Below are 72,089 nucleotides of genomic sequence, written 5' to 3' on the forward strand. Positions count from 1 at the left end.
GGCAAAGGTAGAGAAGGCACTGTGCATACTACAATTTTCTTCATTATTCTTCAATTTGCTCATCTTCTTGGCAGGTTCATAGAAGTTAGCAAAGATTCAGAGAACTGGGTTGTCATCACATCTCTCTAAGATCTGATTCAGACTGTGCATTTCAGCAAGGAGCAGATCACAGGGATGTCAAATTGCAGGTGACAGTCCAAAGTCTTGGCTCCAACTGTAAAATACTGATTGCCCAACTCCTCTACTCTGGGCTTTCTTGCTCTGAGGCCAGGCTGGCACTGTTTGCATAAAGTACTGTTCCATTTGAAAACAGCTGTGCCTAGAAGCAGATGAGCGCCAGCAAAGTAGGGATCATAAGTCAGCAGAACTGTGCAACAGAGGCATTTTCTGTTACTGCTTTTGGTGGATGCTGACTAGGAAATCAGACTCCCCATAATCAACAGAACTCTATATCCTGCACTTTAGAAGTTAAACATCTCAGCTAAGATATCCTTAATGATTTACTCTCCTGGACAAAAGCTACAGCTCCTAGATTCTGGGTTTTATGGCACACATATTATGATTTATTTGAAGCAAATGTTATCAGAACTTCTTTTAAAGTGGTCTTTTTGAAGTTTACTAATTTATGATTACAAAATCTTCCTTTTCCTCCCTGGATGAATGTCACTTGGTTCATTTTCCCTGTTTCAGTGGCGTAAACTCCTACCTGGTGTCTAAGAGACAAATTTTAGTGGGGAATCTTAGCCATACTAAGGGACAAAACAAGAGACTATAATTTTGATATCTTAGGGAACTGAGGACTGAATGCTCTCATCATCTGAGTGGGGAATATGCTTTTCCTTCAGTGCAGTTCTTATGCATGACAAGTCCTGGTGCTTTTTGTTTTGTTTTATTTTTATATTTTTACATTTATGGGTCTGTGGTCTTTTTTTTCTCAGCAAAGTCCAGCCATCCATGGAAATCTTTCACTCTTAAGGGTTATATTTTCAATTTGAATTTTGAATTCTGAATTTGAATTTAAGACAGAATTTGAATGAGAATCAAAGTGATACAGGAGATTATGCTTTTAATCAGACATGTGGAAGGAGGTAATCTCTGGCTCTCATCTCTACACATATCCCACTCAACCTAGTCATGAGTTTGTCCTGAGCAACAACCAACTTTTATTATTTATTTATTTGGGATGGGATCTTGCCACATCATGCAGACTGGCCTCAAGCCTGCTATGCTGCCCAGGCTTGCCTTGAACTCAAAATTCTCGTGCCTCAGCCGTCTGAGTCCTGGGATCACAGGCAATGAAACAACTTTTGATGCTGATGGCAAAGCTAGGTTTGGACTCACAGCGTGAGTTCTGGAGGCAGAGTCAGATGCTATAATCAGACTTGCACTATACTAGGTGTGAAGTTTAGAAGCAGAGGCACTAAGAAATGAAGAAAAATTAATAGTTTCTCTTTCCTCAATAGAAAGGCAGTTGTACCATATTCCTGCTCCTAATATATGCTGTGAGGCATCTTCATTGTCTGATCAGATCTTCTCAAATATATTTTAAAAAAATCAGCAAAATAACCACATGAAATTACTAATGATGGAGAAAAGCAGGAAGACATAGTATAATTCTAGCTAATGAGAAAGTCAAGTTAAAATAATTGGCATCTTAAAACAACTTCTATATAGTTGTTTATATGTAGTTTATATAAGAGAATATGTGAATGTAGAAAAGACTGTCCACCAAAATTTAGTGCTGTCCCTTCCACAGTGTAGGATTGCCTTTGGGAGGACCCAGCTCACCCAAATCACCAGAATCCTGGTTCTCCTTGCATTCAGATGTAACCATGTGACTGACTATTCTTTCAAAGAGACAGGAATAATATCTCCCTGACCACTGTTTTAAGAAGCTAAGACCTCTTATATTCTGTGTTCTCTTGTCACCTGATACAGGAGATTTCATATGCCCAAGAATTGACAGAGCCACAAGAAAGAAGGCTTCTTTTTCCCTCAATGTCCACATGGAAGAGTGTGGCCTGGTCAGAAACACTGCAGCTGGACAGAGTTTAATTTTAAGAGCAGCTGGCATTACCCTAACTTATAGAGAAACAGAGGAAAGTTGTGATGATGTATCAGTCACTGCAATGACCTTGTCTGTATTTGTGTTTCTACTTTCAATAGCTTTGATCATGATCCTGCAGATGCTGATGTCCAGATGCCCTGGCAATTGATATACTTAGTTTAGTCATGTAATTCCAATCTTCCTTTGCTACTTTATTGTAAGGATTTAAAAGGAAATGTTCCCCTTCGTCTAAACATGTACTATCAAAATTCTTCATTCGTCAATAGTGATAGAAAATGCAACTAACAAAACTGGTTCCTTTTAAATCCATTTTTGCATGTCTCCTTTTCCCAATGTCACCTCCCACACTTAGGTGGTCATCTACCCTTCCCTAACACAGTTCTTTGATTTCATTGAGAACAGCCGTTTGTCAGATTTAGGCAGCATATGTGCTAATCATAGTTTAATTGGTCTCTCCTGTTCTGTGGCAGTACAGGTGCGATGCAAATAAAACATATATGTGCAATGGAGGTGATTGAAATTACGGTCAACTGACAGGAGGCATCAACCTCTCAGTGCTGGAATAGGCGGCTTATTGGGTAAGACAGGACAATTACCACAAATGGCTGTCAGAATGGTGAGAGCTCCCCACAGGCTTTGAGGCAGGTGTTTGTGACTTCAGTTTAATCTCTTCCTTTCCAATTCCAGGTTGTGTGCAGCCCTTGGCACCAGCTGAAGCATTTATGCAAAAATGTGGGTCACCTGGATGCCCAGCTTGGTGGATCCAGACCTTTGTTGCCAAGGAAGTCATCAGCTCTCTGTGATGCAAGGTGGCCCTCTCAGGGGAAAGGTAACCTGACTTGTAATCCTTTTTGGATCATTTGAGTTTGGTTTGGTAGAATTGTGGACATTTGAAATGTTTTTCTTCCTCTCTAGTGTAACTTCTAGAAGCTATGCTGTGCAAATCTCTTGTTTGATGACTGGCCTCCTGCAAACTTGTGCTCTTGGCCTCACTATATGTAGTTCCTCAGAGCACTGAGCACTTCCACAAGTCATTCAAATTACTTTTATTCCCAGGGAATCTGTTTCACAAGGTTGAAATATTTTTTAAAAAATTGTCTCTTTCAGAATCAAGATTCTGGTGGAAATATTTTTTTAGACCCTTCCTAGTAAAAACCTTGTTTCAATGATCAAATTTTGATCAAACTCAGAATTACAAAAATGATCCAGAGGTTGGATGATGGTAATGCCTTTCTGAGAAACTCCAATCGAGAAAGGAAACCATTGTTAAATATTCTAGATGTCAGTTCTTTTCTGGGGGTAACTTAGCTCGTTCTATTTATTTTTATTTATTTATTGGCAAACATAGGTCCTGGGTAGGTTTTACATATTTATCTCTTTCCTTATAGAAATATAGACCTGACTACTTGGGTCATTTCTGTCAAAATTAAACAATTTCTAGGCTAGTAAAAAATTTAAGCATTACTGTTTTATAGGTCAATTTATAGAATGGACAGTTTTCTAGAAGTCCCTATGGCCTGAAAGGCCTACCCTCCCCCCTTTTTATTTATAGTTCATTTTATATACTTTACCCCCATGATATCCCTGGTGATTGTATGTAATTCATCCAGTTTCTCTTATTCTTATTATAAAGGACAAAAGGGATAACGGGAATGGAATGGCTTGTTAAGAAAAGCCAAGTTCTGGGAGAAATTGGCAAGCACCACTCAGTTATTGGTTTAGGAAAAGCGCTTCTAAATCCTTGCTTGGATGATGGGACTGAATGTGAAATTTGGGCCGCATTGTGGTCCAGATGGTTTCCTTGTTCCCTTGCAAGTCTACATTTTCTTCTTTTTTTGGAGGATGAAGACAGAAAAATGAAAGACTGCAAAACTCAGTTTTTAGTTAGCTTCATGTTGAGCAATGATTGCATCTCACCCGTGTTTTGCAATGGAGCGCTTTCCATAATTACCAGTTAACATATCTGAATATATAAATTGGCATTGCCACCTAGATAGATGCACAACCAGTTTCAAAGCCTGGGGCTCATGTGCAAAGAATTATTGCCCTAGATTGAAGTGTTCAAGGCTGACAATGACCTTTCACAGCTCTGTCCTTTCTGCTAGGAACTTGTTCAGTATCTAATGCATGTGTTCCATGTCCTAAAATCTACACCATTAATTTTTGTCTTTTTTTAAATCAGTTTTTTTCCTAGAGTGTGTTCTATATTTTCTTTGGTACAGTTTTCTGCTCTTTGGTTGGCAGATATTTTAATAAACGGGTTTAAAATAGGATGATTAAGAGGATCAACAAAGGGTTAGACATTACCCAGAATCTGTCTGTACCTTTTGATAGAAGAGCTTTATTTTTTATTTTTATTTATTTTTCTTTTTTTATTATATTCATATGTGTATACAATGTTTGGGTCATTTCTCCCCCTTTCCCCCCACCCCTTCCCCTATCCCCCCAACCCCTCGCTACCAGGCAGAAACTATTTTGCCCTTATCTCTAGTTTTGTTGAAGAGAGAGTATAAGCAATAATAGGAAGAAACAAGGGTTTTTGCTAGTTGAGATAAAGATAGCTATACAGGGAGTTGACATGCAATGATTTCCTGTACATGTGTGTTACCTGATAGAAGAGCTTTAGATTCTTAGTTTGAATTGATGGGAGAAGTTTGGTTATAAAACAGTGTACAAGGAGGAGGAGAGACAAAAACAATGGGGTTGTTTTGTCTTGAGCCGGTTTATACAGTGGAATGGGCTTGTGTTCATTCGTTAGAGGGTCAATGGTTAGAAGTCACCTTTTTTTTTTTTTTTTTTTTTAGTAAGAGTCTTTGGGGACTCTGTGCCTTAACAGTGGTGCTTCTAGGTGCCAGAGTTTGGCACAGAATTAAAGAAGGGGTATTCACATAGAGGACTTTGTGCAGACCACGCTGACATTCCAAGGATGGATGACGCAGGGAGGCAGGAAATGCCCGTGGAGGTAGCTGGAATGAGAGAGGGAGAACAAGCAGTTTTGTGAGAGCACAGTTGTTGACACATCAGCTTATGGATACATATAAGGCATTCTCCAGGAATGACTGTGACGGGGCAATCTTGTTAGTACTCCTTAGAACCATTGAAATTTAGGAGTCAAGCAATTTGTCATTCTGATGAGAGAAGAGTTGGTCATATTCAAGTTATGTATTAATTTATAAGTCTGGTGAATGTTCAGAACTATGAAAGTCTGAGATTCTATCCCAATTGTAGGCTGACAAGCCATCCTACAAGTTTCCTGGATGCTGGTGCAAGAATTGATATTCCTGGGTCAGAGATAAAGGAATTCCTTACTCATATCTCAACAGGCAGCATGAACTTCATGTTCACACAGGCTCCTACAGGATCATTCAGAGAGGGGCCTCAGTAAATATTGCATGTTCAATGGGTTTTTGTCATGGTAGAGAACTCCAAGCTTAAGAAACCCCAATGTTTTAATGGGGCCACTACCAAATTTGACCAACTCTTGCCTCAGAGTGAAATGTTATCTGTCTTACACTAGATAGAGACAAGTCTACTCCTTTGCCCCAGAGGAATCACTACCTCTATCTTCCCAAACTGTTGGCTATTCACACATTTTTGATGAAATAGTCCAGAAAATATGTCAATGCCTCTGCTCAAAAGACTTGCAGAAATGTGAGAATCTGAAGTGTTCTCCAACAATATGTTCCAAAGATGCATGTTTTTATAATTACTGCAGATGAATAAGCCTGAAGTCAATGGTTAATACCAAACATGGTAAAACAGAAAGAGGATTTTGAGGGCATGCTCATCTTTTTTATCTTGTGTGAGTGATACTTGCAGTTGCTTTTCTTCCTTTCTATAATTTGAATACATTTTCCAGGGTGTTGTATCTTTTTTCTTATTTAGACATGTCTAGCAAAAATGTTTAGAACTGGTTCATAATACTAATAGATTTTAGTTTTGAGATGCAGAGGAAGATTTCAGGCTAAGTGTTCCAGTGCCCCTTAAAGAGTAGTGATAGGGACAAGAAGACTTATCATAGCCTGTCTTCATGCAATACACTGGATTGCTTCAGAAGATTAATTAGGAACAATGAAAAGTCTATGTGTGAGTGAGTGTGGGAGAGAAAGGGAAGAGAGAGGAAAGAAAGAGAGAGAGAGAGAGAATGAATGAATGAAAAGCCTTTTAAAGTTCTTAGATTTATTCTGTCATACTTTTAAGGCCTGCCCATGCTTTTTGGATGGTGATTATCTTTGGTAAACATGAGATTAGCCCTAGAAACACCTCTTAGTAATTTAGATATAGTTTAAATCGAAGGTGTAGTATTATAAAATCCTAAAGATTTTGTAGATAGGAGGAGAAAATAAATCAGTATTTTAACTAAGTATTCAAAAACAAAGTGAAAAAGAGTATACATTTTACAGGTAGAGCCTCTTAGGGCTTTTCATTGCTAATCTGTTTGGAATTCGTTGGCCGAGGTGGGATGAATGTATTATAAGAGACTCTATCGAGCCCAATGTGATGGTAGCTTGATCTGACTGTGACTGTGTCTCACATATCACTGTACCCAGTCGATACTCTATTATTGCAAGTTAAGTGGTTTTCTACAGTAGTCCACACACAGGGTATTAGAAGGCTGTGTCTCTAATTTCCTAAGCAATAATGGTATAACCAGTATGCATTTTTTATTATAAAAACTAACAATTGCCTCCACAGAGTTAATAGTTTTTTATATACCATTGGTACCCAGGAGGTTTAGTTATAAATCAGAACAAAATTAAATGTAAAAACATGCTAAATTTTGGCAGAATGAGATTTCCTTTTGTAAAGGCTGAAGTCTTCAGTTTTTCTTGGAACCAAACTTGGTTTTCTTTCTGGTACTTTTATTTTTATTTTATTTAAATGGGGGTATTGTTTCCTGATTAAAATTGATTCAGAATAATTTTAACAACAGTAAGTCACAGCACAGGGTTGGGTAGCATTCTTTATAGCTCCTGGAGGCTGTCTTCATCCAGCCCATTTGTGCTCACCAGTTTTTAGGTGTTAACTATATCTAAGACCTGGAAAGGTTATGAACTTCATAGCAAACAATGTAGTGTGAAAGGGCATTCCTTTTTTCAAATAACTGCTGGTTTTATTGGTTTGGGACTCTCTATTCAAGGACACAATTTACTTGGTGAATTTTTTATCTACTTATTTTACTATAAATAGAAGGTAAGGAAGGATAATAGCTCCTTTCTCTAGGAGACTTGGCCAAGGACTGCTAATTTCCAGGTATCAAAAGCCCCAACCCAAAGTAAAGTAGAATTAGAGCTTCTCTTGAATGATAAGTCCAGGAAGATCAAAGTCAGCACAGTCAAGTTTATAATCTTATAAGAGAGGAGGGGAGGGAGGGAAAGACAGGATGGAGAGAGGGAAAGAGAGAGGTGGAGGGAGAGACCAATTTCTTTGGTATCTCTTTTTTTAAATTGTTGTGCGGGTTGAGAGTACATTACAACCTACTAACTTACAAAAGTTCTTATAATATATCAAATATATATATTAGAGGCAGGAGGATCTTCAGCTCCGGACCAGCTTGGGCAAAACCAGAATAAAATAAAAACTAAATAGCTGGGGCACAGTTCCAATGGTGGCAGACTTTCCTATTATGTGCAAGGCCCTAGGTTCAATCCCCAGTACTATAAACAAACAAAAAGACTAAAAGATTTAACTAGAATATAAGGCTTAACCATTTCTAAAAACCTGGTACTTGACCATTAGTCTGCTCATCTGTAAGAAGACAGAAACACTTAGCACATGGTTTTTCTTTTCCATCTAAAATCAATCAACATATATCACTTTGCAACTTACTGTGGTCAATGAAAATATGCTGAGTCCTTCTAAATGTAAATCTCCCAAAAACATTCTTTAGAAAGGATGGTCAAATTATTAAATGATAGGAATGTTTGTAGTGAAAACAAATTCTTTTAGACACTTCATAGGGACTAAAAAATTTAGGGAATGCTTTTTCTTTTCTTCCTCCACCCCCATTCTCCTTATGGGGTATTTTGATTTTTAAACACTATATAGGAAAACATTTTAACTGTGAATGTAATTCTGAAAACACTTCGAGCCTTGACAATATCTGTCCTGAGCAGCTTTGTATCAGGCTCGCAAAATGGATTCTGGAAAAATAGGGAAGTATTTTTGTTTTCATAATGCTTTATATGCAATTCCCCAGAAACAGCTCAAAAAGATAGATACTCTTTTCTAAAAGGTTGCTGGTTTAGCATTTCCCAACTTATAAAGGTTGGAATTTCCCAGTGGCTCAGTGGAGAGATTTGTATCAGTTATTTTAGATGCACCTAATAGCACATTTGTGTTTGAGATGAAGCGTGAGTCCCACTAGGCAAGTAAGATTGCTCTTAAAAATTGTCTTCCCTCTACCTCCCTCCATGTACACTCAGATCTAAAGTAGAGACTTCTAAATGTTACTCCACGGCTAGATATGACATCCCATCTTAACACAGCAGCACTAGCTGCTCCTTCTCTTTGTGGAGGACATGGCTGGCTGTACCACAGGTGCATCTGTGGAGGCTGGAGATTTTTCACTTCCTCAAGTGAAGCCCTCCCTTAGATCCCTCACCCCCACCCCCATGTGCTGACACAGATGGAAGAGAGAGGAAAGGCTCTGGCAGCACACGGAAAGGTACCATGAAGGTTTGTGCAAACACTGCTTGCTGAGTGACACTTGCCCAGTCACCTAGGATCTCAGCATACTCATTCATTTTGTTTCTCATGTGTCATATGTCATCTTATTTTCCTGTCCTATTCTAGCTTCTGTGCTTCTGAAAGGCTGGGCTTACATGATTCTTTGTATTTTTAACCACCTCTTGCATCCACATGAAGGTCACTCAGAAATGTGCCAAGTGTTTGAAGACGCCCAGTAAGTTTGAATTTGTTAAAAATTCACTTAGAAGAATGAAAAAAAAATCTTAACTTCATGCCAATGTCAAGCTTTTGACATACATGCATTTTTCCTGTTTAGCCTCATAACTGTCTAATGTGAAAGGTAAAATTATTCTTGTTTTGCCCCAAATGGAGAAACTGGATTTTTTAAGAGGTAAATTACCTTGTGTCAGTTAGTAGTCAGGTGGATGTAGGTTTCTTTGTGTGTGTGTGTGTGTGTGTGTGTGTGTGTGTGTGTTGTGTGTGTGTGTGTGGTGTGTGTTACTGGGGTTTGAACTAAAAGCTTCCAGCTTGCTAGGCAAGCACTCTAACACTTGAACCACTCCACCAGCCTTTTTTTGTGTTGAGTATTTTAGAGATAGGGGCTGGGTAACTACTTGCCTGGACTGGTGTCGAACCACAGTCCTTCCAATCTCTGTTTCCTGAGGAGCTAGGATTACAGGCTTTGACTGTCTGTCTGGCCAGAGGCGGATTGCTTTAGGCAGTGCTACATCTGTAATTAGAGCCCAGGTCCCAGACTCAAGTGCTTGGCAGACAGGGGAGCAGGCCTAGGAGGCTTGGGGTGAAGGAGAGATCCTGTCTGCAGACCTTGTCCAAAGTGGGTGGCCTCAAGTAGTATGGTAATTTGGTGTTATCTCTGTAATATGCTTCCTGTCGAGAATTTAGATTGCTGTCTGTAATGAATAGTTTTGTATTTTACCTGTATGTAATGTTTATGGATAATACTTTTATATGAAGTGGTTACCCAGCTACATGACGTGGGATGAGGGCGCTATACCCTCATCCCACTGGATATAGTATACTAGATAAGTTCTGACCTACAACTTCATGAAGACAGTACCAAGCATGTGGTGAGCAGTGAACTAACTGATGCTGTGTATTAAAATATGCACAGTTTTCCAAATGTCCTATAAAAGCGTGTGCACAGGAAATCACAAACGACACGCAGGTAACCACCAGTTGTTTTGGTGTTAATTGCCTCTTGTCTGTTGAGAGTATATTAATGATGCTGATTGAAAAGAGGCAGCTAGAGTACTTCATCTGTTTTTCTTGGTCTTGGTTCTTTCTATCTGTTGTTATTGTGACCACATCACTAGCATGGGTCATTGTCTTCTTCATTGTCCTGAAGTGCTCAGTCTCTCTTTTGACATATGCACTAATAGGATAATTACAGCAAACTGTGCTTCATTTCTTGAAGTTTGCATCTGCAAAGAGTTCAATTGAATCTTGACAGTTTTAGCAACTTCTGTTTCAAGCAGCTATTTCAGAAAGCCTTGTAGTGTGGGGAAGCGATGCTGCCTGTCAATCAATGTGGGAATGCCTGTGCCCGTTGGTGCTCCCTTTAGATGGCTGTGACAAGTCTTCATTCCTATGGAGGAAAAAGACTCTTCTGAGATGTTGTTAAGTCTCAATTGCCTGTCCTTCAATGATCATGGCCTATTTTTCATTTTAAACATGTCCACCTCCCTACTGCAAGGATACTTCTTGCCCCTGGGCTTCCTACATTCCTCAGTTCTTTTTCTTTTTCTTTTTTTTATTCTGGTGGGACTTGAGTTGGAACTCAGGACTGTGCACTTGCAAAACAGGTGCTCTACTGCTTGAGTCACATTTCCAGTCCATTTTGCTCTGGTTATTTTGGAGACTGGGTCTTGTAAACTGTTTTGCTGGCCTGGCTTCCAACCTTGATCCTTCCATTCAAGCCTCCCAAATAGCTGAGATTACAGGTATGAGCCATTGGTGTCTGGCTCCATCTTTTAAACTGGTGTCTTTTTTTCTTTCTTCTCTCATTTTTGTTTTGCTGTTTTTACTTTTCCCTTCCTATTTTTTCCACTTTAAACTATTTGTAACATTATTGTAGAAGTTAACATCATGGCTCTAAATAACATGCTTTAATTGCTACTTCATTTTTTAACTGTGTTTCCTATGCAATTTCAAATGCAGAAAGCAAAGATTTAGCTTTATTTCACCCGGTGCTACTACAAAACAACCATCTTTCAATTTCCCCATTTTTCCAATAAAACTAGTTTGTTTACAGATCTAAATTTGTTAGATCTGTACACTTTTTCTTGTTTGATTAGTTTTTTTTGGGGGGGGGCAGAACAGGGTCTTGCTATATAGCTCAGGCTGGCCTTGAACTTGTTATCCTTCTGTCTCAGCTTCCCCAGTGCTTGGATTACAAGCATGTACCACCATATTGGGTTTAGATTGGTGTATTTATATTCAATATCTGTACTGTTATGGCTTCATAACCTCTATTTACCCTTAAAACACAAAGTGAACTGCATTACTTTCTTCCTGTCTCCCTCCAGAGTTAATAATTGTCATATTTTTTGTTACTTATGTACTTACATACTTATTAGTCCTACCCTAAACCTTCCACCAATTATCTGCCTTTTTCAGTATTTTCAGATGCACCATATAGTTTGTTATCTTTTTGAGGAAATTTCTTCTGGGTTCATCTGACCTTCCGTAACCTTGGCCATCCTCTGTGACCAACCTTCCTTTGCTGTTATCTTGGTGAATCATTTACTCTTTCTCTTGTGCTACATCTCTTGTGTATTTCATTCTGCCCCTTCTCTTTGGTTTATTGCCTGGTTTGAATGAGCATGTGTGTGCTCATTTATAAATATTTTCAGATATTGCATAGTTGCAAACATCTGTGGTCACATGGAGTTAATAATTCCTGGTGATAACTTACCTTTAGAATTTTAAGATGATGAATCCATTTCCTTTTGGATTCCAGGGCTGTTGAGAAGTCTTTGTTCATTCTGATTTCGATTATTCACCCTTCTCCTCTGTTTCTAACAGAGGCAATTTATAGAATGTTTCCTTTCTTTTTAATGTTCTGAAATATCACATCAATGTGCACATTTGTTTTCATCAGTTTTGCTGGTAAATTAATGTGCCTTTAAAAAATTTATTTATTGGACTGGGCACCTGTTGTTCATGCCTATAATCCTAGCAAATTAGGAGGCAGAGATTGGGAGGATTGCAGTTTGAGGCCAACTCAGGCAAAAAGCAAGACCCTATCTCAAAAATACTCAACACACATAAAAAGGATTGGTGAAATGGCTCAAGTGGTAGAGTGCCTGCCAAGTAACCATGAGGCATGAGGCCCTGAGTTCAAATCCTAGTACTGTCAAAAGAAGTACTCCTTTTATATTTTACTATTTTTTGTCAGCATACATTAATAGTACAAGCAGGTTTCATTCTGATGCATTCAAGTGTACTTACTTGGTGGTATTGAAGTTTGAACTTGGGCCTTCACAGTTGCTAGGTGCAAGCTGTGCCACAGAGCCACACCTCCAGTCCAACATACAATATACTTTGAACAAGTTCACCACCTCTCAAGTTCCCTTAGCCCTCCCTCCTCTCCCCTCCCTTTTAAACAGTGCTAATGATCCTTTTAAATTTGGAAGCTGAAGTCTTTCCGTTCTGGGAATTTTCTTGTGTAACAACAACAGTTGTTTGGATGGTTCTTTCATCTTTTCTTCCATCTTCTAATTCATCTTATTCAAAGGTTAGACCTTCTGAACGATTCCTCTGATTGTCCTATCTTTGCATTTCTGTTTTCACTCTGTTTTTGTATTTTGACTTTTTGGGAGGCTCTTTGCTTGCTCTGGCTTCTATTTCTGTGTGTTTCTTTTCTTGAAATTTGTCTCTACACGAAAGGGATTTATTGAGAAGAAATAGTGAAGGATGTTGAGTTGGGGAAAACTATATATATATATATATATATATATTTACAGTACTGGAGTTTGAACTCAAAGCCTATACCCTGAGCCACTCCACCAGCCCCCATTTTTTGGTGATGGGTTTTTTTGAGGTAGGGTCTTGTGAACTGTTTGCCCAGGCTAGCTTCAAACCATGATCCTCCTGCCAGTGACTATACTTATTTTTCTTATTAAGGGTTTTATAGTGATATAATTTATACCATTAGTCATAACCACCATAATGGGTAGGAAATGAACTTCATTGTTTATTTCTTGGTTTTGGTACTTTTTTTTTTGAGTCATAATTTCACTGTATAGTTGAGGAAGGTTGGCCTTGAACTCATGACCCCCTCGCTTTAGCCTCAAGTGCTGGGATTACAAGTGTGTGGCAGCATGCTGGTTCTTTGGTATATTTTTAGTGAGTTTTATTATGACATTTTCATGTATGTATATAATATACCTTGGTCCTATTGTCCCTCCGTTACCCTTCCTTGTCCCCTCTTCCCTCTCCTACTGGTCCCTTTCCTTTTCCCAAATAATCCCCCTTCTACTTTCATTTTTTTTTTTAAATCAAATCTAGATTCCACATGTGAGAGAAAACGTGATGCTTGTCTAAGTCTGGCATATTTCACTTAGCTTGATCTCCAGTTTCATCCATTTTCCTGCAATTGACATAATTGCTTTCTTCCTTATGTTTTAATCATGTGTATGTGTGTGTATACATGTATTCAGAGTTTTCAGTGATTTACTTAGGGCTTTTGATATATAAGATCTTTTCATATGAGCATAGACATAGTTTAAATTCTTCTTTTCGAATCTGGATCCCTTTTCCTTCTTTCTCTTGTTGAAACCAGTAAAATATTGCATAGAAGTGGTAAAAGTGAACACCCTTGTACATTTCTGATTTGGGGAGAAAACGTGGAAGTCTTTCACCATTAAGAATGATGTTAGTTGTCAGGTTTTTTTTAATATGCCCCTTACCAGAGTGATGACCTTTCCTTTTATTCTTAGATTGTTAAATGTTTACATCATGGAGAGTGGTGGATTCTGTCAAATGCTTCAATCTTAAGACGGCCATGCCATTTTCATGACTTTTTTCTATTAAGATGGTATATAACATTGACTTTTGTATGTTGAAACAACCTTGCATTCTTGGCATAAGTCCCACTCACTCATGGTGTAGAATCCTGCAAATAAGTTGTGAAATTCAGTGTGCAGTATTTTTTGAGTCTTATTTTTTTTTCCATCTGTGTGTGAGGATTGTTGCTCCGTGTTTTGATTTCCTGTGCTGTCTTCTGGTTTTGCTATCAGATTAATAGAATGTATCAGCCTCATACAATGAGTGTTCAACTATTTCCTTTTTTGAAATTTGTGAAGGCCTGATGTTAATTCTGTTTTAAATAGAAGAATTTACCAGTGAAGACGTCTGGGCCTGGGGCTTTTGGGGTTTGTGCAAGGAGGCGTTTTTTGGTTACTTACTTAACTTCTTTACTTTTTAAAGTATTCATATTTTCTGCTTGTTCTTAAATCAGCCTTGGTAGTTCAAGTTTTTCCTAGATGTTTATCCATTTCATCTAGGCTTTCTAATTTTCTGGCAAATGCTTAATAATAATGTAGCTTTATAATCTTATTTATTTCTTCATGTTAGTAAATAATGCCTCCTTTTTTCCCTTACTTTAGTCATTTGAGTCATCTCTTTCTTTTTGTCTTGTTCAGTTCTGTTAATCTTTAAAAATACCAATTTTGGGGGCTGGTGAAGTGGCACAAGCAGTAAGAGAGTCTGGCTAGCAAGCAGAGGCCCTGAGTTCAAACCCCAGTGCCACCAAAAACCAAACAACTTTTGCTTTCATTGTTTTGTCCTTGTTTTTCTATTATTTGTCTCACTTATTTCCACTGTAATCTAATAATAATTTTTTCCTTATACGTACTAGTTCCTCCCTGCCAATTACTTATAATGGAAAATTAGGTTTCTGACTTAAGATCTTTCTTCTGTTTTTAATATAGGTCTTTATAACTGTGAATGTCACTCTAAACACTGTTTAGCTATATATCCCCAATTTTGGTGTATTATATTTTTTGTTTTTGTTAGCATCAATGAATTTCCTAATTTTCTGTGTGATTTCTTTTTTGGCACATTGATTATGAGGACTTTGTGGTGTAATTTCCACATTTGTGAATTTTCTAAATGTATTACTGACTTACATATTTATTTTATTGTGTCTGAAGAGCATATTTTTTAATTATCATATTATAATACTGGGGGTACGTCATGACATTTACAAAAGTTCTTATATCAGAGCTGAATTCACCCCCTCCATCTTTCTCCTTAATCCTCCCCTCCCCCCATTCCTGGCATAGTTTCAACAAGTCTCATTTTTCCATTTTAATACATGAGTGTGTAATATTTTCACTACATTGACCCTCCTGCAACTTTTCCTTATATCTCCCCCTCCCACAGGTACCAACCCCCAGACAGGCCTTGTTTTACCTTCTTGTGGTGAACATATTTTGTACTATATAAATCCTCACACATACTGAAATTTGATGTACAGCTTAGCATATGCTCTACCCTAAAGAATGTTTCATATGTATGTGAGAAGAATGAGTATTGCAATGTATATTCTGGGGCTGTGGAGTGCAGAGGTCTATAGATTCTTGGTAGATCTAGTTGGTTTGTAGTGTTATACAATTGTAGTTCCTTTTTGACCTTTTGTTTAGTTGCTATGTCCATTATTAGAGGTGGGTTTTAAAGCTTCCAACTATTTTTGTTGAGTTGTGTATGTCTACCTTTAATTGTGTCAGCTTTTACCATGTTTATTTTAGGGCTTTGCTGTTAGTTGAATATATGTTTATAGTTGTTGTATCTTCTGGGTAGAATATAAAATATTTTTCCTCTGTCTCGTAATAATTTTGTCCTAATATTTTACCTGTTTTGCCTGATATAAATGTAGCCACTTCAGTTTCTTTTGGGTACTATTTGTATGTTATAGTTTTATTTTCTTTCTGGTTGTTTTAATCTATCAGTTTAAACAAAAGCAGCATCTTTCTTATACAGCATTTAGTTACATTATGTTTTTGTTTGTTGTTCTTGTTGTTTTAGAATTTGTTTGCCAATCTTTATTTTCACTGAGGTATTTAATCCATTTATATTTAATGAAATTGCTGCTACATTGGAATTATGTCTGCAAGTTTTTATTTATATTCATATGTCTTTTTTTTTCTATTTTGCTCTATTCCTCCATTGCTGTTTAGATTTTTCTTAGTACCCTGTGTAAACTTCCTAAAGCTGCTATTTTCCATAGCTAATGTGATTGTTAGGTTGTTGGTTTTCAAGGCTACTGCATACTTGGATAGAGGGGGATGGGAGCAGGTCAAGACAGGACCCACTCAGATGTTTTCCTTAAACAAAAAATTCCTCGGATTGTTTTTACTGTTCATTAATCTCCAGAGTTGTAAATAATGATTTTGACTTTTTTCTGGTGTTTCTGTTGCTCAAATGGAGCAGTGGATGTTCAAATGCTCTTTTTCTATCCTGTCAGAAATGCTTTTGGGAGGTTTTTTTGAAATCTGTTTTCCATCCTTTCTTCTGATTTACTTATTTTCTGAGCACTATTTTTTTTAAATATAAATTTCTATGCTTGTTTCCTGTAAACAAGAGCCAGGATATTTGATCTCTCTGAGGATATTAAAAGTTAAAATATTTTTTTACTTTCTAGAATCCATTTCCCTTGATTTGTTTTAACCCCTTTGCTTTATCTTCTAGGTTAGAATTTTCTTTACTCAACAGTGGCGACTATACTCACAAGCAGTTATTGGATACTCACTGTATGCTACTCACTCTTCTCAGTGTCTCAGCCATATTAGCTTATTTAACTCTTGGAGGTCAACACTGTAACCCCCCAGTTTTACATGTGGAGAAACTGAGTCCTAAAGGAGGTAAGTACCTTACCTAAAATTATGTAGTATGAAATTGCAGATTTGTAATCAAGTCCAATGTGACATCCGCTTCTTCTTTCTTAGGTATCACCTCATCCTTGGGTCATCTATCGGCCTTAAATTCTTTGAGTGGGCTTGTTGATTGCGTGGGTATCTGGTGCTGTCTGTGGGGTCAGTTGGATGCTTTTTGGCTTTCTTATTTCCCTATAGAATGTAAACTTTTCTTGTCTTCTAGTCAATTATCACTAGTTCATTGGCTCTCCCTCTTCCAAAATTTTGTTTCTGTTTTGTCCTCTCAAGTCTATGCCTTAGGGGGAAAAAGATTTACTCTCATTTTAGTGGGACTTTGGGAAGAACCAGAATTAAAGGCACATTTTCAATACACTTCCTTTTTCATCATTTAAAGGATACTTAAAAAATTACCTCTGGTGGTTTTGTTATCTGAAGTTCTTAGGGGTCTATCCTGTTTATGTTATCTGCTGATTTATCATGAACATCAGATTTTCTTTTTGAGGTCTATAATTTTATTTTGCATGTGTATCCTCCATGGGGCTTTATCCATGGGATTCCTGATGGTTTGGGCTGAGTCTTTATCTAAATAAATTCCTTATTTTCTCTAGCCAGGTGCTCCAGGACCACTTTTTATATTAATTTCTTGCCCTAGGAATACAGGACCCTGCAAGGACAGTATACAATAAAATCCAAATTCATGGGAAGATAGGTTTGTGGTTAAGAATATTCTGGGGGAGGCTACCTTTACTTCCTGCACCTGAACCAGAGGGCATATAAAGGTCCATTTCACTGAGCAGGCAGCCCTATGTGTGTCCTGAATTAAAGGTAAGAGAGCCTATTTTCCACCTTTCTGCTGGACATAGGTCCAAGGTCTGACCTCCTGTGTGTGTATATATCCTAATAGAAGCCCCTGTGCTGATTGAGACCAGACAACCAACCCATTCTCTAAACCAGGAAAGTATGGCATCATATGAGTAAATTTCCTTCTATCCTTATATTTGAACCCTAGAGATTTTTCATTATATTGGAGGGGGAGAGTAAATGAAGAGGGTAAAGAAGGTTGAATATGGTTGTGGTACTTTCTATACATGCATGAAAAAAATATATATATACACATATGTCACAATGACACCTCCTATATAGCTATCATATAGTGATAAATACATTAAAAAAGATTTTCCATTGTCTTATTGTAAGTTTGGATATATATTGGAAACAATACTTGTGGTATTGTAATCAGAATATTTATATGCTTTGTAGCAAGAGGTTTTTTGGTTATCTGATATATTTTTCTCTAAAGTCCTAAAATAACTTTTCTTTTTGAATTTTTTCATATATACTTGATAGATGTTATCCTCACATGGAGAGTATGTATAATTCTTTTCATGGCTCTTAAGTCAAGAATGCATTTTTAATGTAGGCTAATAGAGTTTGTGACCAGGTCAGTAAAAGTAATAATAGTTCTCTTGACATTCTGTGTGGGCCCGACCCAAGTGGAATATGCCATTGCTGTTCTGGATTCTGCAACTTCTAGAATATTAATAGACCTGGGTGTGTCATGAGAAGGATAGTTAGGATGTTGAAATAAAAGGGTATTATATCATTGGTGGGATGGTTTAAAACAGGGAGCTGTAACTTGGAAAAGAGAAAAGTTGCTGGGATATGATGAGTTTCGTTGTGAAAGACCGATTAGATTTATTCTTTCTGTCTAGAGGGCTCCACAATAGCCAGAAGTTACAGAAGCAGATCAATTTGGGCTTAATATACAGAAAACCTCTTGCTAACTAGAGGCATTTCACATGAAAAGACAGCTCACCCTATGGACTGCTGATGCTGTCCTTTCCCTATTATTGAGATGGGTTAAAAATAGACATTATCTTTTATCTTTTCATTAATTTTTTTATTAGGATATATTCGTTGTACAGGGGGGATTTATTGTGACAATCCCAAATAGGTTTATATTAAACATTGGTTAGATCACTTCCACTGTCTCTCCCCTGACCTCCTCCCCATCCCACTTAAAACTACTGCAAGAGTTTCTGCAAAGAGGTTTCTTTGTTCTATTTCATATAAGTGTATGAAGTCCATCAACCAAACCATATTCCCTCACCTTAATCTTTGTTTAACCCCCATACCTGTTTCACAGCCCTGTCTTTCATTATTAATATCTAAGTCAATGTTCAAAGGGGTTTCCCAGTGTATCCCCGCTGTGAGTATACTTTACTTTGGTCTGTTCAATCCCTTCTGTTACTCTCCCTTACCTCTTTACCCACCCCCCCATTTTTCAACAGCCTTCAGTACACATCCTTATATCCTCCACCCTTACAGATGTTATGTTTTATGATATTGTAGATGTGCTATCATTCTCTTTTCCTTATCTGAGTTCCATAGAATAGTTCCACTGTTACAAACATGTTCTTATACATGAGTTTGTATGTAATCATGCTTATTTTTGTATAAATGTTTATCTTTTGGAGACATTATCTTATTTGCAATAGTTAAGATATCAGACTCTGGAATCAGAAACTTGGGTTCAAATCCTGACTTTGTCACCAACTAAATGTCTGACTACAGGCAAGCTCTTTAACTTTTCTGAGCCTCTGCTTGCCTATCTGTAAAATGGTATACTAATGGTACCCATGAAAAGTTGTTAGAATGGTATACAGAAAATGATGAGCCCTGAGAAAATGTTTATCAATATAATTATCTTACTTTTTTTCTTTTTTGGTGGTACTGGGGTTTGAACTCAGGGCCTCATGCTTGCTAGATAGGTGCTCTACCACTTGAGCAACTGCACCAGCTCTACTTGTAACATTTTTTTTTGGTGTACCAATATCATTTTCACTCTTATCTCTGAAGGATAAAAAAGAATATAGAATTTAAAAAGTCTCTACTGGAGTTATGAGTGACTGTTAGTTTTTTAAGGCTGCTACGACAAATGACCACAAATTCGGTGGTTCAAAGCAACAGAAATTTATTCTCTCACAGTTCTGTAGGGCAGAAGCCTGGTATCTCTTTCAGTGGGTCAGAATCAAAGTGTGATCAGGGTTGTTCTGTTTGAGGCTCTGAGGGTAATCTGTTCTTTCTTCCAACTTTTGCTGCCGTTGGCATTCCTTGTCTCACGGCTGCATTCCTCTATTCTCTGTCCTATGGCTTTTTTCTTCTGTCTGTAGTCAAATCTTTTTCTACTTATCTCTTCTAAGGGTACTTGCTGTTGAATTTAGGATATACTTTGATAACCCAGGGTAAGCTTCCCTTCTCAAGATCCTTAACTTAATGTTGTATGCAATGTCCTTTTTTTGTCTGTAAGAGGACATTCATAAGGATTCTGATGTGAATATCTTTGAGATCCACTACTTAGCCTATCACAGTGACTTTTGTGAACATCACACTAATATTGGCTCAGAGAACAGCTCTATAACAACTTGGGCAGGTTTTGCATCTGTGCCTTGAGTGACCTCAGAGTTAGAGAACTAATGTCATTGATTGTTAGGTTGTAATATACCTTTCCTTGCTTTTCCTATTCTCGACAACCTGTGGTTTTGGAATTATTGTTTTAAATTTCCTATTCCAGTTTGCTTTCTAATTGTTTACATTCTACTTTGATGGTTGATCTATAAAAGAATGTGCTAACCTTGAGTGAGTTTATCACAATCCATGCTTGAATGATTATTGGTGTTTTCTGGTGGATGAACTATCACATTTAAAATATGAGAAGTATGTTAAGTAAAATTCTTATACTTGCAAGGGTCAAAAATAACAGTGACCTAAGTAGTGACAGGAATTTACTGGTCCACGTAACAGAGAATTTCAGGAACTGCTGTCACTCTACCTGGACACAGTTATTCAAGTAATAAATTGATTGCTTAGGACATGGTCCCACCAACTCTTGAGTGCTGGTTCTTTCTCACTGACTTTACTCAGCAGGCAATGCTAAAATGACAAGGATATTATAATACCAGCAGGTCCAGGCCATCAAGCTATCTTCTTGGAACCTTAGTGGGAAGAGGTCCATTTTAGCATAATTTCTAAAATTTACACTCATTGAGATGGCCAAGGTGTCATAAACCCATCCCTGGATCAAACCAGTCCCATCCAAATTGCAGGAACATACAGTAAGGAAGGAGGGTTTTCTTTTAAAAAATAAAAAGCCATTATCAGAAGAAAGGAAAATATTTGCTGGTCAGGCCACAGTAACAGATGTGATATTCAAAACATTACATGTAATATGCAAAACATCACATATGCTATATGTAATCATAGTTTCAACTCTAAGTTTTGCCTGAGGCTTATGGAATCAATCCCATTGCTCTGTAGTCATGTGTCAGCCTCTGTGTACATTTGTGTTTGTTTATATCATAGATGAAATTTGCCAGATGGGAGAAATCCATTGGTGAAGCCCAGCCAGTAAGCTGGCCTGGTGGAAGTGATCAGAGGATGTGGGTAAATGAATCTTTGAACAAATGAATTAAATACGCACAGTAAATGGTTTAACGCACAGCAGGAGAGTACTGCCTAATCATTGGGGAAGAAAGCAGAGCCAACAGAGCAGCGAGCCTCACGCGGTCACTCCTGCGGTTGGGTCTGAGTGGTGGCCATAGCCAGGAGGCTAGCAGAGTTGCTTTGCAGCACAGCGCTCGCCTGAGTGTGCAATATGTTAACTACAGCTGGGTCTGGCATAATCATCCCTGACTAATGGGAGGAGCGAGGAGGGGGGTTGAAGTACTGAATAAATAAATTACTTAATTACATATTATCGGAGAGAAGAACAGATGGCCAGCTTAGCCCATCTCCTGATGCCTTCAGCTTCTGAATGGAGAGGGGCTCCTCAGAGACTGGAGCTGGTTGGGCTCTTGATTCTGTTTATCTGCTGGTCCTACCAAAGGCCTATAGTCATTAGGAATAAACAAGCCTCCGTTCCCCAAGGCTGAAAGACACTGGGTACTCTAGTGCCCACTCCAAACTGAAGTTGAGCAGGCTTAAACTGGTCGGAATTTTCCACTTTGTTAATTTTGGCACCAGATGGAGGTGGAAATGGATTTTGTTTCCTGTAAAATGGTTGGAAGTGATTTTCAATTGAGGATCTAATCAAATGTGAAAGGGGTAGTTGAACATTAACTTAATGTGCCCAGGAGTGTCTCCTATCACCACAGACCGTATGCTTGCTCTCCTCGGCTTTGGATGGTCCCCATGGAGAATCCTCTTCTTTTTCTGAGTATTGCTTGCTCTGTTGGTAGAGGGAAATGGAGCTGGGGTAGTGTTCTGGAAGCATCAGGTTTGTTTTCAATGCTTCAGTTTGGCATGATGGGGTCTGCAGAGCATGGTTCCCAAATGCTCATCTGGGGATAGTTGCCAGACTGGCTGCATCCCAGCCACCTGGGTTGTTTGTTAAAGTTACAGATTCCCTAGTTCCCAGCCTAGAGATTCAGATTAATTAGTTGGGTAGGATCTGGAAATCTATATTTCTAAAGAGCTCCAGAGGTGACTATGAAGCAAGTTTGGGCATCATTGTTATCAGCTGGTAATAAAGTCAAAAGGGTTGTTCCAGAGATTTTAATAATGGCTTGTTTACAAAGATGTATGCAAGAGTTTAAGATAAACTTGTCAGGGATAGTGAGACAACCCAGGGCCAGCAACAGGTACAAGAGAAACAGGAACAAGGGAAGGGAGGTGAAACTCATAGGTGAAACCTGGTGAAACTCATAGGTGTAAGAGAGGACTCCTTGACAGGAACTGTGGACAGCCACCATCAACCAACGGTCCAGCATTGAGGAAAATCAGAGCGTAAATGCCCCAATCTTTGTTGCCTTTGACCTTTGATCTTGTGCTTGTGATTTTCCTCTAGACAAATCTAAAGGGCCAAGGAGCCTCATTAATGCAGTCCATAAAGGTCAGACTTCTCACACATGAAAAAGGATGGAGAAGGCTTGAGAGTAGCCTGAAAGGCAAATGGAGAATATCTACATTGGTACCAATAAGATTTTACAGTTGCACATCTGTGTGCCAATTTGTGGATGGCAGATATCATGCTGTTTTTTTTTTTTTTTTTTGGAGTTTATGCTTTAAGGTCTTTTTTTTTTTTCATTTTTCTTTTATTATTCATATGTGCATACAAGGCTTGGTTTATTTCTCCCCCTGACCCCACCCCCTCCCTTACCACCCACTCCACCCCCTCCCGCTCCCCCCCTCAATACCCAGCAGAAACTATTTTGCCCTTATCTCTAATTTTGTTGTAGAGAGAGTATAAGCAATAATAGGAAGGAACAAGGGGTTTTGCTGGTTGAGATAAGGATAGCTATACAGGGCATTGACTCACATTGATTTCCTGTGCGTGGGTGTTACCTTCTAGGTTAATTCTTTTTAATCTAACCTTTTCTCTAGTTCCTGGTCCCCTTTTCCTATTGGCCTCAGTTGCTTTAAGGTATCTGCTTTAGTTTCTCTGCATTAAGGGCAACAAATGCTAGCTAGTTTTTTAGGTGTCTTACCTATCCTCACCCCTCCCTTGTGTGCTCTCGCTTTTATCATGTGCTCATAGTCCAATCCCCTTGTTGTGTTTGCCCTTGATCTAATGTCCACATATGAGGGAGAACATACGATTTTTGGTCTTTTGAGCCAGGCTAACCTCACTCAGAATGATGTTCTCCAATTCCATCCATTTACCAGCGAATGATAACATTTCGTTCTTCTTCATGGCTGCATAAAATTCCATTGTGTATAGATACCACATTTTCTTAATCCATTCGTCAGTGCTGGGGCATCTTGGCTGTTTCCATAACTTGGCTATTGTGAATAGTGCCGCCATAAACATGGATGTGCAGGTGCCTCTGGAGTAACAGTCTTTTGGGTATATCCCCAAGAGTGGTATTGCTGGATCAAATGGTAGATCAATGTCCAGCTTTTTAAGTAGCCTCCAAATTTTTTTCCAGAGTGGTTGTACTAGTCTACATTCCCACCAACAGTGTAAGAGGGTTCCTTTTTCCCCACATCCTCGCCAACACCTGTTGTTGGTGGTGTTGCTGATGATGGCTATTCTAACAGGGGTGAGGTGGAATCTTAGTGTGGTTTTAATTTGCATTTCCTTTATTGCTAGAGATGGTGAGCATTTTTTCATGTGTTTTCTGGCCATTTGAATTTCTTCTTTTGAGAAAGTTCTGTTTAGTTCACCTGCCCATTTCTTTATTGGTTCATTAGTTTTGGGAGAATTTAGTTTTTTAAGTTCCCTGTATATTCTGGTTATCAGTCCTTTGTCTGATGTATAGTTGGCAAATATTTTCTCCCACTCTGTGGGTGTTCTCTTCAGTTTAGAGACCATTTCTTTTGATGAACAGAAGCTTTTTAGTTTTATGAGGTCCCATTTATCTATGCTATCTCTTAGTTGCTGTGCTGCTGGGGTTTCGTTGAGAAAGTTCTTACCTATACCTACTAACTCCAGAGTATTTCCTACTCTTTCTTGTATCAACTTAAGAGTTTGGGGTCTGATATTCAGATCCTTGATCCATTTTGAGTTAATCTTGGTATAGGGTGATATACATGGATCTAGTTTCAGTTTTTTGCAGACTGCTAACCAGTTTTCCCAGCAGTTTTTGTTGAAGAGGCTGCTATTTCTCCATCGTATATTTTTAGCTCCTTTGTCAAAGATAAGTTGCTTATAGTTGTGTGGCTTCATATCTGGATCCTCTATTCTATTCCACTGGTCTTCATGTCTGTTTTTGTGCCAGTACCATGCTGTTTTTATTATTATTGCTTTGTAATATAGTTTGAAGTCAGGTATTGTGATACCTCCTGCATTGTTCTTTTGACTGAGTATTGCCTTGGCTATTCGTGGCCTCTTGTGTTTCCATATAAATTTAACAGTAGATTTTTCAATCTCTTTGATGAATGTCATTGGAATTTTGATGGGAATTGCATTAAACATGTAGATTACTTTTGGGAGTATAGACATTTTTACTATGTTGATTCTACCAATCCATGAGCATGGGAGATCTCTCCACTTTCTATAGTCTTCCTCAATCTCTTTCTTCAGAAGTGTATAGTTTTCCTTGTAGAGGTCTTTCACATCTTTTGTTAGGTTTACACCTAGGTATTTGATTTTTTTTGAGGCTATTGTAAATGGAATTGCTTTCATACATTCTTTTTCCGTTTGCTCATTGTTAGTGTATAGAAATGCTAATGATTTTTCTATGTTGATTTTATATCCTGCTACCTTGCTATAGCTATTGATGATGTCTAGAAGCTTCTGAGTAGAGTTTTTTGGGTCTTTAAGGTATAGGATCATGTCGTCTGCAAATAGGGATATTTTGACAGTTTCTTTACCTATTTGTATTCCTTTTATTCCTTCTTCTTGCCTAATTGCTCTGGCTAGGAATTCCAGTACTATGTTGAATAGGAGTGGAGATAGTGGGCATCCTTGTCTGGTTCCTGATTTTAGAGGGAATGGTTTTAATTTTTCTCCATTAAGTATAATGCTGGCTGTAGGTTTGTCATATATAGCTTTTATAATGTTGAGGAACTTTCCTTCTATTCCTAGTTTTCTTAGAGCTTTTATCATGAAATGATGTTGGATCTTATCAAAGGCTTTTTCTGCATCTATTGAGATGATCAAGTGGTTTTTGTCTTTGCTTCTGTTAATGTGGTTTATTACGTTTATTGATTTTCGTATTTTGAACCACCCCTGCATCCCTGGGATGAAGCCTACTTGGTCGTGGTGAATAATCTTTTTGATGTGTTGCTGAATTCGATTTGCCTTTATTTTGTTGAGGATTTTTGCATCAATGTTCATTAAGGAGATTGGCCTATAGTTCTCCTTTTTGGAGGTGTCTTTGCCTGGTTTTGGGATAAGTGTAATAGTGGCTTCATAAAATGTGTTTGGCAGTTTTCCTTCCCTTTCTATTTCATGGAATAGTTTAAGGAGGGTTGGTATCAGTTCTTCTTTAAAGGTCTGATAGAATTCAGCAGAGAATCCATCAGGTCCTGGAGTTTTCTTTTTGGGGAGACTCTTGATTGCTGCTTCAATTTCATTTTGTGTTATAGGTCTATTCAGGTGATTAATTTCCTCTTGGTTCAGTTTTGGATGATCATATGTATCTAGAAATCTGTCCATTTCTTTTAGATTTTCAAATTTATTTGAATATAGGTTCTCAAAGTAGTCTCTGATGATTTCCTGGACTTCCATGGTGTTTGTTGTTATCTCCCCTTTTGCATTCCTGATTCTACTAATTTGGGTTTTTTTCTCTCCTCATTTTAGTCAGGTTTGCCAGGGGTCTATCGATCTTGTTTATTTTTTCAAAGAACCAACTTTTTGTTTCATTAATTCTTTGTATGGTTTTTTTGGTTTCTATTTCGTTGATTTCAGCTCTTATTTTTATTATTTCTCTCCTTCTATTTGTTTTGGGATTTGCTTGTTCTTGTTTTTCTAGGAGTTTGAGATGTATCATTAGGTCATTGATTTGGGATCTTTCAATCTTTTTAATATATGCACTCATGGCTATAAACTTTCCTCTCAAGACTGCCTTAGCTGTGTCCCATAGGTTCTGGTAGGTTGTGTTTTCATTTTCATTGACTTCTAGGAACTTTTTAATTTCCTCTTTTATTGCATCGATGATCCATTCTTCATTAAGTAATGAGTTATTTAGTTTCCAGCTGTTTGCATGTTTTTTGTCTTTACTTTTTTTGTTGAGTTCTACTTTTACTGCATTGTGGTCAGATAGTATGCATGGTATTATTTCTATTTTCTTATATTTGCTGAGGCTTGCTTTGTGCCCTAGGATATGATCTATTTTGGAGAAGGTTCCATGGGCTGCTGAGAAGAATGTATATTGTGTAGAGCTTGGATGAAATGTTCTGTAGACATCTACTAGGTCCAGTTGATCTATTGCATATTTTAGATCTTGGATTTCTTTATTGAGTTTTTGTTTGGATGACCTATCTATTGATGATAATGGAGTGTTAAAGTCTCCCACAACCACTGTGTTGGCGTTTATATATGCTTTTAGGTCTTTCAGGGTATGTTTGATGAAATTGGGTGCGTTGACATTGGGTGCGTACAGATTGATGATTATTATTTCCTTTTGGTCTATTTCCCCTTTTATTAGTATGGAATGTCCTTCTTTATCTCGTTTGATCAATGTAGGTTTGAAGTCTACTTTGTCAGAGATAAGTATTGCTACTCCTGCTTGTTTTCGGGGGCCATTGGCTTGGTAAATCTTCTTCCAGCCTTTCATCCTAAGCATATGCTTATTTCTGTCGGTGAGATGAGTCTCCTGTAAGCAACAAATTGTTGGATCTTCTTTTTTAATCCATTTTGTCAAACGGTGTCTTTTGATGGGTGAATTAAGTCCATTAACATTAAGTGTTAGTACTGATAGGTATGTGGTGATTCCTGCCATTTAGTTGTTTTAGTTGTTTGAAGGTTTGATTGTGTGTACCTAACTTGATGTTACTCTCTACTGTCTTGCTTTTTCTTATCCTGTGGTTTGGTGCTGCCTGCCTTTTCATGGTTAAGTTGGGTGTCACTTTCTGTGTGCAGGATCCCTTGCAGAATCTTTTGTAATGGTGGCTTTGTGGTCACATATTGTTTTAGTTTCTGCTTATCATGGAAGACTTTTATTGCTCCATCTATTTTGAATGATAGCTTTGCTGGGTAGAGTATCCTGGGGTTGAAGTTATTTTCATTCAGTGCCCGGAAGATCTCACCCCACGCTCTTCTTGCTTTTAATGTTTCTGTTGAGAAGTCTGCTGTGATTTTGATGGGTTTACCTTTGTATGTTACTTGTTTTTTCTCTCTTGCAGCCTTCAATATTCTTTCCTTAGTTTCTGAACTTGTTGTTTTAATGATGATATGTCGTGGAGTAGTTCTATTTTGATCTGGTCTGTTTGGTGTCCTGGAGGCCTCTTGCATTTGTGTGGGAATATCTTTCTCTAGATTTGGGAAATTTTCCGTTATTATTTTGTTGAATATATTACGCATTCCCTTCGCTTGCACCTCTTCTCCTTCTTCAATGCCCATGATTCTCAAGTTTGGTCTTTTGATGGAGTCGGTGAGTTCTTGCATTTTCTTTTCACAGGTCTTGAGTTGTTTAATTAGTAGTTCTTCAGTTTTTCCTTTAATTACCATTTCATCTTCAAGTTCTGAGATTCTGTCTTCTGTTTGTTCTATTCTGCTGGATTGGCCTTCCGTTTTGTTTTGCATTTCTGTTTCGTTCTTTTTTTGAGGTTTTCCATATCCTGGCTGTTTTCTTCTTTATTGTTGTCTATTTTTGTCCTGAGTTCATTTATCCATTTATTCATTGTGTTCTCTCTTTCATTTTGGTGTTTATACAGTGCTTCTATGGTTTCCTTTATTTCTTCTTTTGCTTTTTCAAATTCTCTATTTTTATTGTCTTGGAATTTCTTGAGTGTCTCCTGTACATTTTGGTTGACCCTATCCAGTATCATCTCTATAAAATTCTCATTGAGTACTTGTAGTATGTCTTCTTTTAAATTATTCTTGTGGGCTTCATTGGGTCCTTTGGCATAGTTTATCTTCATTTTGTTGGAGTCTGGCTCTGAGTTTCTGTTCTCTTCATTCCCCTCTGGTTCCTGTACTAATTTTTTGCTGTGGGGAAACTGGTTTCCTTGTTTTTTCTGTCTTCCTGTCATTGTCCTTGGTGTTGTTACTGTCCCTGTACTGTGTGTAATTAAGTATTTTCTAGCTTGTAATAATAACAATGGTAATATTGAGAATGGAAGAGTGAGCTGAGATGGAAAGCAAGAAGTTAAAAAAAAGGGGAAAACAAATATACAGACAAGAGGGAGAAAGCAGAACAAGGTATCAGACAAGAGAGTTTCAAAGGTATAAACAGGGAGTGTTAGTGTACTAATCGACAGTAAGCTGAACAGACAATAGAGTGACAGTGAGAGGATTGAAAATCAAAGATAAAAAAAATAAAAAATAAGTATATGAAAGTAATATCTATTTATAAAAATGAATTAAAATAAAATGGAAAATAGAAAATTAAAAAAAACAAAAAAAACCAAAAAACCAAAAAACTTCCAAGTTTATATGCAATGCAATTTCCGTCTTAATAATTTGGATGTCCGTCTCAATCTCCAGTCCTGGAGTTGGTGCCTCAGATGTTGTTCTGTAGTTGTCTCATCAAAGGGGATGCATAAAGTAGAACAAAACTACACACACACACACACAGAAGAAAAAAAAAGCCCCACCAAGTGTCCCCAGTTCAAATGCAATACAGTTTCAGTAAGTTTTTCGGCTTGCAGGTGTAATTCAGTTGTTCTCTCATCAAAGGTAGGGAGAAAAAGAAAAAAAAGCGTCTGGAGACAGTTCTGAGAGTGGTACCTGCAACTGTGGCTTGCCTGCCTGCTGCTCTCAGCCTGTAGCTGGCGGCGTTATTTATGCAGATCTCTGGGGTAAGCTTAGCACTCACCTGGTCCCACAGGCTTTGTTTGCTCAGAGTTCTCCTGTGCGGGGGAGGGGGGCCTCTGCTACAGGCTTTTCCCTTTCCAAGCACTGGGAAAGGCGACACTGCCCCGCGTTGTCAGGCCTGCGTGTTTATTTACAGTTCACGTGGGAAGTGGGTCTTCCCTCCTCTCACAAGCGTCCCCGCTCCTGGTTGCTGGCGCGCCCCGCTCCCGCCAGAGCCTCTCCGGCCGCCCGGCTCGTTTATTTACAGTCCCGGGAAGGATTCCCTTCCCCCAATCTTCAGCGCTCAGGGCGCCCCACCCTCTTTCCAGCGTGTCTTAACTGTTCTTATTGCTTAGTACTCAGTTTCTCTTTTTTTCCCGGGTGGAGGTCAGTCTGTCCAGGGGGCTATGCTGCTCTGGCCCAGGCTTGTCTGTGGGGGAACCGCGGTACCGCGAAGCTCACCTGGTCCGCGTCTTCCCAAGCCGTATGGGCGCCGGCCACAGGCGGCCCGGGGGCCTCCTCGGTTCTCCGTTTAACTTGAAGTGGAGATTCTCTGCGCCGGCTGGAGGTGTGGAGGAGTCAAAGTTATGCCTTTTCTCGGTGATTATGCCTGCAAAGTGTGTCTCCAGCGTCTCTCCAAGATTTCACTATAGGAGGGTCGCTTTCTGCTTCCTACCTCTAGCCACCATCTTGGAATTCTTATGATGCTGTTTTGTTCTGTAGACATGTTTTCTTTTCAGTATAAAATTGCCTGTACAATTTTATCATAGCGACTGTTTACTCTCAAACAGCAATGGTAACATCTTCTACAATCTCCTTTCTGTGTTGGGTCCACAATCCATCCAGTTCAGTTCTGTCTCTGGCAAGGTCTTTAAGGAGAATATTTTGGAAGATTGCATTTGTTTGCCTGGCTTCTCATTTTAAACTTAGTGATATATTGGTACCATAGTCTATCTTTCTTTATACTTTCTAGGACACTATTTATATTTGTAACCAATATGGTCATCTTGCTGGCTATTCTCAACATCACTCCTTAAAGAAAGCACATTGGTTGTACATTTTTAACGACTGCTTGAGCCATTTGCTTTATTTTGGTGTTATTATATGCATTTCTTTGAGTGTATTTAAAGTATGCCTTTAATGGTCATTTGTAATTATAACTCCATATCAGAAGAATTTGGATTAAGTCTGATTTTGGTATGTTATATGTGAGGATTTGAGAACATCTTAAAATAGATCACTGATCAAACCTTTATGGAAATTATCCATGGAAACCCTGGAGATTTATCTGTAGCTTCCTTATTAAGACTCCAGCACCTTCCCCCTCATACAGAAGTTACTGACTTTTAGAGCTCCCTTTGTGGTAGAGACTGACAACTCATACATGTAGTTTTTCGTTCACAGCTATTTACCCGGTCACCTGCCTGGTAGAGGAGACCCGGCTCTGTATCCCACATGAGGCAGCCTGCAGTAGTGCTAAGAAGAGAGACCCCAGGGGAGTACTGGCAGCGTCTGAATTCTGACTTCACTATTAATTCACCATGTGGCTTTACCGCCCTCTGCATCAGTTTCCACTGCTACAGAAGAGGGGATATGATGTGAAGAGTAAATAAAGCACAAACTTCCTGGTGTCTGGCCTATTGTCAATGAGTGTGAGCTATTGTTTTCATTCTAATTCAAATTCACATGTGGCAAGCCCAAGAGTTAAAGGCATTGTGATCTGGTTCAGGTCATGGCATGTCTGAAAACAAACAGTAGTCACAATAAAATTTCCTTCCCTCTTTGAATAAAGCCCCTGTTCCTTTACAGAAAGAAATGACACTGTAGGTCAGCATTGATAGATCCCCAGGAGAATTTAAAAACACTGACATTTGTTTCTGTGGCTGTTCTTGGTGCTTTAATTTCCTCATCTGTTAAATGGAAATAAAAGTGGAACTCCTTTCATGAAATTGTTCTGAGGACTAAATGTGTGTGGTTGTAAAGTGCTTAGAGTATGTCTGAGTGTTAGCTTTTTGCTCTGTGTATCTCCAAGTTATTTATGCAAACGTTTTTGTTCAGACTTCTGTCCCTTCACAAAATGTCCAAGCTGCTCAGCTCTCTGACACTTCAGGAACTTCTTTAGGACTTGCAGGTCTCCTCTTCCCATTCTCCTGTTCTTGCCTAGTGTATCTTTATCTTGATAAAATGGCACCATCTTCACTCAGGTGCTTTGATTTATTTCTTTACCACAATGAATCCATCAGCAAGCCAGGTTGACTCAACATCTAAAATGTTTTCCAAAGTTCATCCTCTTCTTTCTTTTCACTGCTTCCATCCTAGTCCCAGCAGCCTTTCTCTTTTACTGGAACTAAACCAGTTTCTTCTTGTCCCAAGAACTTTGCACTACTCATTACTTATATCTCAGCTCAAAAATATTCTAAAATATCTCACCAGAGGAATCTTGACTATTCATCCTCTGAGCAATAGCCACTTCCACCCAAACTATGACATGTTACCATGTTGATTTCCCTTAAAAGTGTTTATAAACTCTTAAATGTGTTCTATTTGATGTTTAGGCTTTTAAAAAAAATCTTGTATGATTTCCATGAGACTGAGATCCTCTCTTATTTTATCTTGAGGAAGCAGCAGTGAAAAAATTTTAATATATAGTAGAATGGATACACACCACACACACACACACACACACACACACACATACACACACACACACACACACACACACAGACAGACAAGAATATGTAGTGAGACAGAGCAAGTTTTGGTTACACTTGCTCATGGAACATAGGGAGCTTGGATAGGCCTATCGTTGCTAAGGAAATCTAAAGAATATGTACACATTGGTTCCTTCAGTGGGTTGACACAGGTAGAGATAATTAGCTTTGCCCTTATGCAGATTACAAAAAGGATATTCAAACAAAGAAACTTAGGGTTTGATCTCCAGGACTGCGAAAATTAGAAGAAAGTTTTTATAGTAATTAAAAATCCAGGTTTTGGAGCCAGAGAGACCTGGGTTTGCATTCTGACTTCTTGTTTTCCTAGATATGTAGCCATGTACCTCAGAAGTTTTTCTTTCTCAAGTATGTAAACATTTTCTCCTGCTTTAATGCATTTGACCTTCCTACTTCTTCTCTCAAGAATGCTCTTTTTTTCAGGCATTTCCCTGGCTGCCTTTATTTCATCTATCAGGTCTTACTCTGTACAAACGTCCCTCTTCATATGGGACATTCTCAACCCCACCCCATGCAACATTTCTGCATTGCCCACGCCTTCATATGACTCTGAATCATGTTACCTTATACATTTTTTTCTGATAGAACTTATCACTTTCTAAAATTACTTTCTCAATTTATTTACTTATTGCCCTTTTCAGTCAAAGGAACAAAGGCTCTTAGAAAAGAATGACAGGTGGATTACATAATAAATAGGAAAGTATTGAGTGTGTTGTAGGCAGTCAAATATTTATCAATAAAAAGAAAAAAGAAAAAATTCCCTTCTGATCCTCAATGAAGTCAACCATAAAATGAAAATTAGCCAGTCTATAGGCACCTTACAAAGTTCGGATATGAAAAATAAAAGTACTTAGGAACTCAACCTAACACAAAATACTTAGAATATGTGATGTTCACATGTTGTCCTAGATATTGGATATTTTACTTGGATCCTTTTTTATACCAAAGGAATAACGTGATCATTGATTTTTAACATTTTTGAGCACCTGGTATATATCACAGGCACTTTATATCCAACTCAATTCTTCCATTTGTTTGGGCAGAAACACTGGAGTCTGATCATTTTTTTTCACACTCAACACAAATCTATCAGAAGATCCTGTATTCTCTACTGGAGTCTATATCCAGAACCTGACCCCTTTTCAAATTTGTCCTGCTGTATGTACCTGGGGTAAGTCACCACCATCCACTCTTGGGATGACTTGCCTTCTAACTGCTCTGCTTGCTTCTCCCCATTTTCCTTTCTGTCTCTTCTCTATTCAACATCCAGAGAAACTCCTATAAAGTCAGATCATGTTGTTCCTCCAGTGCCTCCCATTTTTCTGAGCGTAAAAGTCATTACCAAGCTTTACAAGATTGTGAATTGTTCTCTCTCTTTCTTTCTTTCCTTCTTTTCTCTGTTTCTCCCTCCCTCCCTCATTCCTTCCCTCCCTTCCTTCCTCTCTCCTTCTCCTCTTCCCTCTTTTCCTCTCTCTCCCACCTCATCTCTTCCCTCTTTTCCTCTCTCTCCCACCTCATCTCTTTTCCAACCCCTTCTCTCAGTATATTCCATCTGTAATATGCTGCCTCCAGCCTTTGCACATTCCATTCCTTCTGCCTAGAATTCTTTTCCTCAAGTAGCATATCTGGCTTACTCTCCCATTTCATTCAGGTCTTTATAAAAGATAAGACCCTTTAAAAGAGGACTTCTATGACCACTGTACATCCACTACCCATCTGTTTTCCCTGAATCTGTTTTTTCATAACATATATTTGTGGCAAATATCTGACATATTTATCTGTTTGTGTCTCATCCACAGAATGAAAGCTTGCTGAAGGCTGAGGCTGTTGAGTTTGCTGTTTGTACCGCTGCCTCTGTCTTAGTACCTGGCATATAGTCAGTGCTTATCACATATTGTTTGAAAGAATGGACTAATGAGTGAGTCAGTTGTTCTGAAAAGTATATTGTCTAATGTTTAGGAAAAATAAAAGAAGATTGCATGTTTTGAAGGTTCTTCTTTTTCTTTTTTGCTGCTGGCTTTTGAACCCAGGAACTTGCAAATACTAGGCAAGTACTCTATCACTGAGCTGCCCCTCTAGCCCCAGAAGACATCCATCTTAAGTAAAATTTTATTGAGTATTTATTTGGTAGCTTTCTAACCATTTTATCAACCTTATCAGCATTGAGTGATACTTTGGTTAACAGCACAGAGAAGGTCATACATATAACACACACTCACACACATACAGCTGCACATCCATATATAATAGACTGTTTATGCAGATACCTGCATGGATGTGTGTTAGAATGTGCAGAAATGTATGTTCGTGTGTGTATATGCATAAGTGTGTGTGCCTAAAATTTTTTGACCCAGGAAGGAGATGGCTTCCTACTCAATGTCTAACTGGCAAACCCCCATGTTCTGCCCTGGGAGATGGTGCCAGAGGTAGGACAGGGAAGAAGGACACAGTGGAGACCTACACACACATGAGAAGACCCGACCATAGAGTGTTATGGAAAACATTAAAGGACGTAACAGTATTCCTCATGGTCTTTGTGAAGGGTCAGAGTTGCTAACTGCCCGTGGACTGTGTTATACCAAAGGGAATAACCTTTATTGGGAGTGTATGCCTCCTTTTCTATCTTGGACAGAAGCAGCTCTAACAAACCCAAGTAGTCAACATTTATGGTTTCTCTCGTGTCTCTTTTCTAGGACCCTTTGAAATATATACTTTTTGAATTTAGTTTTGCCTGAAAAATCTGCATCCAATTTGAATGAAATTGAATATGTTTCAGGACTCAAGCAGCATGTCTTCCATCTGAAGCAAAATGGAGATGAATTTCAATTAGATGTTCCCATTATAATCTGTCTCCACCTGTAGTTTTCATCAAAATTGCTAGGAAGTGTGATATAATGTATGATTGGGATTTGCCCACTGGCAGCAGTGTCCCATTATCTTAGTAAAAAAGCACAAAATAATTAGTCTGATGCATATAGATAGCGGCTTCTTACAGCGAGTGACTTTAATTGTGGTGAGTAATATATAGAGAGTTTGAAACCTTATATATTTCCCTCCCAAGAAGACACCAATTACTAATTCAGTTGACAAAGTAACAACGTTTCAGAAGATTTAATGCAAACTGAACATCATAGTCAATAGCCATTGTAAAATGTCCATTTTATGGCCTTATTTTGCCTGAGCTTAATTTATGGTAATTTGGTGGTTGCATATAGCCTGGAAGTATGCTGTTGGCTTGAGAATTAGTACTTGAGTATTGCATAAATCAAGGCTGAATGTGTCAGCTTCATCCAATGCTCTTCTTTCTCCTACAATTGCAGTTCTCTCGTCATTTCCCAGGCCTCATTCCTGTTTGCAATTCATGTCCTCTTGGGGCTCAGTATTTAGGAGCTCACTGTTTTCTCTCACATGCCAGGTAGAGTGCTCTTGGGTTTCAAAGGGAGGGAATTCAGCAAAGCTTTTTTGTGGAACAGAGATGGTAACTGTGTTTATATATAGAGTCACAGCCCACTTTAAGTGCTTTTAAAGACAAACCCCTTTCCTCATTCTCCTTTTCTCAAAGCCCATGCTAATAGGAAAGGTTAAGTTTAAAATATACAATCTGATCTCTTTTTTTCTTTTATAGAACAGGTTTATATTAGCTATGTTTTGATTAATTTGAGATGCAGGACAAATTAGCCTGCTTGTTCTAGGTCTACAGGTAATCTTTCTGTAGATCTGAAGACTACGGATGTTGTAGAATTCACTGTAATTGACTGGTCTTCCAAGAATTGCAAGAACTTCTGAGATAATGAAGTGGTTGCCTGCCTTCCATTGTTCTGTATAATTATTGACAAAAAATTGAAATATTAGTAGTGATTAATGCTTTTCAGAGGTAATTAGTTCTAAAGTGAATAAATGTCTGTAGAAACCTTATTCAAAATGTTGTATAATGGCTTAAAATTTTGATTTTGTTTACTGACACCTCCCCCCCAACACAATGCAAATTTTTTCAATTATTCATTGCTGAAGTGCAATGATTTTTTAAAAATAATTCAAGTATACACATTTCCTCTGCTGATCTTATAATAGCTAACAGATGAATGTAAATAGTACAGTCCCTCTTATATGCATTGTAACTTTTAATCCATATTTTGGTCCTTTGTTGTAGGCTAAAATAAATTTAAAATTAATGTTTTATTGTATTTTTCTAATTGTAAAATGATAAGTGCTTATTGTAGAAGGTTTGAAAAATATCAAAAGCATATAGACATTGCTAATGAGATTGAACAAAGTAAAAAAAGGGAAGAAAGATACAATGACCAGTAGCAGGAATAAACAAGTGGCTATCCTACAAACCTCCCAGACATTAACAGGAGAGTAAAGAAATTCTATGAGTCACTTTGTGCACATAAATTCAGCAACAAAGAAAAGGTATTAATTCCTTGAAAAAACACAAATTACCAAAATTTACTTAAGATGCAATAAGAAACTGGAATAGTCCTGTTTCTATTAAAAAATTGAGTTTATACTTGAAAACATTCTCTAAAAGAAGTCTACAAGCCCAGGTGTTTTATTGGTGCATTTAAGCAAACATTTAAAGAATTAACATAAATTCTCCATAATTTCTTCTGGGAAATAGGAAGGAATACTTTGCAGTTCATTTTATGAAAACAGCATTATCTTTACATAAAAATTAGATAAAGACAATACAAGAAAAGAAAAATATAAAACATTAAAATGATATTGATTACGAAAGCAAAAATCCTCCATAAAATATTTGCGAATCAAATTCACAATGTATCAAAAAATAATACAATATGATCATATCATCCAGGAATGTTAGACTGGTTTAATATTTAAAATAAATTAAGGTCTGACAGGTTACTCCAGAGGCACCTGCACACCCATGTTTATTGCGGCACTATTCACAATAGCCAAGTTATGGAAACAGCCAAGATGCCCCACCACTGACGAATGGATTAAGAAAATGTGGTATCTATACACAATGGAATTCTATGCAGCCATGAAGAAGAATGAAATGTTATCATTTGCTGGTAAATGGATGGAATTGGAGAACATCATTCTGAGTGAGGTTAGCCTGGCCCAAAAGACCAAAAATCATATGTTCTCCCTCATATGTGGACATTAGATCAAGGGCTAACACAACAATGGGAATAGACTATGAGCACATGATAAAAGCAAGAGCACACAAGGGAGGGGTGAGGATAGGTAAGACACCTAAAAAACTAGCTAGCATTTGTTGCCCTCAACGCAGAGAAACTAAAGCAGATACCTTAAAAGCAACTGAGGCCAATAGGAAAAGGGGAACAGGTACTAGAGAAAAGGTTAGATCAAAAAGAATTAACCTAGAAGGTAACACCCACGCACAGGAAATCAATGTGAGTCAATGCCCTGTATAGCTATCCTTATCTCAACCAGCAAAAACCCTTGTTCCTTCCTGTTATTGCTTATACTCTCTCTACAACAAAATTAGAAATAAGGGCAAAATAGTTTCTGCTGGGTATTGAGGGGGGGGGGAGAGGGAGGGGGCGGAGTGGGTGGTAAGGGAGGGGGTGGGAGCAGGTGGGAGAAATGAACCAAGCCTTGTATGCACATATGAATAATAAAAGAAAAAGAAAAAAAATAAATAAATTAAGGTCTGGAAGAAGGAAAGGAGGTTCTCTCTCACCACTATAATTCAACATTCTACTGCAAGGTCTAGCTTCTATAATATGGAATAAAAAGAATCAAAGAGATAGACTAAAAAAAGAAGGGATGGATGGGTGGCACATACCGCCTGAGCTACTTGTGAGGTGTAGTTTGTAAGGACTGTGAGTTTGAGGCTAGACTAGGCAAAGTTTGTGAGACCCTATCTCAAGAACAAAATAAAACCATAACTACCAAATCTTTGTGCAAGATCACTAGATAGTAGATTGGTGTACAAATCAATCACATTTCTTAATATGCAACTGGAAACCAAAATATAAAAAATTACCATTAAAATATCTACCAAAATGAAATGCTTAGGTAAGATCTAACAAAATATATTTAGGAACTTTATGCTGAAACCACAAATGTTGAAAGAAAAATCCGAGATGGCTTAAATAAATGGAGAGAGATATGAGAAACTCAGCATAGTAAGGATTTAAATTCTTCCCAAATTTATCTATTGACTCAATATAGTTCCAATAAAAATAAAAACATAAATTCAGGAGGATTTTTTAGATATAGAGAAGTGATTCTAAAATTTATTTTTCACATCCTATCAAGGGCATCTGATATCAGTGTGACTTATCACTGTTGACGCTGGTTTTCATTACCTTCCTGCAGTCACGTTTGTCCTGTTTCTCCACTGTAATGTGACTCTTTTCCCTTTTTGCGCTTTACTGTTTGCAGGGAAGTCATTATATATAGACAATTCTTTTTAAGATTTAATCAATTCATAAATACATAAAAATTAGATATTTTATTAGGGTACCATACTATGTTTTGATACATATATACATTGGATAATGTATAAATCAGGTGTCTCCTTAAACATTTATCATTTTTATGGTGAAAACTTGCAAAATCCTTTTTTCTAGGGACTTTTTGGAATGGGGAGTTATATGCCACTCTTTGAGGGAAGACTGCAAATAAATAATAAATTACTTGGATTTTTTTTATAAAGATAGGCTCTCACTGTATAGCCCAGCAGATCTTGAACTCATGGTCCTTCTGCCCTCATCTCCCAAGTGCTGGGATTAAAGACTTGTATTACCACACCCTACTGGAATTTCTATACATGAAAAATTTATTTATTTGGTGATTTTTATTCTTGTCATTATGGGCCCATGGATATTTATTTTATGCTTTGGGTTGTAATCCAATATTATTTAATTAATTCTTTCACTAACATTGTCTCCGTTTTGAGCATTGCCAGCTCTTTTAATTGGCTTGTTTCTCTTTCATATATATTTCTTCATTTTTTCCCTCAGCACTTTCTTACTTTCTGGCAATACAAGATGCTACAGGCTTACTATATTTCCAGTCCTGTAATCACCCATTCCTCTAAGGAGCCCTGGTTCCTTCTCCTGGAGAACAGTGTGAGAAATGAAGACTTCAGTATTACACGTGATCGTTGCTACTGGTGTGTCATTACTTCTAGGCTCTCTTGGCTGACAGGCCAAGGAACTACCTGTGTGTTTACTAACCGGTGTATATGTCTATCCACAAATATTTCCACATGTAACCATTTATCTCTATATTAATTGAAACATGAGTTGATAATCCTGAAGTTGCCAATGCTAATCCTGTTAGCTTATGGATGAGTCGAACCCCATCCCTTGATTATTTGTAAACTCACATTCCAACCATCCATCTTTTTTTGTTAGTACATGGATTTGAACTTAGGGCCTTGTGCTTGATAGGGAGGTGATCTACCACTTGAACAATGCCACCAGCCTTTTTTGCTTTGGTTATTTTGAGATAGGGTCTGAGACTTATACCTGGGTCGGTCTAGACCACAGTCCTCCTATTTACACTTTGTGTAGCTGGGATGACGGGCATGAACAACCACACCCAGATTTTACTGGTTGAGATGGGATCTTTAACTTTATGCCCAGGCTGGCCTCAAACCACTATCCTCCTGATCTCTGTCTCCCAAGTAGCTAGAATTACAGATGTGAGCCACCATACCTGGTCCACCATCCATTTCCTTAATTGTTTAATTCCAATATGCATGTATGGTTGAATTGTTGATCCATTCTCAAATGGGAAACAAGTTTGTTAGCTGCATGGCAGAGCTTAAATGCAATTTATTTTACCCCTAATTTTACAGATTCCACTTATTTCCAAAGTTACTCACGTCTCCACTATTCCCTTTTCTTCTTTCTGTGAAGTTGATGCATACATTTCTAATATGGGTGGATGGATTTGTCACTGTCTTCATTCCATCCTGGAATCCTATTATGTACCAACAGATTTTTAAGGATTTGGACATAATAACTCCATTGTTCAGTGCTGTAGAGGTCCATGGGTGTAGACTGACTCATAATGTGTGTATTAACATGATTTTAGGCATCATACAGAATGTTTCCACCATCCTTTAGTCAACCCCTTCCTGCCAAATCACTGCCCTCCACTGATCTTGTTCCTGTCTCTGAGTTTCGCCTCTTTCAGAATGTCACATGACTGGAATCAGATCGTGTGCACTCTTTTCACACTGGCTTCTGTCACTTACAAATACTCATTTAAGATTCATGTGTGCAGCGAGAGCACACAAGGGAGGGGTGAGGATAGGTAAGACACCTAAAAAACTAGCTAGCATTTGTTGCCCTTAATGCAGAGAAACTAAAGCAGATACCTTAAAGCAACTGAGGCCAATAGGAAAAGGGGAACAGGTACTAGAGAAAAGGTGAGATCAAAAAGAATTAACCTAGAAGGTAACACCCATGCACAGGAAATCAATATGAGTCAATGCCCTGTATAGCTATCCTTATCTCAACCAGCAAAAACCCTTGTTCCTTCCTATTATTGCTTATACTCTCTCTACAACAAAATTAGAAATAAGGGCAAAATAGTTTCTGCTGGGTATTGAGGGGGGGGGAGAGGGAGGGGGCGGAGTGGGTGGTAAGGGAGGGGGTGGGAGCAGGTGGGAGAAATGAACCAAGCCTTGTATGCACATATGAATAATAAAAGAAAAATGAAAAAAAAAATTCATGTGTGCTTTTCCATAGTTGGATTGCTCATTTCTTTTCATTTTTAAATAATATTCCCTTGTATAAATGCCACATGAGTTTTAGAAACATTTATAAACAATTCAGTGAAGAAATTCTAGTTACTTCAGCAAACAATGTTGGAACTATTAGGTGTTCATTTGTGAAAAATGAACCTCAATCACATCCTCACACCTTATGTAAAATTTAACTCAAAAGTCAATCATAGATCTCATTGTAAAATTATACAACTTTTGGAAGAAAGTATTAATGAATGTCCTGGAGTTAAAGTGTTTTAGATATAACTCTGTAAGTGTGATTCTTTAAAGTAGTTGATAAAATTGGATTTTACTATGGTTAAAGGCTTTTGCCCCATAAAAGACATTCTTCAGAGAATGAAAGGACTGGGAGAAGTATTTTCAAGCCACATGTCCAACAGAGGACACGCGTGCACGCGCATGCACACACACACACACACACACACACACACACACACATATGAATACTCACAAATCAACAGTAAGGAAGCAAACTAATTACTGTAAGACCAGCAAAGACTGAGACAGACATTTCACCACAGAGTATATACACATGACATAAAAAAACGTTGTTCCACACAGTTAGTTGAGGGAAAGGTAAATACGTGATCCTGACCCTTAGTACTTCTTTGAATTCTTCTCCTGCATTTCCCTGGCTCATTTCCTCCATGTTATTCCTGGAATACTCCATACACAGTCTTTACCCCTATCTAGAATGCACTTTCTCCAAATATTTACAGACCTGACTCTCTGACCTTCAAACATTGCTCAAATGTCACTTCCCTAATTAGGCATTCTTCCTTCAACCTGTTTAAATGACAATCCCCATCCCTGTACTCTTAATTCTCCATTTTCTTTTTTCTTAGCATTTATCTCATTCCAACAAGTTATGTAACATGCTGACTATATATATATATATATATATATATTACATTGCTTATAGATTATCTTTACCTATAAAAAATCTAAATCTTGTGGAGGCAGATATCCTGATTTTTTTAAATGATGTATCCCAGTATCTGGCATATAACAGCTGATTAATAAATATTCGTTGCCTGTATGAAAGAAGTTAGGTTGTTACCCACTATTTGACAGATGATATGGTGTCTTAAGATCAAATCGTAATCATTTTTATGTGCCTTACATCCTTAGTAATCTAATGGGTAGTTTTGGTGGTAGTAATCTAATGGGTAGTTTTGGTGATAATAAGTGAGTCTGTATTAGAATAACATCTTTGCAATAGAATCCTTGATTTTAGAACTTAAACCTATTCTGCTTTTTCAACATTGCTTTATATTTCTATACCTTTTTCTTTTCTTCTTATTTTTATGGGAATTTATAATTGAGCTAAATTAGTGATATTCTATTTTTTTCTAATGCTTCTGTGAAAGGTCTAGCATTTAAGACAATTATAAAATACATTGATCAAATTTATTTTTTTTGAAAGAAGAAATTATGTTGTAATAGGGTTTTATTTTTAACTTCACTTGAAATACGGAATTGGGTCAAGGAATGTAGGTCAGACCTATGAGAACTAAGGAGGTAAATGTCATTTTCATGAAACAAATTGGATGAGATCCTAGAAAGTTGACCAGATCCATGTTCTACCTTAGTACTTATGTTCAAAGCTGAGGTTTTTGTATTACCTTTAAATAAGAAGAAAAGGTTAGAAAAGTACTCAGTTTTACCAAGAGCTACTGAAAACATGTATTATGGATGTCTCAGCTATTAGGTCAGTTCTTAGCTCAAACTCACATTTAAAAATACAGATGCAATTATTTCTCTTATGTAAAATGAGTCAAATGGCTTAGATTTTTAAGGCATTTTTTTAAAATAATGAAGCCTTTTGGATTTAAATGGCCATTTGTTCTTTGACAAACTTGTTCAGAAAGCCATGGAACGAGCACTAGCTTCAGAGCAGCAAGCCCTGGGATTCAAGTGGGGAGCAAACGACTTGCAACCATTTGGCTTCCTAGAGAACACAGCCTAGTGGTTGGGAGACAGATAAGTTAGTGAAATGGTCACAGTGACAAGCACTTACAACGATAAGAGCGTCACAATTAAGTGAGGGGAGCAATAGACAAGACTGGGGTGGAATGCTCTGGCCAATGCAGGGCAGGTAACCTTGCGAGGTGTTTGAGTTGTAATCTGAAGGGTGACAGTTCTTTAGGTAAAGGGAGATGAATTGGAAAGAATTTCCAGTCAGAGCCAGCAGTATTACAAAAAGCCCTAACATGTCACATGGGAAGGACAGCAAAAAGAGCAGCAAGACTGAAGTAGAGAGCACATGACAGAGATGATAGAGTATTGTTGGCTAAGAGGTAGGAGAATTCAAGACCATGAATTTAAGGGTGCCAGTAGGAATCTCAATCAGTCTCAAATAGATAATCTCTCACACCTTTGAGAAACCTAAGGAAGGTTTTGTTCAAAACTTGGTTGTGCAGAATTTGACTCCAAAAATTTCACTCCAGATGCTCAAATGTGAAAAATTAATGAGTGGCAGAGGACCTGGAGTAGAAACAGACCAGTTGTGAGGCTATTTAGCATTAGCAATAACCAAGTAAGTAATGGTTTGCACTGGTGCGTTGTGACTGCATCAGTTATAATAAAGCTGGGGGTAGTCTGAACTAGAACAGTGGTAGAGGAGATGGAGAGGAATGAATATGTTACTGATAGCAGTCTCCTGTCCTCAATTTCATATGTGCAGCAGAGGTCCTCCATGTAATTGATGTAATATATTAGCTACCTGATGTCAGTTGATGCAAAGTTTGCAGGCATGATTATAGTTTAATGGGTCCTATTTTGGAGATCAAATAATAGTGTGGTCCTTTAAAGGATTTCCTGTAGTTTAAAGAAAGACAGCATGAAACTATTGGGCACGATGGTGTAGATAATTAGTCAAAGCTCCAAGGAAACACCAGAAGAGGAAGACCCTTGACTCAAGAGAGGCTGTGGTAGCTGGCAGCTACCACAGCAGCAGGAGGCAGGGAGGGGACAGACAGGCAAGGCAGATGTTCTGCTGAGCTCCTCCATCTGGATGGGAACTTTGGGTTCCACTGCTCTTTCCCAGCCATGCAGGAAGCGATGCTAGCGATGCATCTTCATTAGACATCTTGGGTAGAGGAAAAGCAATTGCTACTTACTGAAAGCCTGGGTCAATATGAACCCAAATACTACACTGACACTGTTGAGGGGGGAGTCATGGGACCAAAACCTGTTCAACAAGTGTTTCTCTGGAAGAGGACTTGTTGGTAGTATTAAGAAAAATCATCTAATCACAACCTTCTTCAATATGAAATTTGTTAATGATAACACGATTGACAAATTAATTGTACTATGCTCTTGCTGAGTTGCTTCTACTCCTTTCTTCTTAACTCTCATTTCCCCTGCACTCCTCATATCACTCCCCATCACTCCCCATCAGACTTGGAGACTCAAGCAAGGGACCATCTCATGTGTTTTTTTATTCTGTTCTGTCTTGACTTTTTGTCCTCCAAAGATGTACATGCTTGTCCTGTTATTTAATATGTTTCTACTCAAGTTAATCTCCAAGAAGAGGCCTTTTTGACCCCTTTTGTTACTCTCTGGGCTTTCACTGGCTTTATTTCCTTGCATGGCTCTCTTCACTGCTTACTTATTAAGTGCACGTGTGTGTTTACCCATTCCTCTCCCCAGTTAGAATGCAAGCTCAGTGTTGTGGAGGTTCTGGCCGTCTTCCTCCCTGTGGCACCTTCAGTGTTTAGGACAATGTTTGCACACAATAGGCCCTCAGTATGTACTGCAATGATGATCAAATGGATCTAATTTGATATTCACAGTACAATTTGAGAACTAGGTATCATTGTTATCTAATTTGACAGAGGAGGAAACGAGGAGAAGGATTTTATGAAAAATCAAACAGGTATTGATTTCAGAGTCTGATCTTTTTACTTAAGCTATTCTGTTCCATTTTAGTCTTTGATTTTTCCCTGTATCATATAAAGTAGAAGAAGGATTGGAAAAACACTACTTACCCTGTAGCCAAAGCTGTCCTTTTGTTAGAGCCATACGTATAAGAGAATGTGGGAGAGAGACAGAGAGAGGGCATGTGTGTGTTAGTCATGTTTTTGTTACTGTGATTTAATACCTGACAAAAGAACTTAAAAGAAAGAAAGATTTAATTTGCTCATGATTCAGAGGTTTCAATCTGCCAAGGCTGGAAGGCGTGGCATAGCAGAACTGTTCGTACCATAACTGCCAGGAAGAAGAGAATGGCTGTGCTCTTGAGGCAGGAGGATAAGGAAGTGCAGATTGGCCAAGAAGGGGTAAATGGGTGCTGATCCAAGTTCTGCCTTAGGACATGTCCCAAGATCTGCTCCCTTCAGGAAGCATCTGGTTGGGAACATCCTTTATGTGGTGAACTCAGTGGACCTCTGAATCATAAGGGAGAATATTTGCACAGAAGGAAAAATCCCAGAACTAGCACATGTGGAAGGCTGGAAAACCAATTCTCAGATGACTTTTTGAGACACTTTCTTGCTTAAACCTTCATCCATATGGACTGCATCTCTTGCATATAATGATAACAGGATGCATTATGGGTAGGGACTTAGTAAAAATAAGTTATATAACATACTTCTGTCAATCAAAGTTACTAATTATAAGCAGTACACTCCTCTCAAAACCCCTTTTGGACCCCTTCAGCCCCAGCTTTGGCCATAAATTGCAACATGAACAGGGGAGTTGGTTCCTTGAGCTTATTCACTCAGATGCACTCACATCAATGGGAGTGTATTCCATTTTTAATAAATCCACACTTTCCTTGCTACTTTTGTATGTTTTGTCCAATTTGTCAAGAACCTGTATCAATCACAGACCCCCTCCCCCAGAGCAATATCACTAGCTGGCTCCCTCCTTTTTGCCCTTTTATTATAATTTGGGCTTCTAGCCTATGTGATGGTTCGGCCCACACATTCAGGTCCTCCTCCCTTAGTTAATCCTCTCTGGACACACCTTCACAGACACCCAGACAAGTGCTTTATTAATCACCTAGTTACTCTTCAATCCAATCAAGTTGAAAATAAAGATTAACCATCACAGTGGCTATGCCTAGGTATAAGAAACTTTTCTGAGACCAAAGGTAGGAACAGAGAGGAGAATGTTCTCTGAACACTTTTGTGACCAAAGTGGCCTCTACTTTCATTCTGGGAGAACTTGTGTGTCTGAGCCGCAAAACAGAGGTTTGGCATGATGTCATCACTGAAGAATGGACACTGTCCCTCTGGACACAGGATAAATGAGAGAAACTAAGACAAATGTCCAAAAGATTTCTGTCTCTAACCAGGGTTCTCCCAGGGTTACAGGGTTTGGGAGACTGTAACCCCTCAGTCTCCCAAAGATCAAATGCTGAAATCTTATTTCTGTTTTTTAGCACTTTGAACCTCCAGAAGCAGAAAGTGGCAATGTCAATGAGGATTTAATGATGCAATACTTTATTTGTGTAAATAACTGTGGGAAATGCTCAAGCTTACAGGTGGTAATGGCCATTCACTCAGCTCCTTACAGCCAGGTGTGCAGTGTAGTCTGCTCATGAATAACTTAGTCTACCATATGTTAAATGTTTTTGGTAGGTGGCTATTATATTAAATTTACTCTTCCATTGCTCAGTTCTGGATTAGCTGGTATAGAAAGCTAGATGCTTTCTCAACAAAAAGATATAAGCTGCTCATTTTTTGGGAATTTTTATGATGAGTATGTCCTTGAGTGGTCATTTTTTCTGTGATCAATGACAGAAGTATTTCTTCCTCATTATCAAGCACATTGTCAAATTATGTGTCTTTAAATAATTTTGTCAGCACAAAAAAATTACAATTGTAGATGTGATAAATCATACACCAAAAGTGAAATCAGGATTTAGTAAACTTGTAGAGATTCAAACTCTGGAAGAATCCAGTATTACATAATGAATTCAGTGGCTACTGTGAGTTAGGTATATGCTTCATGTTTTTCTAACTCTGAAAAAAAAAACTTTTTTGAGACAGGTTCTTGTTATGTAGTACAGACTATTTTTTAATATATTAGCATATATTAGTTGTTCAGAGGGGATTCATTGTGATATTTACATATGTGCTTATAATATATCCTAATTAGATTTACCCCCTCTGTCATGTTCTTCTTAGAATAATTTCAACGAGTTTCATTGCTCAAATTTCATACACGTATACAAAATACATCCACTATATTTGCCCTCCTTTATCTTCTCTATTTACCCACTGGTACCCTCTCTGAACAGGACCTGTTTTCTCTTCAGACCTTCATATTTTAAGTGTACATTGATTGTTCAAAGGGTTTTACCATGGTATCTCACACACACACACACACACACACACACACACAAACTCACATACACACCATACTTCAGTCAGATTAACCCCCTGTATTACTTTTTATATTTCACCCTGCTTTCATTTCATTAAACTCTCTCTACAACTCTCTTTTCCTATTCATCCTGCCTCAGCCTTCTGAGTGCTGGGTTTACAGGTATGTACCACGATGCCTGGCACTAAAAGTCTTTTTTAACTGTTTGAGTTCATTTTCTTGCCATTAAAAATAATATATTAAAACTAATAGACTGAGTTTGAATTAAAGTCTTAGAATTCATCAAGAAAATCTTTCCAATTTGTCAATTATCATTGATAGATAAGATGATATATACAAGACTGGTTTAAGCATTAGTTAATTATAAGTTGTGCCTAGACTTTTTAAAATTTAGTTTTATGAATACTGCAAGCTTTAGCTCAATGGGAAAACTTTAGTTAGATTAAAAGAATGGCAGTTTGAATTTCAAAGCTCAACTATATTTTGAGCTTTTCATTATCATATTATTGTTGTATTGGGGATATTTTGTGACATTTACCAAAATTCAATGTAAGAATTTACCTCCTCCATCATTCTCCTTTATGATAGTGCTTTTCCCCAACTTTTTATAATGTACTTGAATTTCACTTTTAACTGTAGGTCTTATATTCTCAAATGATTTAAGCAACTTTACATTAATAATTTCAATTAAGTTTTCCCTTTTTTTGAATGTGATAAAATAAAAAATGATAGGTTTAGAAGAACAAAAATGAAAGAAATGTGTAGCTTTACAAAGTTACTAAATGTAGGCAATTGTGTGTGATACAGCCATCTCTCGTCCTAAATATGTGCTGTCTATAAAGAAAGTATACAACTTATTATAATGACATTAATTGGTATTACTATATAATTTTTATTTAACTATTTTATGTAGAGCTAACCATGTGCAAGGCATTATTCTAACAGCTTGATAGATATGGAGTCTCTTCATTAATTCTGATAATACCCCTGCGAGGTGAGCAGTGTTATTCCATTTTGCACATTAGGAAATGGGATATAGAGATGGTCCACAGCTTTCCCAATGCATTACTAATAAGTGAAAGACCTGTCATAAACCTCCAGAATTTGTGCTTTTAACTACTTTAATATTCCATCCATCTTAATTGCTCAAAAGATGGAAGTGTTCCAAGTGTCAATTTCAGCACCTGTCATTGTTTGGAACTATTAGTATCAGGAAATAGGTGGGTTTTGTGATCTACCTTTATTACCTCAAGAATATGTAATTAATATTTTATCTGGTTCTGCATTTATGCATGTTATAAATATACAAAGCACAATAAAAATACAGTTAAAACTGCATCATAGTTCTGGTATTTCCTTACATTTTGTCTTTTCTAAGGATTTAGACATATCTGGATTACCCCAGAATCTGATGATCTGTGTCCCATGTTTTCCCACATTTGATATGTAATCATACTTACCTTACATTGTGTTGATGTATTTTAATCAAGGAACATTAGTTAATCTACAGTTACTCAAAATTCTTTCCATGAAATAATATCAAAGAGCCAAAATTAAAAAATATCAAAGAGCCAAAATAACCATTACGGTTATACGTGAATAAACATATATCTTCCTTTGTTTTCTAAAACTAATTTCATATTGCTCTCATGTCTCTTATCCATTTCCTCTAGTGGAAGAAAATAACTTTTTAAAAGGAAAGTTAACTTTGTCATCATGTGAGTTGGAACTCCTCTTGTTTTAAACCACCTTCTATAGACACAAAGAGTCAATTCAGAGTTGACTCTCCCTCTCAAGCATGTTTTGTCCTGGGCTGATTCCCACAGTGTGATTTGTTGGTTTAGTTCCTAGGCAGGCTGGCACCTGTCACAGCTCACTGCAAACTGGGTCTTTGTCTGGTTGTGAGATCCTTTCTCTCTGACTTTTTCTTGTCCTGAGCACTGGTCTTGTGTCCCCTGTAACAACACCTATAACAGAATGTTGTAATATTTTTCAAAATTAAACAGATTGTAACAAATGTTCCAAAACCAAGTAAGACACCACATTAAAATGCAGCCTATTTAAGAGAGATCAACCCTTCAGTCAAACCACTATTGTAGCATGGGGTCAGAACACAGAGAGGGAAAGGATTTCATGAATAGATTTTCTTTAAAAAATGTTATGCTAAATCCACAATCAGAGTTTTCCAAAGAAACAGAACCAATAAGGCATGTGTGAGTGTGTGTAGAGATTTATTTTAAGGAATTGGACTATAAGGTGAGTTCAAAGTCTGATGGGGGAAGCTAGCAGGCTGCAGACTTAGGAGGGGTGTTTCAGTTTGATTCCAAAATCAATCTGCTGGAACCATGAAGAGCCAAGGTCACAAATGAAGTCCAAAAACAATCTGCTGGAGAATTCTCTCTTGCCAGGAGGAGGTCAGCATTTTGTTTTACTCAGGTCTTCAATTGATTGGATGAGGCCAACACCAATCTACCTTACTTGAAGTCCATTTATTTAAATGTAAATCCTTTTTAAAAAATCACTCTCACAGGAAGATCCGTTATGGTTTGGCTATGAAGAGTCCCCAACCTCAGGCTAAAGGCTCATGTGTTGAAGATTTGGTCCCCAATTCAGTGTGCAGAGGTGGGGATTTGAGGAAGTGATTGGGTCATGAGGACTCCGACCTAATCAATGGATTAGTCATAATTTGGTGGTATTATTGGGAGGTGGTGGGAACTAGTAGGTACAGCCTAGTTGGAGGAAGTAGGTCACTGGGTGTGTGTCCTAGAAGAGTACACCTTTGTCCCTTCCTCTCTCTCTCTCTCTCTGCCTCCTGTCTGTCATCAGGTAAGCAGCTTTTCTCTGCCACACCTTGTGCTACCATGTTCTGCCTCATCATAACCCAGAAACAGTGGGGTCAAGTGTCTATAGACTGAAACCTTTGAATCTGTGAGCAAAAATAAAACTTTTTTCCTTTAAGTTGTTTTGGTCAGGTGTTTTGTCACAGTGATGAAAAGTGACCTACACACATTCAAATATCTGGCACTGTGGCACAGAGTAGTTGACAAATAAAATTAGCCTTCATGAATTCTTCCTGTATAAACTTGGCACCCATTTGTATCACCTTAAATCAAATCAAATGTTGATCTCCAAAGACATTGAAAAAAATTCTACCAAACATGATACAGCTATTTTGTGTACAGTCATAAATGTGCTAACCCTTTTTTCCCCACAAGAGGATACAAAGACCTTGAATGATGTTTACTTTTCTTGAAATTCTATAGCTTAAAGTTAACAATACTTAAATTTCATGATATAAGATCCATATATCTACGCTTCTTCATGATAAAGGGAAAAGAGAGGGAAGATATACATATGGAGAGATACAGACATAAGAAAATAAGAAATATTCATGAAATTATGGCAATTATAGAGTACTTGTTTCTGTAATTGGTCATGGGTCATAACTGGTGTTTATAACTGCCTTTGTCTACTATCCTGTATTTTTTTTGCTCTCAATAAGTAGCTTAGTGTGTCATAGTTTTTTACTTGGTAGGGTGACACAAATACTAATTCTTGAAATATTAATTCCTTCTTGGATTGCATTGCTGCAGTTTTCTATTAATTTAATCTAATCATAAGACAGTGTAATACTGTGGGATGCCCTAAGAGATCTCCTGTATTTTAGACATATTCTTCCCTATCTGCATTGTGGAGAAGTAGTTCAATTTCTCCATCATCCTCTATGTAGGGAGGGACCTCATGAAAAGCTGGGGCCTTTAGTGGGTCTGCTAGTAGAAACTGCACTTGGAACCCTATGGCCTGCAGAGTCTCATTCTTACCAGATAGTTCGAAATAAGCCTGGGTGGAGGTGGAGAGAGTTGCTGGAAAACTGTATTTAGGAAATAAGTAAATGATCACTAGTGGTCAAGCAGACAATGTACACTTTCCATGGGCCATGTGAAGGCTAGAATGTCTCAGAACTGTTTTAGGTTCTAACTGAGAGTTTCCAATATTGAGAATCTGTGTGTAGAGTGGGTTGCTGGAGAACCAAGCTAAAGGAGGAGTATTGTTTATGTCACTGGAGCTGTTCCCTGATAAAGTACCTGGTTTATATATCCTCTGAGCCCAAATGTCATGCTGTGACTCTGTCACTTTCCTGTCGTGTGGAGTGCAGTGCCATGCTGAATTCTTGGGCTTCTCTGAGATGTTCCTGTACTTCTTAGCTAGTTCCAGGGAAATGGGGTACCCTCTCAATGTCCTTGAACTTTTGCAAAGCTCTCTGAATGTTCTTCTGCTTCTCTCTCCCCAGAGGTGGTAGGTTGCCGGGATGCTCTCAACCCGCTACTTCTTTCTTTCACTGCTCCCTTTCTTCCCAGCTCTGGAAAGGTGCTCTACTTCATCTTCCTTTCTGGCAGGATGTGCCCCCTCCCTTAAATTGTGGCTTGTTTTTTACCCTATTCCTTATGAGTGACATAATAAGAAAGAATGTAGGAAACCCAATAGATTTTTTGCAAAACCAAAATTATTTGGGGGGATAATCTTATGACTTCTTTCATAAAAGCTTGCCTTTCTGCTTTGCTGCTAACAGTGTTTTTTTTTTTTTTACCAGTTTGCCTTGCTTGGGGGATGTTGGAGTAGAGTTTCCATTGCATTCAGAACCTCAACTCATGGCTGCCTCCTAGATTACACTGTCATTTTCTCTCCCTTTATGTAGCTACAGATCCTTATTCCTCTTTTCTTTTTTGGACTTAATTATCCTATGGTTACTTTTCCAGTGTGGCTTAGAGAAAAACCATAATAACCTCATTTCAGTGTTTTGCTATCTTTCTTATAAATTTTTGTACAAAAAGGATCAATCATTTAGTCCAAAAGAATGGCTAAGTTGGACAATACTTATAGTGAACTCTGTTTAAAGGAATATGAAGGAAATAAAATCCTGGATTATTCTTTAGACAGAAAAAGACATGAATATTCAATCAAAGTGATTTCTTATAACTTCAGTACTTTGTCTCAAAAGATAGTGGAGTGTTTTATCTTTCCTTTAGGGGTAGAGGTATGTTTTCAGTAAGATTGTAATTGTGTAATTTGACATAGGATACCAGATGTTATGCTTGTATATGCATTTTCATTAAACATTCTTTTCAGTCAAATAGATTTAAAAATTCTTGTTTGAGTTAAGTCAGATTTGTCAGCTCTTCAATCAGTTTGTAGTACATTGTAAAAGAATATACTCAAAACAGAGCTAGGCTGTCAAGCTGTGACAACTGTGAATGAGGAAGATTTTCAAAAATTATGAGTGAGATATTTTAAATGTCCCCTTGACATCCACAGCACTGTTCAAAATACTTCATCAGAGGCATGTGCTTTAAAAATGTACTTGAAAATTAATGTAAGTAGTGTGGTTTGTTAGCCTTTGTCTTAGTGACCCTGCACTGACAACCATGGAACATTTGCAGTAAGAGAGGACTGAATGCATCCACCTAGATGCAGCCAGGGTGTGGGAGAGATGAAGTGATCCCTTCAAGGAGTGGTGAAAAAGGCCTCGAGCCAAACAGGAACATGAGAGGCTTGATTCCAAGTCCTGTTGATACCTGTTTGAGCTAGTGGTGAATGGCAAACTCCATTTATCCTTTGCCGGAGGATTATATGATTTAGTGATTCCTCAAAGGAGTCGTTTCATCCTTAGCTATGTGTCGGGGACATGAGCTATTTGTCCTGACCTCCGCTCATAATAGGGAAAGTTATGGCAAAGAGACAAAGTTCTGGCTATTTATTTTAAATAAGTCTCTTAAGGGGTGAAGAAATATCCCAGCCTGGGGCTGTCCTAAGATAGCTTCCTCTAAATTCAAGATAACCTTTTATTTCCACATCTGACTTGGAAGACCCCTAGAGGGACAGCACTTAATTGGTGATGGGGCCCCAGAATGGATCATAGTGAGTCATGGACTTTTCATGTTTCTTTTCATTGCTCTTCAGTGCTTGGTAAATGCTTGTGTTTTATGCTTGTCTGTTACCAAAATATAAGAAATCGTGGTGAGGGTGGGCACTCATTGCTGATTATTGAAGACAAAATTGATCTTAAGGTAGTTCTGCCTTTTATTTGCATAGAGTCTCTGATCTTTTAAGATAACTCAAACAGAAATTCATAGAACCCAAAGTCAGAGACCAAAAACCAGGTTCTAAGAGCCGAAAGAAACTCTGGCAGCTACTGTCTCTTAGTCCACAGTGGCTTGTCTTCTATCAGTGTGTCTGTTTTTCCCTCTTTACAGTGGGAAAGAGGTGATTCAAGAAGCGGGGAATGGTGGGCATTGTTAAAAGCTGGCAAACATCCTGTCAGAATACTTGGGACTGAATACAGTCATGGATCTTGGGGAAAAATGAATTTAGGGAGAGCTATTTCAGTGGAGTGGGGTGGCAGCAAGCTATGTTGGATTGGCTTGAGAAAGGTATGAGAGAAAAGAATATGGTGTTGAGACAGTGTTTTGATACTTAAAGTATTTTTTATTATTCCCCAGTTAATCAATTTTTTTACATAAGTGCTTTGGAAAGGTTTAATGGTTTTCCAGGGATTGTGGATCTAACGAGTAACAATTGCAGGATTATGCTCTGAAGGGCTGACCTCTTAACCATGGATGTTTTTCCCACCATAGGTGTGTGGTGGTCACTTACAAACATTGAGACTTCTTGTTACGTTTGAGCCTTGAGTGCACTTGTGATCACTAATATTATTCATAAATGATAGCTTCCATAATTTTCTTAGTCTTATAAAAATATAGCACAGCAAAAGGAAGGCATTTTTAGTTCTTAATCTAGTTATTTAGCTGGACTTGTAATAGACATAGGTGTCTCATTGGCCCCAGCACTCCCATATCCCTTGAGGTAAATATACTATTTTGGTGGCTTACTCTTCCTTATCAGAGAATGTATAATGATAGAGTATTTTGCTATTTGACTTATACATTCTATCTGTTGCTTTTAGAACAAAAGAATAGTAGAGACAATTAGTTCTGCTAAATACATCTTGGAGCCATGTGTTAGCTTATCTATGGATTTTTCTCCTTAGATGTTTAAATATTCCCCCTGCAATTTAGGTTTTCATCAAACAAAGGAGATCTGATTTAAGATAATTCTCTTGGCAAGAAAGCAATTGCTCCTGCAATCTGCCATTTACTCAGAGCCATTGATCCCAGGATAAACATTCATTTATCAGAGAATTCAAAATAAAACATAACGTATGCTATCATTTATAGAAAATTGATGGGTAGAATTCTATATTCTTCCTAGGTTCCTCCTATCTAAGCATCGTCTCATTTATTTTGGTGAAAATGACTGTAAAATGTTAGTTTTGTCTGATTTTACCATTATTCTTAATTCAACCTACAAACTGGTTAACATTTTAGAAAGTCAGACCATTACCTTAACCTCACTGTATTGTCATATTTATTTAAAATTGTCTTTTCAAAGCATTAATGGATGTTTAAAAATTGTCTCTTTTATAAGCCACTCCATCCTTCAGAGCCATTCATTCTGCATTATGTTCGCACAGTGCTTGGGAGGAATTCAGGCATCTGGATTGTGACTTTGGCCTTGTATGGTGACCTTCCTGTAGTAACCATATAATCATGTTCTGAAAGCTGTAGTCCAGGTGTAAAGGGGTTGTGGCCATGAAGGAATGCTTTTCATTAGAGTTGTTATTGGATTTTGCAATCTGCACGTAGCAAGCAAAATGACCATGAGAAGATAATTAAGTGGTCTCTTTATTATTTCAGAGGAAAAAATTCACAATTCTGGTGATTGCAAAGCCTCTGAATTGGAGATTAAAAAAAATACACAACATAAAACACTTGCAGGAGCACAGATTACTTTCTTTCATTTTTAAAATGTAGATGATATTTTTTCTTGAATAATGAGTATCTTGTAGGACAAGAGGCTCTTGACTGAAGGTTGGCATTAAAACACTTGCTATCTAGCAGCAGTCTAAGCAGATTGTACAAAAGAGACCACCATCTAATCACGGAAGTTCAAAACCAAGGTTTCTCTCTACGAGGGGTGTTTGGAGCCTCTAAAAATTGCAACAGATGGGTATCTTAAATTTAAATTCTTTTGATAATGATTAAGGATTTTTTTGCTCGAAAATGATGAAAACACAACTTTCACTGACAGTCTTTGGAGATGACAGGATAAGATGATCAGGAAATTATAAATTTTTTGTGAGATTTATTTTAAAGCAAGTGATTTTTGCCTCTCTGTACTATATGATGTAAATTTTTTGCATTTTAATAAAAGTTTTCATTGGGGTTCACCTTAAACTTAGAAAGAAACCATAAAGGTGAATAAGGATGTGAACACCATTTCTTATACTTGAAATGAGTTGGAAATCTGAAAAAAGTTCAATTTCTAGTGCAAAAAATAGAGATGAAAGCCAAATATCACGTCTTTGCTTATATGTGGAATTTAGACCTAAAATGAAGAAGAAGATGATAATGATGATAGGACTTAAGTGTAAAAGGGACTGTCAGAAGGGGGGGAGGGGAGGGGGAAAGGAGAGGGTACTAGGGGTTGAATAGGATTGAAGTATATTTACATATGTGTACATATACATGTATATATACCTGTATATATAGTTCAATTGAAGTGTCTATATACTTCAATGTATATATGCATATGTATATATATTTTATATATATAGTCTACCTTCATATGTTCATATGTATATTTACATATATGAAGGTAGACTAATGAAACTCTCAGTGTTTGAAAATGGGGGAGAGGGGAAAAAGGAGGAAGATTAAAGGAATATAGAAGAGTGGGGTGAATGTGTTCAAAGTACACTGTTTGCATCTATAGGATTATCACATTGAAACCTCTTGTACTATTAATCTAGGCTAATTAAAAATAGTAAAATAACAGAGATGATTCCAATGAAATTTTAAAATTATTTGTCTTTCCTTTCTAAGTGGTTGCATGGAATATGAACACCTCAAGTAAATAAAACCAACCAACGACACAATGGTGGCGTTCATGTATCTGACTGCTAGTTTTCCCTGGCTGAGATTATATAAAGATATTTTGTTAATCTTTAACAAAGTTTTGCTCCCTTCCAGTTCTCAAAATCTTGAAACTATTTCCAGGGGGTTGCCACCCATGGTCCAACTATGCAGAGAAAGACTCTCTTAAACACATCACCTTTGTTTATGCTGCGTGTTGACTAGCATGAAGTGAACTGGGTCTCTCAGAAAATTTGTTGTTTTGATTTTACATCAATAACTAATTCAATAACCACGTATCTAAAAAACAACTCAATATGTTAATTGAATATCAAAAATCACATTGCATAAGATGCTTGATTAGAAGCTGGAGAATAACCTTTTATATTAAAAACTGTCAATAATGATGGATTGGACTAGAGCAAGCTGTGGAGTTCTGGAGTGGCGAATTTGTACTAAGTACAAATGGAGCATCATATAGAAAAAACAGAAGATGTTTTTAGGCTCTGGAAGGGACTTTTTTTTATCATCAGTGTGTTTTGTAGTTTGGATGGCATACTGAATATAGATGAAAAAATCAATATTAAAAGCATTTTATTTAAATTAAAAAATATACATCATATCCAAATGCAACAGCTCAATGGTTGCACTGGAACAATCTAAAAGTTGTTAATTCCACAGCATGAGGCCCTATATATGCAAAATGAGATGAAATCTACTATGTGCCAGTGCTCCAGATTGCTGGCTGCTTTTGCCTTCTGACATATGCGAAAGTTCAGTAAAATGTGCTATGTGAGAAACGTAATCAGTGGTTCATATTATTATTTCTAGTAGAACAAGCTGCATTACTCTGGGACGGCAAAACTTTAGCGGTCCATTGTTTGCTTTTCTCTTATTTTTATTTTATGTTACTAATTAGCGTTTTTAAAAAATCATTACTTTTAAGGTACTAGTCATAAATCTACATATATTTAGAGCTGTATTTACATAATTGATTTGAAAGTAACATTTGTTATAAGCTTAAATTTTTTTGATGCTATTATCCAATGGTAGTAAGTTCCAGCCCCTGTGAAATGTCAGGGATCTCCTGCTAGTGACCCTCGGTACTTTTAGAAGGTACTGACTAAATACTTAGATTCTGGGAAGTTGAGAAACAGGCTCTTGATATTACTGAGGCTTGATGAATAACTCTTCTCCAAACAGAGTCAACAGCATCCCAACTGTTGGTGCCTGTTCTTCACCTATGGGTACCTCCTGCTGGCTGACACTAGAGTTAACTAGAAATGAACATCTGATCACAAATTTTTGTTGTGAAACCTTTCAGCTAACTTCCTGAGATAGTCCCTTGAAATCCTATCTGTCTTTTAACTCTCACCTCAGATCTCTCTATACAAGTGCAAATTATTCTTTCCCTCATATTTTCATAAAACTTGGCTATTTTATTACATAAGTAACATTATAGTTACTAATATATGTACTGATCTTTTGAACAGGTCGTCATTGTTACTCTTTCTTTAGACTGTTGTAGATTACATAAGCAGGGACCTTATCTGTATTGTTCCCTTGTTCCCTTTATATCTGCAGAATCCTGCACAGAATCTCTCACCTAAATAGGTGTTTGATAAATACTTGTGGAATGATTGAATGAATCCCATAGGTTTTAAAAATTTTTTGTTGCAATAATCTCTAGGTAATATTGTCTTGTTCACTACCATACCCTGGTATATAGTGCTTTGTGCATAAGATCTTACAGAAACAGCCTTAATAACTATTTATTCAATAAATGGGTGATTGGTGGAATGAATAAATGGAGCTACGTTTTCTTGAAAGCTCAAGATGCTTTTAAAAGGCATTTAATCTTTGATAGGCTCAAACCTGAATATATTAACAGATTTAGTTTTTTTGGTGGTACTGTGGTTTTAATCCAGAGCTTTGCACTTGATAGGTAGGTGCTCTAACATTTGAACCACACCTCCAGCTCTTTTGGCTATTAATTATTTTTCAGATAGGCTCTTGCATTATTTGCTCTGGCTAGCCTGGACTGTGACCCTCCTATGGAGCTGGAATGATAAGGCCCACTTCTCCACACCCAGCTTTCTGTTGAGATGGGGTTTCACTAACTTTTTGATCATACTGGCTCAAACTGCAATAGTCCTGATCACCACCTCCTGAGTAGCTGGCATTACTGGTGTGAGCCACCTTGCCTGGCTTTAACAGATTTCTAAAATAAATCAAGTGAAGTAATATATCCATGGTACAAAATAAATAGCTGAAAACAAAGCCAAATAAAATGATCTATAACTTACAGTGTTCCCAGTTTTTGAATGATGATTCATTAGACACCTGAGGGCTTATGTTTTTAGCTTTCATTTGGCTGTTTGTGACGCGTTACATGCTGTGGTTTAATAGCTAAAAGAGCATCTTTGACTAATGGCTTCCTTATTTGGGTCATGACTACAGATAGGGTCAGCTGGGCGTCCTTGAAAAAGCAAAACAACCCTATTGATGTCAGGAAGAGGAAAATGAAAGTATAAAGTATTAAAATATGGTAGATCAATTGCCTGACAACGACTTTGTAGGAAAAACATTATGACTCAATATAGCTGAGTTTGGCAGCTACAGGTATAATGGAATAAAATCAGCAATGATCTGAATTCTGCCTCAGTGTGACTAATCCATCAAATCAGTGAAGGATGACTCATTTCCCTCTGAACTACAGTGGGCTAATGTTCCTTTTTCCTTTTCACTTACCTTTTTATTATTCCAATTTGATTACTAAGTGTTAAGGGTTATATGGTGTCCTGACACCATCTTGTCAGCAATAGGAGTTTTAGGGATTGTGCAGTGACCTGGGCATTTGAATAACTTTTACAAATCCTGGAGAACTTGAATCTGATTTTGTCTCTTGGCTTCTTTTCCTTTCTTTGTACAGTACAACTAAATTCTGCCATAGGTGTTCAGAATAAAAACCCCTGATAAAGAAAGGGGTAGGACACAGCAACTAAGAGATAGCATAGATAAATGGGACCTCATAAAACTAAAAAGCTTCTGTTCATCAAAAGAAATGGTCTCTAAACTGAAGAGAACACCCACAGAGTGGGAGAAAATATTTGCCAATTATACATCAGACAAAGGACTGATAACCAGAATATACAGGGAACTTAAAAAACTAAATTCTCCCAAAACTAATGAACCAATAAAGAAATGGGCATGTGAACTAAACAGAACTTTCTCAAAAGAAGAAATTCAAATGGCCAGAAAACACATGAAAAAATGCTCACCATCTCTAGCAATAAAGGAAATGCAAATTAAAACCACACTAAGATTCCACCTCACCCCTGTTAGAATAGCCATCATCAGCAACACCACCAACAGGTGTTGGCGAGGATGTGGGGAAAAAGGAACCCTTTTACACTGTTGGTGGGAATGTAGACTAGTACAACCACTCTGGAAAAAAATTTGGAGGCTACTTAAAAAGATGGACATCGATCTACCATTTGATCCAGCAATACCACTCTTGGGGATATACCCAAAAGACTGTTACTCCAGAGGCACCTGCACATCCATGTTTATTGCGGCACTATTCACAATAGCCAAGTTATGGAAACAGCCAAGATGTCCCAGCACTGACGAATGGATTAAGAAAATGTGGTATCTATACACAATGGAATTTTATGCAGCCATGAAGAAGAACGAAATGTTATCATTCGCTGGTAAATGGATGGAATTGGAGAACATCATTCTGAGTGAGGTTAGCCTGGCTCAAAAGACCAAAAATCGTATGTTCTCCCTCATATGTGGACATTAGATCAAGGGCAAACACAACAAGGGGATTGGACTATGAGCACATGATAAAAGCGAGAGCACACAAGGGAGGGGTGAGGATAGGTAAGACACCTAAAAAACTAGCTAGCATTTGTTGCCCTTAACGCAGAGAAACTAAAGCAGATACCTTAAAGCAACTGAGGCCAATAGGAAAAGGGGACCAGGAACTAGAGAAAAGGTTAGATCAAAAAGAATTAACCTAGAAGGTAACACCCACACACAGGAAATCAATGTGAGTCAATGCCCTGTATAGCTATCCTTATCTCAACCAGCAAAACCCCTTGTTCCTTCCTATTATTGTTTATACTCTCTCTACAACAAAATTAGAGATAAGGGCAAAATAGTTTCTGCTGGGTATTGAGGGGGGGAGCGGGAGGGGGTGGAGTGGGTGGTAAGGGAGGGGGTGGGGGCAGGGGGGAGAAATGAACCAAGCCTTGTATGCACATATGAATAATAAAAGAAAAATGAAAAAAAAAAAAAAAAAAAAAAGAAAGGGGTAGGAGGATGAATACATTCCAAATAATGTATACCCATGTATGTAAATGCAAAAATGATACCTGTTGAAATTGTTCCGGAATCAGGAGAGTGGGGATGAATGAGAGAAGTGGTGGGGGTGGGGAGAATTCAAGTGTGATATATTTGGTACATTGTAAGAACCTTTGTAAATGCTACAATGTACCCCCACCCAGCACAACAATAAAAATAAAAGACCATTTGACTTTGATTTCCTCTCATTGTCCTCCAATGGCTTCCTACTAATTTAGAAAACAATTCAATTTTTTTTTAACAATAGGCAGTAAGCCCTTACATCCTCTGATTCCTAATTGCCTCCCTTGGTTAACTTGCTGCCCATCTCCCCTTGCCTATGACCCACTCAGCCACATTGACTTTTTTATTTATTTACTACCCTTTTTGAATAATAAGAAAATTTATTATTCAAATTCTTAGGAAAAAGGTCCCATGTTGGAAATCTTCCTTCATCTTATGAGCACTTCTAGTGGCAAACATTAAATTAATGGCTGATATTAGTGAAGAATCACAGAAGAATCACAATTTATGTCAGAACCAAGCTAGTTTATTAGCAATGACTAATGCATATGAATAGGTCACATTGACTTTTTTGTTTGTCGAACAGACAGAACACATTCCTGCTTCAACACCTTGGTGCTCACAACTCCATTTTCCCATGTTACTGCCATGGAAATTCTCCTGCCTTCCTCCTTTATTTCCTTCAGGTCTTTATTCTTCCATCTTCCCCTATCTACAGCTCTCATCACAATGTAGTTTATTAGCTGGTTTGTTTTGCTTTACAGAACTCAGTCTTATCTGATATAATAGTATGTTCATCTGTTTTATCATTTTTATTGCTTTATCATTTATACACCATAATTTCCACAATTGTCTTACTAGAATGCAACCTTCATGAAGGCAGAGGCCTTACTCACTGTCATGAGAATTGTACCTGTCACATAATAGGTGTTCAACAAACATTTTTGAACAAATCAATTCATTTTCTTTAAAGGCACGTTGTATTTAAACATTCCCTTCTACAATCTTGCTATTTCACTGCTTGTGTTATTCTTTCTTTATTATCTTCATTTGAAAACTAAAGGTCTTTTCCTCTTTGGACATTGTATGTAATATGCTTATTCTATGCTTGGAGAGTCCCTGATTGAAGATGTACTTATGAGAAATAATCAATACAAATGACAATATTTGTGTTAAGCTCCTTTCTTTTTCCCTATGAAATGATTTCTTTAGAAATTTTGCTTCCTCTAATCTTTCCAATCTGCCATAAGATTATCTGTGAAATTGCTACAAGATTTGCCTGTGGTCTCCAGGTATAGGGACTGCAGCATGAAAATTACACAAGAGCATTGTAGAAAAGTGCATCAGGATTAATTTGTTGTTGTTTTTGTTCTGATCTATAAGCAGTTTAAATTCATAGTGGCCTCTGCTGTGTAAGGGAGAGATCCACAGATAATTTCAGCTTTTAACGACAGAGGTTCTCACAGTTCTCTTCATGACTGTCCTGACAGGAAAGACAAAATTGCCTTTTTGCCACTTAGAAATGCAGGACAAAGCAGCTGAGAAATGTCATTGGGAATTTTATATCATGCAAACATATATTCCCTGTGTCAGCAAGGTGATGCCTATATGATTTGAGCAGCTTCCTTCTAGTTCCTCTAGAAATAATGGGTTAGTTCACAGAAGACAGTCTTGAGATTATTGATATAATCACAAATTGAAATGGGACCCTGAGCTCTCTGTTCACAGAAAAGCTTGCCTGGCGTTCTCTGTATTTGAAGTGATTAACGATGCTGCAGCATTGTGGGAAAATGATATGTCTATAATTATATGAAGCCACAGGAGGGAGAAACCCTTTCCGATACTGGTCTTTGAAGCCACCCATGTTATTTGAGTCTGAGGTATGTGGAGGAAAAACAGGAGAAAATAAGCAAGGAAAATATTTTAAGAAGAAAAAAAATGAGAATATATACAGTAGTGACACCAGTGTAGGGGAAGATTATGTGTGTGTATGTGTGAGAGAGAGACAAAACGGTTGGAGCCATGAAAAACTAATAGGAAATAATGGCTCAGCTCTTAAACAAGACACTCTAAAATATCATGGAACCCATATCCTGTTCTCAGGCTAACAGTCTCCCTCATTCCTGTCACTTTACCCTCTTCTCTAATCTGTAATATGGAGACACGATTTCTGATCACTTTTCTGTGAGGCACAGTGATACAGAATTTGCTAAAAATAGAACATTCTATGCAAGTATTATAAACAATGATGTGCATTACATGGTACTCATTGCTACCCCCCCCTTCTCTCTCTCTCTTGCGTGCTCTCTCTCTCTCTTTTTTATTCCTTAAAGAATGAGTCTTCTTAAAATTTAGAAATGTTTGGACTTATGTCAGCTTCTGATTCAACTTTAAGGTGTCAGGGGTACCTCCCTTTTCCTCTCTGGCTTTGGTGACCTGGTCTGGAGATGGGCTGCCACCTGGGCTGCTGGAAACAGAATTGGGTTGAAACATATGCAGCCTGCCCAGAGGATATAAATTCAAAGTGACAGCCTAATTCCACTCCCGACCACTTGGTGCCACTCTAGCTTTATGAACTGCTCAACCACAACCAAATCCTGGGAAACAGCTTTCTCCTAGGTTGGCTTATGTGGTTTCAAAGACAGTCATTGTTTTGAAGAAGGTCATTTGGAGAGTTCGGTGGCTGATGTGATTAGAATGTGTACAGCGAGTTGAATTCCAGGTGCTTTGTGCACTAACACTTAGGTGTTATTACCAGCATTAATTATCCAAGGGACACGTGACAAACACAGGTGGGCCCTTGTTGGTTCATTTAAAAGGCAAGGCTCTGCAGAATGCAAACCTCCAGGTAGCCACCCTGGCCTTTAACGTGGAGTTTAATTTGGGGATAGGTTGAGCCCACCAGACATGGCCTGTTCATAGATTGGATATTATAAAAAGAAAATTAGTTCCATATTAATTTTTTCCCAATATAGGTTACACATGCATGCACACACACACTCTCAAACACACATACATACACACACATACCCAGGGCAAAAATGGTCAGCAAGAACTTTTGTTGGGAATGCACCTTGTATATAATAGGTTAAGTTTTTTGTCCTCTGTCCTCTTTTCTTGCTTAACTTTTTATTCATCGATAAAAAGGAACTTTTTCATCAAACAAAAAACTGTCTTTCAAATGAGTTGCCACCAGTGTTGTAAAACACTTTACTCAAGCCAAAAACATCTTCATCTTTTCCCCCATATCCTGTTTTCTCCTGGGATCAGACAGGATTCCAGGAATGAATCTGTGCATGGGTTTTTACAGCTTCAAGATGACTTACTAAAATGGAGGACATTGCAGCATTTAGCTGAAGGTCCTTATGCTCTGCTTAATGGGAGCCCAGGAGGGGGGCTTGCCCACTTGTAAAGATGCTATCGAGAGCAGTGCTTTTCTGACTCATTAATTTGGAAAGGCAGGAGGAGGCTGCCATTAAGAAATGTCTTTGCAATTAATTGCATGTAAAACTTCCAATTTTTTTCTGACACATTTGTAGAAACTGCTTCACCTTGTTTATGCCAATACACCTTTGCTGGCCTTAGCACTAGTAGAGTTGGCCCTAGGCAAAATGGAGATGCTTGCAAAATCCTGCCTCTGAGCCTTTTCTCATTTTGCTGCTTACCTTTCCCTTCTCTGAACACAAACCTTCCCTCTGTTTCCTCTTAAACCTTATTAGTTTTGAGTTTAATTGCCCCTGGCATTCCACTTGCTAACTTTGGATTGTCCTTGCATTTTCAGGGTTGGGGAGCTATGTTAGGATTCTGATGCTGCTGAAATATCTTTGCTTTGTAAGTTTAGGAAAATTTCTTGTGTGTCCCTGACTATAAAATAGAACTATTTCAATAATAAATGAAACATGGTATAGAAAACTTGCTTTCTGTTACCAAGAATGGAACATTTCTGCTGGCTTGTTAAAAATTAACAATTTTTAACAATTTTAAGCCAGGCGTCAATGGGCTCATGACTATAATTTTAGCTACTTGGGAGACTGAGATCTGGAGGATCACAGTTTGAGGCTGGCCTGGCCCCCACCCAAAGAAAAAAACAAAAAAAAATGCACAAGACCCCGTGTCAGTGGAAAAAGCTGGATGTGGGTGGTATGTGTCTGTCATCTCGGCTATGGCTGGGAGTGTAAAAAAGAAGGATCACAGCCCTATCTTCAAAATAACCACAGCAAAGGGGCTGGAGTCATGGCTTACGTGGTACACCACCTACCTTGCAAGCACAAAGGTCTGAGTCCAAACCCAGCTCTGCCAAAAAAAAAGTTTTCAGCCTCTCATTTTAAACTTCTGGCTCAGAATCTCAGACAGGCCCAAGGATCTGCGGTTTTAAAGTACTACAGGAAATCATTTTTCTTTTGGGGGGTATTGGAAATTGAACTCAGGCCTCACGCTTGCAAGGGCTGCACCTCTGGAACAGCACCTCCAATCCTTTTGCTGTTAGTTTGTTTTTCAAATAGGGTCTTGTGCTAACATTGCTCCTGCCAGCCTCAGATTATGATCTTTCTACCTCAGTTTCCTAAGAAGCTGGAACCACAGGTGTGCACTAATATGTACAGCTTGGTTTTGAGATAGGGTCTCGGTAACTTTTTGCCTGGGTTGACCTCCAACTGCAATCCTCGTGGTTTTAGCCTCCCAAGTAGCTGGGATTGTAAGCATGAACCACCAAACCAACTCTAGAAATTCTTATACTAACCAAAATTGCTAAGAACTCCTTGTTTTAAGCTTAAATCTTCTAAGGAAAAATAGCATCATCAAAAGGAGGAGATGCTTAGTGGAGGGACTCATGTATCACTGTTGCTTTGTAGAAGAGAGATTTGGGGGCAGCACACCAGGGTGAGATTTGATCAGTGCCATCCTGAACTGTGTATAGGAAGGAAAAAATGGGGATCTGATTGAGTATGTTGCTGTGGAAAGCATATAGTACCTCTTTCCAAAGTGACAGTGCTAAGTCCACCTACTTTCCTTTGTCAAATTTTTCCAACTTATTTTTATTTGTCATATATAACCATGTGTGAAAATGAGGCTGGGATTGTGCCCTTCTCCATTATGGAATGAAAACCACTTTTTTCTTACTGGACTTTTGCCAGGGGAAAGAACATCGTTTCGTGTTTCTTTGGAATTTTGGGGAGCTTTAGCACAAGCATTTAGGATAGGTGTTTGGTCAATGAGTTGGGTAGGAAAATGTTTTCCTAATTTCTAATGCCTACTGATTAATCTCACCCTTTCCTCCTTTTGCTCACACTCAAACACATACTTAAGGCTTGATTAGATTCAGATTCAGTGAGCAATAAAATTGTTTCAGGGGAAGTTGATGCCATGGATATAGTGAAGTTACATTTATTAAAAACCAAGAATGACCAGACATATGAAATGCAGATTTTAAAGGAAATTAATTCAGTATTGGCTTGTTCGTGGACCATCTTGCTAGTTCAGATCATCTAAGAGATTTAAAAAGATCCATTAACCCAATACTAGTTGGATTTGCAAAGTTTATCGACCATTTGGAAAATTGAGCGATGGAGGGCAAGTTGCTTGATCCCAAGTAGGGCTTTGAGGTTGACCCAGGTGCTTAATGCCCAGCCAGAACATTTTAAGAAGTAACAACAGGAAGGATTGTTCTGACCATGGTCAATACTTCTCCAGGGCTTTAGAAACTGTCTAATTCTTCTCCAATTTTAGTGTACATAAGAGAAATACAGACTCTTAGGGACCCCATTCCAGATCAAAGCCACATATTGCAGACCAGAGGTCTAGGATAGAGCGTCAGTGAAACCCAAGGAGTTCAATTAGACTTAAGTCAGAAAAAGCTGTTCACGGGTAAAGACCATCCCATGCCTATTCCCCTCTCAGTATGGGTGTTAAGAGTATGTGTAATATATTCATTGCTCTTCACTGCACAAGTAATTTCTGGTTTATATAACACATAACCTTTGACTCTAGACATAAGCCTTGACACTTGCCCTATAACCACATAACTTTTTTTTCTCTTTTCTTTCTTTTTTCTATGTTTCCCATTCTTACCTTGAACTCCTGGATTCAAGCAATCTTCCTGCCTAGGCCTCTTGAGTAGCTGGGACTATGGGTACCTGCATTGGGCTGGCTCATATAACTTTGTTGTCATTTGTAAAATGGTTTGACCAAGCAAACTTCTCTCATATGCTTCAGTTGTTTCTGATCTCCTGTTTGAAGTAGGTGACAGGGAGAGTTTTGTGGATTGTTGTTAACTTTGAGCTTTTAATCTTAGGTGGTGAGAAATCTTGTAAGTTCTTTTGGTTCAGAGCAGTGACTCTCAAAATGTTGTCTCCTAGCTAGATATATCAGCATCCCTAGGGAACTTGTTAGGTGTGTCAGTTTTCCTACCTTAGACCTACTGAGTCAAATGTCGGGGTTGGGGCTCAGCAAATTCTGTTTTGAAGAGCCATCCGGGTCCTTCCAATGTTGCTGCAAATTGAGAACCACTGAGCTTTAAGGTCATGTTCATTGAGATAAAATTTTAATGAACACTGGTATGGATCAGTGAATGGTCCTTCATATAGTGGAATTTGAGGAGAACAGAAATAGGTCAGTCAGAGGCTCCATGTGGCAAGAGGAGGGCAAGATGGTATCATAAATCACCTGTATCACAGTCGCTTTTATTGTTTTGCCTAAGGCTGGCTGATCTTACCAGTGTATTAGAAAAGTTTCTTAGCCTCTGGGTTTCATGGTGTCCCTAAGTTGGACCTTTGGGGAATAAGATGATCCTACTTCATTTGACTGTTGCGAGGTTAAATGAGAATGCAGGTTAAGATGCCTCGAGCTGTGCATAGCTGTTCTGTGAATGATACCTTTGTCATCTTCACTGAATGATGTGTGATTCCATTAGACTATAAGCCAAACAGGAGCAAGGCTGCATCTCTTTGGCTCATGCTTATAGTCATGCACTAATGCACTTCCCGATCCAGAAGCTGTTCAGTATCTTTTAGCTATATGAACAAATAAATGAATTAATGAATATAAAAATGAATGAATGAAGTCAGTTTTCCTTAGGTCTGTTGATTGACATAGTATAAATTTACTTTTGAGGCAAAGTTTAAACCTGTAATAAAAATTTAAGAGTCATAAAAGCACTTCTCATTAATTATAAGAAAAATAGGATTCTCTTACTAAAATGTGTTAGCAGCCAAAAGTATGAGTTGCACAGATTCTCTGTAGGTGATTAAGAGGAAGATTTTAAAGTTCATGTTAAAACAATTATCAGTTGAAAATGTTTAGACAGATTGAAATTCAGGGTAGATCAACTTTGAAGCCATATTTTTTTTCTTCTTTGGTTTCTGGGTCCCATTTGTTTTTGACCCTCAAATAACAAGGGTTGCCACGGGGAAAAAAGTCTTCAATGAAGTCAGCCTTTACTTTCATTCATTTTTCTTACTACTTTGTCTTCATTTTCACAACCATGCCATCTCTTATTTGATTTCCAACTGTATTCTAGTTATATCAAGCACTGTATCACGAATATCAGCAAATATTTTTAACACCCATGTCATTACCACCCCATTTTACAGATAGAAGGAATGGGGCTCTGAAAAATATGTGATACAGGCAAAGTCAGGCCTGGAACTTAGTTCATGCTCTTTCCACTACAGCACACGGGACTGAGAAATGTTCTTTCCTATCCCTGTGCCTAGATGTGGTTGCCTGTTGTTCATATTTGACTGGCTTATAAAAGACTTGCAAGAGAAAAGCAGTGAGAAAGAAGAGTTAATACAGAAGCTACAGAAAGAGGGAGGATTTCTTTTCTCATCTAAGGAGTGAATATTTGATAACTGGGTTGGAAAAATGCTTAAAGGGGAAAGGCTTTGGTGACCTTGAAATTGGACCAAGGAATATGCTCAATGCTTTGCACTGTTTCTTCCCCATTCCTTAGTTGCTCCCATTCAAACTTCCATAATTTGAGTTTATTTTTTTAATTGACTTCTGATCATGGCTCCTATGCTCTCTTCTATTTCCCCATCATTTATGGAAATGTGGAGCTTATTTTAAAGTATTTCAGATTAATCTAGGCAAATGTGATCTTTCTCCTGCACTCATGATTCTATTTGATACTCTTGTAGCACTTAACTGTATATTGCTTTGTAGCTGCAGTAAATTAGCTAAATAAGAGCTATTTAATATTGGATAAGTATAGTATTGTTCTTCAACCACACTTGGCTTGTAAAGGTCCCATAAAAGTAAGACAGTACTTAAAATAACAATGAAAATGAAATAATAGCTAATATTTATTGAAAACATTTATTCATCTATTGCTCATGTGAACTCTTTGAGGTAGATACAATTATTATTATTTCCACTTTATAGGTAAAGAGAAATGGGAGTTTAGAGAGATTAATTTGCCTATGATGATACAGCTAGAAAAGACAGTCCAAGGAAAAATAAAAATCAACACAATTCCATCCAAAGATAAGTACTCTTAAATTTTAAATAGATCAAGGACAGAGAGCACTTTATATAATCTTAAAGTGCTTAAAAAAGTGCTAGTCAATCAATACTCAAGGCACATTATCAAATAATCCAGCATATTCTACAAAAGCATAATTTAATCAATTTGCAAGGTAGCTGAATTAAGTTTTCTTGCCTTGAATGTTGACTGACGCTCTGCTTTTCTTCCCACACAGCTGACTGCCCAATATTTCATTTTCTACCTACTGATGTCTGAGATTTTTATTATGTAGAAATTCTGCTCATAAGGGAAAAACATTACACTTTCTCTGCCTAAGCCATGATGCTAAAAAAAAAAAAAAAAAACGAATCCGGGAAGGGATGGGTTTTAATGTTTTCTCAACAAAATTTTTAGGCTCTATCCATTGCATTTCTAGGAAAATTTTACCAAATTCCCTCAGTACTGTAATGAACTTTGTAGAAAAATATCTTGAAATAGCTGTGTTTCTTTGTCTCTGAAAGACTGCTCTCCTTTTGGTCCAGGCAAGTTTATAGTTATGTTTATTAAAAAATACCCAGTTTGACCATATTTCTCCTGCCTATTGAATTCTTGGTCTTTTATAATAAAGATACATTCTTTACTTTGGAACCTTCTCTTTTACTTTTTTTTTTTTCACAATGGATGTTATACCAATAGCCTTTCCTGGGAGTGCTTTAGAAAGTAAAACTGAAAACATGAGATTGTAAAGTTTTAGGTTCTTCTATGTCATTCTTTAGCATTGTGATTTTGGGCAAATTACCCAGTTGCCTTAGTTTTCTCACCTGGAATTGGCAACAGTTCTTTGATAGTCCTTGTTGGCATTTGGTGCATGCCTGGTGTATGCTGAGGATTAAAGAAGATACCACAGAGACTCCTCAGTTTACAATGAATTTATGTTGCAATAATCCTGTTGTTAATTGAAAGTATCATAAAATTGAAAATGCATGTAGCCCACCTAACATACACTGTAGAGAAACAGTTGTTTCTGCTTGTGAAGGTGAGGTTCACTGCTGCTGATGCTGCCCAGGGTGGCAAGACAGTATCCTATGACATATTGCTAGCCCAGGAAAGATTCAAGTCCTAAACCAAAGTACGATTTGCACCATCATAAAGTTGAAAAGTCATTTCAAACCATTGGAAGTCAGGGACCATCTGTGCATACTATGATGCTTAACATATCACATTATTGATGCCCAAACATCAGAAGGACTGTCTTTCCCCCAAAATATCATCCTCCATAAGATGGAGTGACTTTTACTAAGAAGTTCTTGTGGAACCTCTCTTAAGACATAAGCTGCAAAACAGCACCACGGCTTGTGTCAAACACATAAGCCCTAATGTACTTTAGCAAATGCTAATTCTGGATACTTAAAGAAGTCATCTGCCACGCTAAGTTAAAAAAAAAGAAAAGAAGCAAACAAATTTTAAAGATATTTGGTAATTGTTCCTAGAGATTTACCCCATGATTTCAAGCAAATCATGTCACTGTCTCTAAATATTGTTCTTAAAAGGGGCTTAGGGTGTAGCTCAGGGGTAGAGCACTTGCTAAGCATGAAGGAGACCTTGGGTTTGATCCTAGCACCACAGAAAGAAATAAAATAAACAGACTCAACTACTTGCAGCCAGATGTCCGTCAGTAACAATGATTTACAAAAGGAGTTCTTTGAAAGGGAAAAGTCTACATCTTTGGATTGTAGAGATCACAAACCTGCTCCTCTGGGATGATGAGGGAGTAAGTGCTGGTGTGTAAAGTGGGTGAGTTTGTGGACATGGGCAATGTTGCTACCAACTGTATCACGCATGATTTCAAACAACTCAGATAGAAGTGATCACGATGAGCTCTAGAAACACACATCTCAAAATGTGGATCCAATGGCGATAATTACGGTGAAGACGCATGTGAAGAATTCAAATAAAGTTATCTCAGGTAGTATGAGAGCAGTAAAGAAAGATACATTTGCATTAATGTATTTGATAAAATGTGATTTTAACATACCAGTGTGAGAATTAAAAAGTTAAACCTCTCAGGTAAGCTGACATTGGCTAAAAGACATTTTAGGACTCTTCTTATGGAAAAAAAGTGGGACTTGTGCTCTGAGAAGCTATCTATTTGGTATATATGGTAAAGAGGAATAAAAAATTAGCAATAATAAGCCAAGGCAATACTCAGTCAAAAGAACAATGAGGAGGTATCACAATACCTGACTTCAAACTATATTACAAAGCAATAACAATAAAAACATCATGGTACTGGCGCAAAAACAGACATGAAGACCAGTGGAACAGAATAGAGGACCCAGATATGAAGCCACACAACTATAAGCAACTTGTCTTTGACAAAGGAGCTAAAAATATACGATGGAGAAATAGCAGCCTCTTCAACAAAAACTTCTGGGAAAACTGGTTAGCAGTCTGCAAAAAACTGAAACTAGATCCATGTATATCACCCTATACCAAGATTAACTCAAAATGGATCAAGGATCTTAATATCAGACCACAAACTCTAAAGTTGATACAGGAAAGAGTAGGAAATACTCTGGAGTTAGTAGGTATAGGTAAGAACTTTCTCAATGAAACCCCAGCAGCACAGCAACTAAGAGATAGCATAGATAAATGGGACCTCATAAAGCTAAAAAGCTTCTGTTCATCAAAAGAAATGGTCTCTAAACTGAAGAGAACACCCACAGAGTGGGAGAAAATATTTGCCAACTATACATCAGGCAAAGGACTGATAACCAGAATATACAGGGAACTTAAAAAACTAAATTCTCCCAAAACTAATGAACTAATAAAGAAATGGGCATGTGAACTAGACAGAACTTTCTCAAAAGAAGAAATTCAAATGGCCAGAAAACACATGAAAAAATGCTCACCATCTCTAGCAATAAAGGAAATGCAAATTAAAACCACGCTAAGATTCCACCTCACCCCTGTTAGAATAGCCATCATCAGCAACACCACCACCAACAGGTGTTGGCGAGAATGAGGGGAAAAAGGAACCCTCTTACACTGTTGGTGGGAATGTAGACTAGTACAACCACTCTGGAAAAAAATTTGGAGGCTACTTAAAAAGCTAGACATTGATCTACCATTTGATCCAGCAATACCACTCTTGGGGATATACCCAAAAGACTGTTACTCCAGAGGCACCTGCACACCCATGTTTATTGCGGCACTATTCACAATAGCCAAGTTATGGAAACAGCCAAGATGCCCCACCACTGACGAATGGATTAAGAAAATGTGGTATCTATACACAATGGAATTCTATGCAGCCATGAAGAAGAATGAAATGTTATCATTCGCTGGTAAATGGATGGAATTGGAGAACATCATTCTGAGTGAGGTTAGCCTGGCCCAAAAGACCAAAATCGTATGTTCTCCCTCA

At 37.8% G+C, this 72,089-nt stretch overlaps 1 long non-coding RNA gene across 1 annotated transcript; it reads left to right on the forward strand.

Annotated features, from left to right (window-relative positions):
* The first annotated feature begins 2,542 nt into the window (after positions 1–2,542).
* Positions 2,543–32,956, forward strand: LOC141418231 (uncharacterized). Its single transcript, XR_012442919.1, has 5 exons — positions 2,543–2,646; positions 2,756–2,897; positions 16,472–16,644; positions 30,461–30,708; positions 32,829–32,956. It is a non-coding gene; the product is annotated as an uncharacterized lncRNA (long non-coding RNA).
* The last annotated feature ends 39,133 nt before the right edge of the window (positions 32,957–72,089 follow it).

This window comes from Castor canadensis, chromosome 16 (genome assembly GCF_047511655.1).
Source record: "Castor canadensis chromosome 16, mCasCan1.hap1v2, whole genome shotgun sequence".
Classification (NCBI taxonomy): Eukaryota; Metazoa; Chordata; class Mammalia; order Rodentia; family Castoridae; genus Castor; species Castor canadensis.